The sequence below is a fragment of the Henckelia pumila genome, unplaced genomic scaffold (genome assembly GCF_033568475.1).
Source record: "Henckelia pumila isolate YLH828 unplaced genomic scaffold, ASM3356847v2 CTG_461:::fragment_3, whole genome shotgun sequence".
NCBI classification, from domain to species: domain Eukaryota; kingdom Viridiplantae; phylum Streptophyta; class Magnoliopsida; order Lamiales; family Gesneriaceae; genus Henckelia; species Henckelia pumila.
Window position 1 is genome coordinate 3,457,022 of NW_027331831.1, and position 70,962 is coordinate 3,527,983.

Below are 70,962 nucleotides of genomic sequence, written 5' to 3' on the forward strand. Positions count from 1 at the left end.
TTTACCGTTTATAGTGAAAGAAAAGTGTTGTCAAGGTGATTATTGAAGACGAATGAGGTGCAAAAACACAAGAGAAACAAGTTTTCTTCTGCTTCATGAGCTGTTTTAGTAGGGATCATTAATTGATTGGCCAAAAATGAGTCTAAAGCATGCATAAAACGATAACCCCGGAAATATATTTATATGTAACTAAGATATATATTAGATCGAGGCACGAGTATCTGCAAAAATATAGAGAAGCACACAAATTGAATTTACACTAATCAAGGGTCAAACATGCATGCACATAGTTAATTGTCCAACAATTAAGCATTAATCTTTTCGATATATCCTTTGATTCCAACATTTTCCTTGGACATAAATCTTATTCGTGTATCTATTTTTTCTACAAAATTTTCACTAAAGTCCACAATAATCCTCAATTATTACCAACATTTGTCCATTTCACGTGAGTTTCTTAGACAAGGGCTAGCTGTTAATTGAAACCAAAGTTTCAGGAAATGGCCCTTCATTTTTATAATGATGACAGGAAGGGATTTGGATTTTGCTATAATTTTTTTTCACTATGCCCATCATCAAGCCGTAACCATCGCCAGAATTTAGCATATTGATATGGATGCCAATCAGTACGTACGGGTAAAACGGGTGTTTGACTTGAACCCAACCTATAATTAACTCCCCTTTTGAAAATTTTCTTTAATACGGGATTTTATGGTTTTCCGATATTTTTAACATTCAATCGATATTTTGTATATGAATTATTGGATTGCCTTTAATATTTGGTTGAAAGTATGTCATAGGCTTTGTTTTGGATTTTTTTTAATAAAAAAATCAATTTTTTTAAAGTTATAAATGTACAAGTTCAAAATTTAAAATATCAAAAAAATATTACAAATACAATTTTTTGATGAGACTGATGTTTTAATTTGACGGATAAATATAGCTTTCGGACATGTGTTTAGGTTCAAATGAGTTGAAACGGATTTCAAGTACCTCAAAATTGTAACGGATCAGATTTCAGATCCTACTAAACTCGACCCAAGCACGACCTGTTGTCATCCTTCTAGCATCGCATTTATAGTTGGGGAATATTATGAGGTGTTCATGTGCAGCGGAATTTCCTTATTTAGCATTCAATAATCGCTTGTATATATAGATCCTGTTAATGCTGATTGGCTGAATCAGAGACTTGAAAGCTAATTTCTGAGGCTTTTCTTTTTCCCCCAACACAATAAAGTTTCCATGGAATTATAAACATTGTTTGCCCAAAGAGACGGCAGATTTCGATCCCCAAATGAAAAAAATGAAAAAAAAAAATTAAATAAATAAAAGTATAGAATCAACCTGAAATACCAAACGGGTCTATGTCGATTCGGCGCTATAATTTTTATCGTTTTGCCAAATGAAATGAGAAAGAGTAGAGGGTTGGTGTTGTGAACTTTAAAAATGAGAACATAACACGACAAAGGCAACTGCAGAGCATGTGGTTGCACTTTTTCCTATATAACTAATCCATACCAGTTTTGTGAAAGATATATTATACTATTTCTCACATCTCAAAGCAACCGCCACTCCACTCTTGCTTTCCAGCACTTCTATTTCTTTACAAAAACAAACACATGATATTATACTGCACTCCCCTTATATCACCTAAACTGTGCAACCACTAACCACCACACATTTACACATGGACCCGGCGCTATTCATTTCAAGATTTACCAAAAGATAAATACTTATTTGAAATCTCATGGTATCCATTAGGAGTGAAATGAAACTCCATATTTTTTGGAGTGTTTGCAATCACTAAAAAAAATGATTTTTAGTTTTTGGCTTAAAAAAATTATTTTTGTGTGTTTCTTAAATCTAGATTATGTGTTAGCTTATGCTTAACTTAATTGAAATCCAAAAGCTAGTCATGTGGTGATTATGATTCTACAAAAGTCATTCTAATAAGAAGGTCATTGTTAAAATCATTTTAATCACTTATTTATCAAACACTACCAAACTTTGATTTTTAGATTTTCACATTTGTTTCCAAACACTATTAACTTTTGATTTTTCTTAACTTTTTTATAATCTATAAATTAATCAATTATACAAAATCAAAATCTATTGCAAACACTCCCTTAAAATCAATCAGAGGGAGATTCTCCACCTTGGGTCCGCCCACACATCATGGATCAAGTTATCCGCTGGATCGACTTTTTTTTTTTCCCTCACAATTTCACAACCGATTACCACAACCCACATGACATGATAGGAATTAGGACATACAAGCCAGAAGAATACCACATGTTTTGAAACAAACACCACGGTGCTGTGTTTGCCCTGTTTACTGCAGGAGATTTCGGAAAGCTCAGATTGTAATATGGTTAATTGATTCAAAGACTAATGTGTGAGATGTTCAACTCACTTTACAAGTTGGATGCGTTTTTCAACGCTCGTAAGGCCTTTGAGATTATGGAATGCATATGTGCAACGTCCTATTCAAAGCCTATGAAACCTATATTGAAATGTGTTGAAGATCGTCCTCTAATTAAACTACTCACCAAGCAAAATGTGAAGAAACAAGATCAACCTAATAGCCAGCATTCATTGAGTGTAGAAAATGGATGCATTTTTTTTTTTTGGATGGGTGAGAAAATGGAAGCTTTAGTTTATCATAGTATATTATATCAAATGGAAAAATTATGGGCACACAGAATCGGAGTATAGAAAACTCAGAAACTGACTTATGATGAATATACTTGTTACAGAGATTATTATTCATCCAAAAAGATGCCCTCTTTACATTTTACGAAGTCATATGTTCCTTACAATTCATGCTGCAGAATTCCAGCACACTGCACTTGAGTCTGAGAACGGATCTACACCAGGTATTATAGTGGAGATCTTGGTTCATTGATCAGCATTGATGCCAAAGATACGAACTTTGTGCATATGTGGGAACTTGGCAACCACGAGAATAAAAACTGCCAGCGTATTGAAGAAGATCATAGGGTATTGATAGTCGGTTGTATGCGAGGCTATCAAGTACCTGCCCAAAAAAATAGGACGACGTGCGTGAATAGATATTAGTAAAGAAACTTTCTATTATTTTTATTAGCCAAGCCACAGAGCACAAATAAAATAGAAATAGAAGCTCCTCTATAATTAATCAGAAAAGGGACACGCATGTTCTATATCTCAAATTAAAAAATGAAGTTCATGTTTGTATTACTTTAAAAAATAACACACGATGCAGGTATTGCCAAAACAATAAGCAAAAAGTTTGTATTGCACAACAGCATTGATTTATTTGCTGAGAGGAGATTCATCATGCAGTATTTGTATGGTGATCTGCAAAAAAGTTGCAAAACTCAAATATAGCTTAAAGTTAATCATCTCATTTTTCATTCTCTGAATCCAGGCATCAAATTTTATCCTTCTTCTCCAAGACATTCGTTTATAGGAAGTTAAAAAATTATAAAGACATTAAGCTTTCCAAATCACATTTCTACATTTTTCCACGCCAAGTTAAGCTTTTAAGTAGATTCATTCACACGTTCCATGTATATCCCATCTTTAAGTCGAGCACCTTTACAGATAGCTGAATATAAAGTTTACATCCTCTAGATACCACATTTTAACCTATATACTGCAAACTCTGAATCTATTCAAGCTCAATCCTTCCAGATATCACATTCCTACCAACACATATCACAAACTTCGTATCATTCTACAGAACTCCAAACAACTAAGGAAAAATATGTTCACTCACAGGTTAACGTGCAGTTATTTTAATCTAAGGTAATGAAGATATGTAGCTCTCTCAATCCTTAACCTCTTATGAATCAGTAAAGAGTAATGGTAAGACTGATAAATTGATTATCAACGATAAAAATGTATGGTGACCGCATCATAAGAAATATAACTAATCAGAACAATATACAATTGATAGTATCTAGAGAGCACTTACAGTACAACAGGCACGACCGTTAAAAACTTCCTATTACGGGTGAGCTGTTTCCCATTATCAATTTGCTCCCACCAAGTCAACCTATTGTAGATACCCTGATCATCTGAAAACGGTGTTCCCTTCTTCCAATGAAAGAAGTGATAGGTGACCTGGATGTAAGCCATAGTTACAAGAAGAAAGCAATTCAAAAGCATAGTGACTGTGAAAGAAAATTTCCTGGAAAAATGCACCATTTCTATTTAATTCACATACACTAGTATAAGCAAGATCTAAAATTTCAATAATGAATAGTCTATAGGCCTGCGTAAAAATGACAAGCACCGTGACAAAATATAATCTCCATTGAGTTTTATCAGAATAACTATCATATAATTTTAAGAATGATGATAACTTGAGTACGTAGGCTAACTTCATGCTTAATTTTCCCCATGATATTTAATCCAGCATGATACTCTGAAAGCTCAGACATCTTTCAAGGTCATCCAATCTGTACCATACTACCATCAGAATCATATCATATTCATATCAAATAAGCACAATTCTATGTGAAGTATACTTTGGCCAGTCAATTTTGGATTTAAAAATCCATACTAGTTCTTTCTATGCTTTTGGCATAGATACCAGTTGGAATAAATTTCAAATATATCCAACAAATATATCCAATATCGATGTATTGTAAAACTTAGTTCCACGAAATTTTATTACATCAATCCAAACCTCCCAAATTCATATATAATAATAAACATATTATATTATATTTATGACAGAAAAAAACAAATTGAACAAAGCCAGTCTGGGGCTGAGATAAGCATGCCCAGACATCAGAAAAAAGCCTAAACAACAGTAAGCCACAGCCCGGAATCAATCGACTTAAATCGAATTTGATACGGATCCTATCCACTGGAAAATTTCATTCTTACTAATTCTAATATCATTAATGATTGAATCGAATCAAAGATTAGACCATTTCCTATTATTAACACTTTAAGCTTCAGATTGAAAGGATAAAAAATACAACCTTTCCCTAAACTCTCTCATCCCTGGCCGGATCGACTATTTATTTATCTTTTTTTTTAGTGCAATACTATTTATTTATCTTCCTAGTGAATATATGGGAAAATCGTTAGACGATTTGACGAAATAATATACACTCAACAGACAATATTGATAAATCTGCCCAATATAATTTGGGATACGGAAGCTGTAGAAAGAGATTCTGCTCCACCCATCAAGTCTATGACAGACCTCCAAATTTAAGTTTTGAGCTGCAAATGCATTTAAGTAATCAGGCGAGTGTTACCAAATTTAGCTCATTTGCCCTAAAGTATACGTTCCTAGAAAGCAATCTTCTCAGATATTTAGATAAACAAAAATTTAATTATTAATTTTATAGGATCTTTTTTTTTTTATTATTAGTAGGTATATTTTGAGATTGTTAAGCAATGTATTTTTTTTTTACGAAACAATTATTGCGAGTAAATAAACTCACAATTAACTTACAAATTGTTGTGATGCTCCGTCAAACAGTAGAGATTGTCTTACGTTTAAGATAATAATAATTTCCAGTCCCATTCACGAGAACAACTCATTGCGACAAAATAACAAACACTATTGTAGATACCATGGTCATCTGAAAAAAGTTTCCCTTCTTCCAATCAAAAAATTGATAGGTCACCTGAATGTAAGTCATAGTTACAAGAAGAAAGCAATTCAAAAGCATAGCTACTGTGAAAGAACATTTCTTCGAAAAATGCACCATTTCTATTTAATTCCCATACACTATTATAAGCATCAAAATATTTCTTCTATAATCAATCGGTATAAACATCAACAAGACAACAACTACGAATTGGATTAGTTTCTCATCAACAAATAAGCTCTTGGTCCACTAAAATCATGACTAATGGAGCCTAATGGAGAGATAGTTGGAGAAGTGACAAAACCCTGTACTTTTCATTACAAAACCAATAAACCGGAAAAAGATGGATTATTTTGTGAAAGAATTTTTGGGTCTATCAAAAATGGAATTTGTGTTTGTGGAAATTATCGAGTCATCGGAGATGAAAAAGAAGACCCGAATCTTTGTGAACGCGGAATCGAATTTGTTGATTCTCAGATACAAAGATACCAAATGGACTACATCAAACTCGCATGCCCAGTAACCCATGTGTGGTATTTAAAGCGTCTTCCTAGTTATATTGAGATCTAAAATTTCTAATGAATATTCTACGAGCCTGCGTAAAAATGACAAGCATCATGACAAAATACAATCTCCATTGAGTTTTATCAGAATAACTCATATAATTTAGGAATGATGGTAACTTGAGTACGTAGGCCATTTTCATGCTTAATGATATTCAATCCAGCGCGAAGACATCCAACACGATACTCTGATAGCTCGGACATCTTGCAAGGAAAAGAACAAGTTTATTGGACAATAGTAGCTAAACAGCTTAAAGACAAGCCAGCAGAGACATAAATCGTTAGAAGCTGGACAAGTTTGATTATTAGACTAGAGGATTCCAAAGAGGAGATGTCGAGATGAAATCCTAACGTCAAAGAGATCGAGGTGGATGTAGTAAAATTAAGAGGACAGCTAAGTTAGCACAGTCGCCCTTAAGTGCTATAACCAAATTCCAAATGGTATGGACTAGAGTGGACAAAGAATTCCACAGTTGATCGTGAATCTTAGAGATAGACAGCAGAGAAGATGTTTTGGCCAGAAAAGGCAGGTAACAGAAATTTAAAACCATGTCTATTTCATCTCTTGGAATATAATGAGGATTTGAATAGAAAGTATGGAGCACTGAATGCAAAATATGAACTACAGGAAAAGTTGAGGATGTGCCGATACAAGAATTTTTTTTTACTTTTTGGCTACATTTAAAATGCTAAGGATCAGGGTTTGGCGCCTGGATTTGATCCTTGGAAGATTCAAGGTCACCCGGTCTATAACTAAGATGAAAGTTTGAGAGTTTGAAATTCTTGTTTTTGAAAATATGAACCCAAATCCGTTTATCTGTGTATCCAAACCTTTAAAGCAGCAACACGCCTACACCAACTCAGAAACTCCTCGACCATTTCTTAATATCTGAGGAATTTATCCCTTCACTCACATATATCATCTTACAAATGATAGAATTGAAGAGCAAATGCAGTCACTTACTATGTGACTCGAAGCTCAAAATTTGTACTTTTGTGTAGGTCAATCTGAGTAAAATGGTCCAACACATACATATTTTGGGTGGCACCTAAGTTGTATGCTAGTATGCAGCCACATAGTGTAAGTGGGGGTCGGTCAGCAAAGTTCATCGTAGATCAATAAATATGATGGTTTTGTTCTACAGAAGAAAGGAGGATTGAAATGCATGCACAATGACTATTTGTATAATTTTTTGTGTTCTTTATATTTAAACTTCTTGGTTTACTTGTAATTGAATAATATCATGCAAGCTTTAAAAAAGTTCAACAGTTGGCCAGGCGCTGTGTTATCAATTGGAAATTTCACAACTTAGTAAGAGCTATTTTTGGCTTGCACAGTACTTCCATGTTCAAATATGTCAATTGCTTGACTTATTAAAAATCAACTACCTTTTAAGTCTAAAGGTGGGAGTATTCCTTTTATTCTGCCAAAGAACATTGGCTTTGCCCTTTTTTTCACGTATAACATTTAAAGATTACTTCCTTTGTTCTTCTTTCTGAGCAGGATGATGGTACCATTGAGATGAAAAACTTTATGCAAGTGGTGTTATCAGAAAGAAAGATTTGTATGAACTTAAACGGGTTTAGAGTAAACTGCTAAAATTTTCATAAACATGGATACATAAATATGTATGCAATCGTAGAATATGATAACAAAATTACTCAAAAAGACAAAGAAAAAAAGAAAAGAATGTGATAATAAAAGGAGCCAATTTCTTCGCAAAACATTCACATTCACCTAGTCTTACACTAAACCCACTTAAATCAATCCTCGAGATGCAAAACCATTAAAAAGAAATATCAAATAATCAAACCTAAATACCACGAAACACAGCCATAAATTTCATCATCTCATCGATGATTCCAAGAGAAAATACACAGACTATTATGAAAACCAAAATCAGCATCCATCTACTCCCTACCAGCACAAGCAATCGATTGCGAAAGATTTTAAACAAGCATCCGCGAACAGATACAAATTAATCCATCCAAAGATTATTAAAAAAATGGAATCAAAGAAACGTACGACGAAATGGGAGAGATGAACAATTGTCCATGCCATGCCCGAAGAACACCCGAAGACCGAGAGCACGACCAGCCATGAGAAGAATAATATGAGGATGTAGATGGTCCATACACCAGGATACATGAACCACTCCGTATTCCGATTCAGATCCGTCGGCGGCGCTGCCTGCACATACAAATTCGCCATATCGGATGATCTCAGTCACAATCTTCCACCTACAAAACTGTTTACAATGGTTATAGCTTGAATCTGAAACGAAAAATCAATTGAAAAACTATCAATCTGATGCGTTGCGTGGGTATCAGATATGGGTTGAAGGCATGTGGTTTCAGCGGAAGAATCAATTGGGGAACCCAATTTTGTCGGAGGTTAGGCTTAGGTTAGGTTTGGTGGGTGGGTCGGAGCCCAGCAGCACAAAAAATGTTGACTCGAGTCGGGCTCAGCTTAGGAATGTAATACTTGTCACCAAATTAATTTTTTAAATAATTTTGCGTTTACATTCTTACTTAATTAATTAAATAAATTATTAGTTAGTTAGGTATTAAAAAGGTATAGATAAAAGAATAATAATATGGTATTCTAATTTCTATTAGTAAATTTGAAATATATATATATATATATATATATATATTAAAGTACTAAATTTTGATTTTAATCAACACCCTTCGAGTAATTCTTATTCAACTAGCCAAAAATGCACACATTTTGTGTGTACAAAATAAATTTTTGGGAAAATAAGTTTTTTGGTCCATTAACTTGTGCATGTTTTGGTTTTGGTCAATTAACTTTTTTGATGTGCGTTTTGGTACACTAACTTTATATTTTCAGTGTTTTTGGCCCAACTGTATACATGTCAATTTTTAATTGGTCCAAAATGATGACATGAACCAATTAAAAGCTGACACACATACATTTGGACCAAAAAACACTGAAAATGCAAAGTTAGTATACCAAAACCCACATCAAAAAAGTTAATAGACCAAAATCCAAATGGGCTAAAGTTACTCAACCAAAAAACTTATTTTTCCTAATTATATGCACGTGTTTGAAGTAAAATACAAAGTGAGCGAAAGGTTTTAGTAGGAAAATAGATAAGAATGGGTAATTATAAAATAATATATTTCTGTTCTCAAAGATAATTATTATAATAAGTTCTTCTTTTATATCATAGAATAAATATATAACTAGTTATTTGCAGATATTGCATATTTATAATATTTTTGTTTTACAAATTATATTCATATTGTAAAATATAAGTTTAATTGATAACAAAATTATTGTTGTGGATGATATTAAATTACACAAAAATTATTGTTTCATCTGTCAATTTGGTGACGTGGATTTCTGACCTAATCCTACATTTGAACAAAATTATTAATTAATTGTATATCAAATATACTATTTTTTTCGTATATATGGATCGAATCAATCCATCTCATATATACATTTACCCATTGAATTGAGAGATAAACAAATGATTTAGAAATAGAATCTACGAAAAACATCTCATTCACAAAGAAAAAATATATATATTATGCAACAATTCGAGTAATATTTGTGTGTTATATTAAGGGTAAATTTGAGTAAAATCCTCATTCACAAAATAAACTTAGTGTTCAGTACCCAAGCTAATAAATCTTTAAATTTAGTACCTGACAAAGCTTTTCTCTTATGTTTTACTCCTTATTGCATATTTCTTAAAATAATTTACCATTTTATTTCCCATTTGTTATTCTCTCACCTTCATCCCCTCCTTCACGTGCGACTCGGCATAATTCTTCACCACAGAAATCCCTAAGCCCCAAATCATCCATCGGCCGACTTGGCCCATCACCGGAAAACTTGCCCAACGACCGGCGAAGTTGGGCCTATGTAGTCGCCTTTGCATCGCTTCAAATTCAGGATCGCTTCGCCCCGTCTCCTCTCCTCCCTCCACTTGTCTGCGATGCGATCGTTGATGTCACCATAGCTCGCCGCCGCCGTAGTCAATCGCCATTAATACGGGCATACGGACGCTTCTCAACGTTATTGTATCCATTCCCATTCAATTTTTCAGAGTCTCCTTCCTGTTCGATTAATTGAAATTCTCGCAGGGGCCTTCCGCAGATCCGAGAAGCTTCAACCCGGTTTGCGCTCTTTTTTAATTCTTATGTTGTTATGTGCTTGTGTGGTTATTAATTTGTAAAATAGGATTTTGGATTGAAATTTGGTGTAGAAAATAGGATCTAGTGTTGCGAGATCGGTATTTGAGCGATTAGGCTGTGGTTTTGTTTTAATTGTAATTCTTCATCGGCTCATTTCAATGTTTCAATAACTCATCTATATGCATGCTATGTTTAAGCAACATGATTAGGTTGTGGGTATTTCTAATTATAAATCTTCACTGGTTCATTGCAATCTTCATTGACTCATTGAATTTTTGTGAATACTCGTTATTATAAATAATTAGATATCGTATTATAAACAATTATTGTAATTATTATTTTTAGTACCCACGCTCTCAGGTTCTTGTTCATGGAGTTGTAAAAGCGAACATGCTCGGCTTGCTTCATAAATCGAACGAACGAACGAAAATAATTACATGATTTTTTTTACATTACACTTGATTTCTACACGTATAGATTTTTTTACGTTATGTTATCATATATGTTTAATATATTATATTAAATAAAGTATGTGAATTACTATGGTGTGCTTTGATTGAATTTTTCTTCAATTTTTGTCGGTTTGGTTGATTTATTTATCTTGTTCGTTTAGTTTTGATGCATTATTTTTGGTTAGTTGGATTTTTTGGTGTGATTTGCATTATTTTTCTTTGTGGTATTTTAAATTTTCCAGATATTCCAGATCATGGAAGCCGGATCTGGGAGCGGTAATTTTTTATTTCTTGGAAGTTGCCGCTATGCCAAAGGTCTTTATTTGATTTCAATTCCTTATGGTGCAACTCTATTGGATATATTCCAGAGTCTAGGACGAAAATGTAATGCTATTAATCATGAATTAACGGTATTGCAATACATAGCACCTCATGAGAAGATTGCAGTGACTCTGAATGAAGATGATGACGTCCGAAACATGATAAACCTTCATATTTGTTTGAAATTGAATATGATCAGTTTGAGAGCAGTTGCAAAAGATGATCAGAGTCAGGGTAACATAAATGCTGAAAGGTAATATTTTTGCATTGTTATTTTGGTCTAAGTGCAAGGTTTCAAAATTTGCAAACTTCATGATATTTTTTTGCTGGTTATTTAATTTTGTACAGAACATGAATTTTTTTTTTTCATTGTTTATTTTATATATTAGTTAATTAATGATATTTAAAACGTGTTATAGTTTTTAATGCAAGTTAAATTTTTTATAAACAAATATTGAGTTGTTTGCTCATGTATTCAATTGATTTGTATTTGAAATGGTAAGGTTTGATTTCGATGATGACGTTTCTACGGACGGAGGTCACGAGCTTGAAGTTTGCACTTTAAGCAATTCTATCGATTCTTGGGTTAATTGCATACGTGGTGATGGCCAAACATTTAAAGATGCTGCAGAATTCAGGATTTGTCTTAAAAACTATGCTATTGCCACAAGAAAGTCACTTTCTTATAGGAAAAATGAAAGTGAAAAGATCTTAGTTGTTTGCAGCGAAGAAAAATGTCAGTGGAAAATTTATGTCTCAAAACATAAATCTGATAATTCATTCGGCATAAGAAAATGCAACCTAAGCCATAGTTGTGGGGACGATAATTTGCGAACTAGAGGTCATCCTAAAGCTAATGTATCTTGGGTAGCTAACTTGGTGAAGGAGAAGTTAAGGGGAGAGCCATCATATCGTCCATGTACAATGATAAAGGACCTTCAAAGAGATTATGGTGTAGAACTTGAGTATCATAGAGTTTGGGCAGGCAAAGAAATGACAATGCATGGTATTCATGGGACTGATGAGGGATCGTATGATAAGTTGCGATGGTATTGTCAAAATGTTAAAGAAACAAATCCCGGGAGTTTTGTTGAATGTGAAATTGATCCGATGACACAAAAATTTAGACGATTGTTTATATGTTTTCACGCATGTCTTGTTGGTTTTATTAGTGGTTGTCGGTCATTAATATTTTTGGATGGAACTCACATTAAGAACAAGTACAAAGGATGTTTATTAGTCGTTGTGGCCAAGGATGCAAATGATGATATTTTTACACTGGCATATGCAGTTGTGTGTGCAGAAAATGATTCTAACTGGGAATGGTTTTGCTACCATTTAAAAAATGTCTTGGCATCCCAATACATCATGGTATTCCATAGGTATACTTTTTTCTCTGATCGACATCCTGGATTGATCAAGGCAATTCAATCCGTGTTCCCTGGTAGTTATCATTCTTATTGTCTGAGACATTTGGTCGATAACTTCGTCAAACAGGTTTGTCGTATATTGATTTAACAATATTTCAGTCATATTTTTATTATTTTCTATCAATGGGTTTTTATTTTTAAATTTTATTTTTGAAGGTGTTGCGTAGGTATCCTCTCCATAACAAAAAACATTGGTCTTCTGTCTTGAAAAAAGCAGCTTACACCCCATTAAGACATGAGTTTACTCAACATATAAAAAGTATAACTGATTCAATGCCGCTCGCCCAAGATTTTCTTGTGAGCTCATCCCCAGAAAATTGGGCCAATTCTTTGTTTTTGGGTGAGCGATGGGGTGTCATCAACAATAATATTGTTGAAAGCTGAAACAATTGGGTAAAACCTGCGCGCCATCTACCTATTGTGGCTATGGTAGATAATATACGCATTCAAATAATGACCATGATGCAGCAAAGACGAGAAAAAACATTGGAGATGACACGAGAACTAAGTCCAAGAAAGGAGAAGGATGTGTCGATTGCATATGGTAAATCTCGAACCTTAAAGGTTCTCAAGTTTTGTGGATCTCAGTTTGAGGTTGTAGATGGGGACAAAACTTTTGCAGTGGATTTAAATTCATGGCATTGTTCATGTCGAGCTTGGCAGATATATAGGCTCCCGTGCAAACATGCTTGCGCCTGTATAGAATCTAAGTCTCTATCTGTCTATCAATTCTGTGATGGATATTTTAAGGTGGGCATGTACCGCCAAGCTTACAAAGGAATCATTAATCTCATTCCAATATCTGACATGAATGAGGGATATCTCGATGACGAACTTACCATTTACGCTCCTACAACCCGTAGCCAGCCAGGACGTAGAAGGACTAAGCGAATACCTTCTCAAGTTGAACAACGTGTGAAAAAGTATGGGAGATGTCATGGACAAGGGCATAATAGACGAACATGCAAAGAACCAGAGCCATACACAAACAATAATACCATATATTTTCATTCGATTATACTAATTGTTTTGTGATGTTATTAATTTTTTAAATTCTATATCAATCTCTCATTTATTGTTTTCATTTCTTGCAGACACAAGAGTTTACTAAACCAAGAAAGTAGCAGTGAATGTTGTGGAAAAAGAGCTACAAGATCTGGTGGCATTTTGTGATTTAATTTTTGGTTTGAAATCAACAAGACTACTGTGTTGGTATAAGATATTGTTGGTTGTGTTAGACTTTAAAATCTTTAAGCGGTTGAACAAAATGGTGGATGTTGAAATATCCAAATAACACATTAAGGAGTATTTTAGCATCACCTAGAGTATTAATTAGAATTATGTGTCCAAGAGAAGATTACATATTTTTTCTAAATTATATGTCGGGTTCTCGATGTTTTATACTAAATTGGGTCCATATTGTGCCAATAATTGGATTTGTTGTGCCAGATAAAAGGTGTTTTATGCTCATATTCAACATATGCTTCTTTTTTCTTGAAATATCCAAATAACACATTAAGGAGTATTTTAGCATCACCGTAGAATATTAATTAGAATCAAGTGTCCAAGAGAAGATTAAATATTTTTTCCAAATTATATGCGGAGTTCTCGATGTTTTATACTAAATTAGGTCCATATTGTGCCAATACTTGGAGTATTTGTGCCGGATAAAATGTTTTTTATGCTCATCCTCGGCATATGTTTTTCATTTCCTTGAAATATCCAAATAACACATTAAGGATTATTTTTCCATCAACGTATACTATTAATTAGAATCAAGTGTCCAAGAGAAGATTAAATATTTTTTTCCAAATTATATGTCGTGTTTTCGATATTTTATACTAAATTGGGTCCATATTGTGCCAATAATTGGATTTTTTGTCCCAGATAAAAGGTGTTTTATGCTCATATTCAACATATGGTTCTTTTTTTTTTGAACTATCCAAATAACACATTAAGGAGTATTTTAGCATCACCATAGAGTATTAATTAGAATCAAGTGTCCAAGAGAATATTAAATATTTTTTCCAAATTATATGCGGAGTTCTCGATGTTTTATACTAAATTAGGTCCATATTGTGCCAATACTTGGAGTATTTGTGCCGGATAAAATGTTTTTTATGCTCATATTCGACATATGTTTTTTTTTTCTTGAAATATCCAAATAACACATTAAAGATTATTTTTCCATCAACATAGACTATTAATTAAAATCAAGTGTCCAAGAGAAGATTAAATATTTTTTCCAAATTATATGCCGTGTTTTCGATGTTTTATACTAAATTGCGTCCATATTGTGCCAATACTTTGAGTATTTATGCCGGATAAAATGTATTTTATGCTCATATTCGACATATGTTTTTTTTCCTTGAAATATCCAAATAACACATTAAGGAGTATTTTAGCATCACCTAGAGTATGAATTAGAATTATGTGTCCAAGAGAAGATTATATATTTTTTCCAAATTATATACCGGGTTCTCGATATTTTATACTAAATTGGGTCCATATTGTGCCAATAATTGGATTTTTTGTGCCAGATAAAAGGTATTTTATGCTCATCCTCGGCATATGTTTTTTTTTTCCTTGAAATATCCAAATAACACATTAAGGATTATTTTTCCATCAACGTATACTATTCATTAGAATCAAGTGTCCAAGAGAAGATTAAATATTTTTTCCAAATTATATGTCGTGTTTTCGATATTTTATACTAAATTGGGTCCATATTGTGCCAATAATTTGAATATTTGTGCCGGATAAAATGTATTTTATGCTCATATTCGACATATATTTTTTTTTTTTGAAATATCCAAATAACACATTAAGGAGTATTTTAGCATCACCTAGAGTATAAATTAGAATTATGTGTCCAAGAGAAGATTATATATTTTTTCCAAATTATATGCCGGGTTCTCGATATTTTATACTAAATTGGGTCCATATTGTGCCAATAATTTGAATATTTGTGCCGGATAAAATGTATTTTATGCTCATATTCGACATATGTTTTTTTTTCCCTTGAAATATCCAAATAACACATTAAGGAGTATTTTAGCATCACCTAGAGTATTAATTAGAATTATGTGTCCAAGAGAAGATTATATATTTTTTCCAAATTATATGTCGGGTTCTCGATGTTTTATACTAAATTGGGTCTATATTGTGCCAATAATTGGATATTTTGTGCCAGATAAAAGGTGTTTTATGCTCATATTCAACATATGGTTCTTTTTTTTTGAAATATCCAACTAACACATTAAGAAGTATTTTAGCATCACCGTAGAGTATTAATTAGAATCAAGTGTCCAAGAGAAGATTAAATATTTTTTCCAAATTATCTGCGAAGTTCTCGATGTTTTATACTAAATTAGGTCCATATTGTGCCAATACTTGAAGTATTTGTGCCGGATAAAATGTTTTTTATGCTCATATTCGACATATGTTTTTTTTCCTTGAAATATCCAAATAACACATTAAGGATTATTTTTCCATCAACGTAGACTATTAATTAGAATCAAGTGTCTAAGAGAAGATTAAATATTTTTTCCAAATTATATGCCATGTTTTCGATTTTTTATACTAAATTGGGTCCATATTGTGATAACATCATGACAGTTGTGATAAAAAAATCACAAGTTTACGAATACAACTTGACATTATATGTAGTGCAAACATTTTTGTTAGTCAAGCTAATATATCAAATAATTCCAGCAAAATGGTTTCATCCATATAAGGAAATCTTCATAGATTTCTAATGAAATCTTCATACATTTCTACCGAAGACCCCATTACTATCAATTAAAATGCTTGCAGCGATACGTGCTCTAACACTATTCATTGTACAATCTTTTTCGTGCGTCCACGCTACATCGTCATCACGAGAATAGCACTTCACCCACAAACATGTGTAAACACCATAATCCATATCTGCACCTTGTTGTCGACACATAACTCGATTCACATATTCCCCTATGTTATAACCGCACATAATCCTCATATACCCAACTAAGAATCTTGCCTATGAAAAAATCACAACCAAACATCATTTAATATTATAAAAATATACTTGTGATATAATGAATAATTAATATTTAACTTACGTAAGATCTTGCGGATCCAAGTGCCTTGGCGGTATCTATCGAGTTTCACAATTCAAACTCATTTTTCTCTACTTTGTAAAGAAGCAAAAACCAGTGACTTTGGCTGAAAATTGGGAAGAACAAAAACCTGCACTTGTCCATCAAATTTCTATTTAGTGCTTCTAATTTTCCCCTCGAATCGTTTGTCAAACTTGATAAAAAATTACGGTAGCCATTATCTTTCAATATCCGTCTTGTGTTTAGCCTCGATAGCGCACCCAACACCTCAAACTAAGCAATAAAAATTGGTAATTATTATCTTCTCGTATTTCATATACAAAACACACTATTAAACATTGCAAAATATACGAACCTGGACTGTCGTATCCATGCAAAAGATTTCGAAACCATTTTTCCAACCATATCCACTTATAATTTGCATATAACAATTGATGATATTATCTTCAACGAATTCCCAAACAACAAATCACACAGTTCGGATCCACAAATTCGAAATCTTTCATCTTCCCACACGATTCCACTACAAGAATAATAATATTGTTGACAACTCCAGTTAAATAAAGGAAAAGCAAGAAATCAATTATAAAAATGGTAAAAATTATACCTTAATTTTTCCCCTTAATTAGAAAAATGGTAAAAATTATACCTTAATTTTTCCCCTGTGAGATAATCAATTATGATCTTGCGATCCTTTTCTGAGACTTCTTCACAACCACAAAAATCTTCCATACCTTTGTATTTTTTAAGCTCCAACTCAATTTTTTCATCCAATTGTTTCTGTTCATCCGAACTTGTGTCGCCCTGCGAAAAAATATTTACCAAAAAAAACAAGAAAATAAAATATTAAATGACATCCATAACTTAATCTCCAAACAACAAAATTATACGCAAAAATTCAAAATGCATGATACCTCATCACTAATTATAGTCAAATCTTTGTTTTTCTTGATTGATTTTTTTTTTCCGCCTTGGGGTGGAACTTGGAGGAGTGACAAACATATTTGGTTTTCTTTTTTTCACGCGATCAGTCCTTATCATTACATTCTTCACAATTGAAGATATCACACTATCGATTGCATCTACTTGTGAGCCAGCGACATCATTAGATTTATCACTTTCATCTACACCTCTAGAAGAATTCTGGGGGAGAACCTTATTTACTTCAACATCCAACTTTGTCAAACCAACACCATCACCTTTACTAAAATCTGTTACAACATCAACATCTTCATATTTATCATATCCTCCTAAATTTTCATCAAAATATTTTGCCTCCTCATTTGACAACTTAACATTTTGGCCATCATTTCTCTCCTCGTCCAGCTCTCCATCTACCCGAACACCAATATTTTTTGTCATCATTCCATTAGTTTCACAAAACATTTGTCTAATTGTTTGATTCTCAAGGCGTCGATCCTCTGCAAGTTTTTCCAACCTCCTATATTTGCATGTTATTTCATCCTCCTTCATTTTAGATGACAACTGTAAATTTACCACCTAAAAACTTGACATCAATTCTCAATTGCATTCTAAAATACATTTCATGAATTATTTGTTTACCTTTTCATTTCCAGCCCTATCACCAAATAGCTCAAGTTCCTCACCGAATGGAATTATGTCAAACACCTTTCACAAATAAAAATAAACAGTCACCTCTGTAGGACTGAAAATGAATCTGAAAACAAAATACCTTAGTGCGATTTATTTTTTTAAGTAAAGCCTCCGCATCTTCTACTTTTAGTGGTATCTTGCTATCGCCCTACTTAAACAACCTTGGAAATGTACGTGGAGAGCAGGATAATTTTTCCAATGAAGAGACTTTTTCATATACCCAAGCCTAGATAAATAATGATTAAAATGTTATGATACAAAAAATAAAAATAATATTAAAAAAAAAACTCACCATCAACCCGACAACACAACCATCCAAGTATGTTTTTCTTCCAAATTTTCCTTTCGAATAGCCAATATGTGAATAAATTTGATCACATAAAAATCTATGTGCAGCATCTCCCCATGAATATCCAAAAAAGTTCGTCAAATCATCAATATAATAAAATACGAAGCGAGATGTCAAATAGGTACTCAGAGGAAATACTATGCAATTCAAGGCAAACAAAATATACATCCTGAAAAAATCATCTAAATCTGATTCATCATTTGATTCGGCTAATAAAAGGAGATTTTCAGAAATCGATTTTCTCGTGGCTTTGCTAAGCTTCCCTGAAAAATAACGTGACAAAAAGTTTGACTTCATTTCAAGGTCTTGGTTAACCGGTTGGCCTCCATGCGGCAAACCGAGGACGATAGAGAACTCGAAGGATGTGAAAGGAACGACAATGTCATTTCCAAATATAAAGGAGGAGGATTGGATGTGGAAACTCTTTAATACCGCATCAACTCTGGTACTGTAGATGGGAAGTTTAGGCATCTTCAACCATTTATCAAAAGGCGTACCTATAATCCTTACTCGTTGCCTCTTATTGATTTTTGGTTCAACCTTGTTCATTATTTTTCTAAAATAAGTATAAGAACATCTTGACATGACATCTCTTTTACTTTTCATTTGAGCCTCGTTTTCATCAACAATTTTTTTTCCCCATTTCTACATAACAGGAAAATAATAATTTCATTATAATCAATTTTAATACAACATAAACCTCTGAATTTAGTACAAACAACACATAGCATCAAGTTTAATGATATAAAATATCACAAAGAAAAACAATGCAAATCACACCAAAAAATCCAACAAACCAAAAATTATGCATCAAAACTAAACGAATAAGATAAATAAATCAACCAAACTGACAAAAATTGAAGAAAAATTCATTCAAAGCACACCATAGTAATTCACATATTTTATTTAATATAATACATCAAACATATATGATAGCATAACGTAAAAAAATCTATACATGTAGAAATCAAGTGTAATGGAAAAAAATCATGTAATTATTTTCGTTCGTTCGATTCATGTAGCAAGCCGAACATGTTTGCTTTTACAACTCCATGAACAAGAACCTGAGAGCGTGGGTACTAAAAAAAATATTTACAATAATTGTTTATAATATCTAATTATTTATATTAACGAGTATTCACAAAACTTCAATGAGTCAATGAAGATTGCAATAAACCAATTAATATTTATAATTAAAAATACCCACAGCCTAATCATGTTGCTTAAACATAGAATCCATATAGATATAAGGTGCGCAAATGAGTTATTGAAACATTCAAATGAGCCGACGAAGAATTACAATTAAAAAAAACCACAGCGTAGGTGCTCAAATACCAATCTCGTAACCCTAGATCCCATTTTCTACACCAAATTTCAATCCAAAATCCTATTTTACAAATTAATAAGCACACAAGCCCATAACAACATAAGAATTACAAAAGAGCGCAAACCGGGTTCAAGCTTCTCGGATCTGCGGAAGGCCCCTGCGAGAATTACAATTTCGAACAGGAAGGAGATTCTGAAAAATTGAATGGGAATGGAGACAATAACGTGGAGAAGCTTGCGTATTCCCGTATTAATGGCGAGTAACTACGGCGTCGGCGAGCTATGGTGGCATCAACGATCGCATCGCAGACAAGTGGAGGGAGGAGAGGAGACGGGGTGAAGCAATCCTGAGTTTGAAGCGATGCAAAGGCGACTACATAGACCCGACTTCGCCGGTCGTTGGGCAAGTTTTCCGGTGATGAGCCAAGTCGGCCGGTGGATGATTTGGGGCTTAGGGATTTCTGGGGTGAAGAATTCTGCCGAGTCGCGCGTGAAGGAGGGGATGAAGGTGAGAGAATAACAAATGGGAAATAAAATGGTAAATTATTTTAAGAAATGTGCAAGCAATAGGGAGTAAAAAATAAGAGAAAAGCTTTGTCAGGTACTAAATTTAAAGATTTATTAGCTTGGGTACTGAACACTAAGGCCCCGTTTGGATTTGGTAGACATTTTTTTTAAAAAGCACTTTTTTAAGCTATAATTTTTGGCTTTTGAAAAAGCTCTAATTTTGACTTAAAAAAGTGTTTATTTAAGCACTTTTTTGGTCAACCAAACACTTTATTAAATGAAAAGCACTTAAAAAAGTGCTTTTTTGGCCTAGCTTTTGAAACCAAATAGACCTTAAGTTTATTTTGTGAATGGGGATTTTACTCAAATTTACCGTTATATTAACCATTGGTTTTTGTCACGTAGCTAATTTACCACGTTTAGAAAATCATCACAGTAATGAAAATTCAACACGTGGCAAATCGCCAATGTAATAGGAAATATTATAACAATTGTTGCAGATGATTTTTTTTCCCTCCATTTATAGACTACTAGTTGTAATTATATTTATAAATATTATTGGTAATTATTATTACAATTGCTAGACGACAAAAAACATTTGTTAGACGATTTTACGAATCAATTTTATGAGATCGATCTTTTATTTGAGTTACTCATTAAAAAAGATTATTTTTTATGCCAAAAATATGATTTTTATTATAAATTTGGGGTGATTAAGTTAGGTTGGGTTGACTCTTTCATAAGAGACATACTAATAAGTATTAGTTGACCTGTTGTATAAAATATTGTTATTATCTATTAATTGACCAATGTTATTCAATATTATAGTCATGAAATCGATATACAATACAAATACATACGAGAAATCGTAAAATTTATTTACGAGGATAATTTGGTCATTAAAAATAATATAATAAGATTTTTTTAAAAAATAAGTTGTTGATGCTAAATTTTAGAACTGAAAAAAAAGATGGAGATTTCGTTTTTGTAAGAAGCCAAATTTGAAAAAGATATCGATTATCAAATATCTGTAGTTTTGAAGAACAAAGCAACATAATTTAACGGTGGATGATGGAGCTGACATATTTGAACGGTAGATGATCCATCAAGGGCCCCACTCAGTCGCCATTATCCCAGTTTACGGCATCTTCTTCTTCCATATAAATTTCAATCCACTGTGTTGTGTAGTATGTGTTGATTCATCCATCGGCCAAAAAGTTGTGCTTTTTCTCAGTTGATTCCTAGGTTTTTGACTTTATCCCGATTCAACGCCTCCGTCCCATGATTTCTAGGGTTTTGGTTTCATGACCTAATTCGACTGATTCATCCGCCCTTTTAATCCTTCTCTGACTTTTGCCTATCGTTTTGTATAACATTGAATTATTAAATGAGATGGCAAGGGTAATCGGAGGAGAAGTGAATCTGAACTCTTCGTCGTGTTCGCTGCGAGTGAATATCTTCGGATGTCTATTCCAATTTGGGTCTAACATTGATTCGTTTTCCGTTGCTTGCGAAGCCTTCTCCGATCCTCTGTTTTTCTAACCCGAGTTTCATTGTACAGTTTAATTGTGCTTTTTTTGTTTTTTTCCCTTATTGTTTTGTTATAATTTTTTTGGAGAATGGATTGTGTGAATAATGATTGCCGGACGCAGAAATTGGATAAGAAAATGAAGATCGAGGCTTTAGATTCTGATGTTGTTGAAATTTCCCCGGACAGGCGGTATCTTCGGGTATTGACATCGTACTGATTTTTGTTTGTTTAATTATTTCTTGATTTTTGATAAATTTGTTTAATTTCCGAATCTCGTGCGCTGGTTTATACTTTCTTATTGATCAGTTTAGGTAGGCGCTACTGTTTTGTAAAATGGATTGAGGTTCAAGCTTATTAACTATTATTTTATTTTACACTTCTCTTTACTGCATTTATTGATAAATCTCATCTTTTCTCTGTACATCAAACTTAAGGGACGCCAGAATAATTGTTTTGATGTAGCAGCGTAAGTGGTGATTTTATTTTCTAATGATATGAATAATGTGCAGTGCGGATCAATCTCACAAGTTTATTATTGATTTAGTTCATATTTGGGTTACTCCCTTTCTTAATTTCTTAAGCGGATTCTCCCTTCAGGCATCAGAAGCCTTGGCTGATAGGATAGATCAGACATTTATTATGGAATAAGTTTTGGTTTGTTCTGTCATGAACTCAAGCTTCACCAGAATGTGCACTCTCTTTTGGTCTAGTTGTCAAAGTAGAAGTAAGATGACTTGTGAGATTATGGGGTAACCCAAATATGAACTAAATCAATAATAAACTTGTGAGATATGGTTTACCCTGAGTCGAGATTATTTTGATCTGCCAAATTTTAAGATTGTTTCCTGAGTGCAAATAAATATTGTAAATTTTATATGCGCCATAAAATGACTTCTTATAGCCATCTCCAAAAGAGGTAAAATAATGTTTTGTGTTTTGGAAATTCTTGGGTTAATATTCTCACTGTTTGAGATATCTGGACATTTTTTGCAAAGATGGGCCAATATCTTCTACACTTTTGCTACCGCCCTGATGCCGATCCCACACTCCATCATTTCCCAAAGAGATAAAAAAAGGCTGTACTAATTGCAAGTTGGCTTGTGTTGGTAGAAGAAAATGTGTGCAACTAATTTGATTGCGCCTTGTACTATGGATATTTACTATTGATTTCTGCTTTTTATTGGTTTGTTTCTTTCTTCAGCTTTTTGAATCTATCCACTTCGGTTATTTTATTACCTTTCTCTTTTTCTTCCTCCAGTATAATGAAATCCTGGGGAGGGGAGCATTCAAAAATGTGTATGCTTCCTTGCCTATCTTTTAAATTACGTTCTAATTTGATGCTTGTTTCTCATCACTTTTGTAGATTTATATCCTAGATTAAAAGTTTATCTGCCCCCAATTTTTTACTCCTTTTTCTTTTTCAGTTACAAGGGGTTTGATGAAATCGAGGGTGTGGAAGTTGCATGGAGCCAAGTGACTATTGAGGATGCCCTGCAGTCCCCCGAACATCTGGAGAGGCTGTATTCTGAGGTTCATTTGTTAAGAACACTGAAACATGAAAATGTTATTAGGTCATATGCCTCTTGGGTGGATGACGAGAAGAAAACCATTAATCTGATCACCGAGTTATTCACTTCAGGAAGTTTGCGGCAGTGAGTTTTCTCATACTGTTTCTCTTGACTTTCAGTTTGTATGTCTTGCCGTTTTGTTATTTTTTATTTATTTCTGTTTTAACTAGGTTTAACGATGTGCTTTTTTCTTGTTTAGGTACCGTAAGAAGCATAAGAGTGTCAACATAAAGGCCATCAAGAACTGGGCAAGGCAGATCCTTCGTGGGCTCAACTATCTTCATACTCACAATCCACCTGTTATTCACAGGGATTTAAAATGTGATAACATTTTTGTCAACGGAAATCATGGGCAAGTTAAAATCGGAGATCTTGGATTGGCTACAATAATGCAACAACCCACTGCCAGAAGTGTTATTGGTAGTTGTTTGTTTACCTGTAAGAATGTCTTCAATTCAGGGACCATCATCCTCATAGTTTTATTGTCACTTCCAATTTTCCTACAGGTACACCTGAATTTATGGCACCAGAGCTATATGAAGAGGAATATAATGAACTGGTGGACATTTATTCTTTTGGGATGTGCATGTTAGAGTTGATTACCTGTGAATATCCATACAGCGAATGCAAAAATCAAGCACAGATATACAAGAAGGTTACTTCTGTAAGTTTCACTTTTACCTTGTTGTACTGTGCTAAAATGATCCTTTAAGCCGTTAAATGGGTTAACTGCATCTGATGATGTAATTTTCCTACTGTCTAAAATTGTAGGGCATAAAGCCTGCTGCCCTGGGAAAAGTGAAGGATCCTGAAGTGAAAGATTTCATTGAAAAATGTTTGGCTCCAGCTCCTCAGAGGTTAAGTGCTGCTGAGCTCTTGAAAGGATCGTTCCTTTTGTCTGAAGATCACAAGGATTTCCCTTGTGCTCCTCCACAACTTTCTGATGTTATGTCCAAATCATCAAACTCAGTAAGATCTGATTCTCTTGTGATGGATGTGGACACATCTTACAAAACGCTATCAGGTAGCACTTTCGCAGAAAGCATCGTGGGAACATGTCTCTCAACTCTTGAACTTCGGAGATGGAATGAGAGAAATGAATTTACCTTAAAAGGGGAGAACTGTGATGGTAATTCAGTATCTTTAAACTTGAGGATTGCTGACTGTTCTGGTACGTAATTATAACATCGCAAATATCTCTTGTTAAAACCATTCCTGGTTTGATTTGTCCCACTTGAAAACTTGTTTAACGTTCGAAACATCTGTAACAGGCCGGGTTAGGAATGTTCACTTCGTGTTTTATCATAATGCTGATACAGCACTTTCACTTGCTGCGGAGATGGTTGAACAGCTTGATTTGTGGAAAGATGATGTTGCTTTGATAGCTGAGTTGATCGACTCTTTAGTTTCAAGACTTTTAACCAAATGGAGTACACCATCTGGAAGTTTGAATGGGGGGAAGAATTTTGTCAACGACTCTGCTATGCATTACAATAACCAAATCGCTGTCTGTGATGCTAGACAACATTGTTCAAACAGCATTCCTTCAAAAGAAGCTCGTGAGCAGAACAGATCTTCACAATTCATGGAATTGAATTGCACCAGTAGAGAATCAACTGGAGCATTGTCCCAACACACCTTACCGACTTCTGTTATCGAGCATGTGGAAGATTTGGGATCAGCTGACTATGTTGTTGTGGAGAAAAATAGAAATAGCATCAGGGAGTCCTTGATGAGTGAAAGTATAAGAAATTCAGGGACATCTTTTGCTGGTTCTTGGAACACAGCATCTAGTGAAATGGATTTTGGAGTTTCTTCTCTTTCTCTGGGGGACAAAGAAAACAATATGTGCCATGATCTGAAGGTGGAGCTTGATGCCATCAATTTGCATTATCAGCAGCGTTGCTGTGAACTTCTGAAGATGAAAGAGGAGGCAATTGAAAACGCCAAAAAGAAGTGGATGCTGAAGAAAATATCAGCTGTTTGAGGTGATAAGACATGTTTTCGGGTAGAAAAGCTTCTCATTTTCTTCTCAGCTTGGTTTTGCTTGCTTCTCATCAACTTGATTAGGTCGAATAGTTGATAAAATATGTGCACAAGTAGTTACTTCTTTGATTGGATTTTGACGAACCTTGGTATTTTTTTGTTCTTTAGATGAACCTTGGTTTGCTCGTGGTGTTACTGAGTTTTTTGAAATTGTGTGCACACTAATAATTTTGCATTGATATTGGTTGCCATTTGAAGCTAGTCCCCTACTAATATTTTTTTAGCTAAATGGGACAGCCTTAAAGTTTGTGTTTGCGTTGGGATAAATTTTACCGACTACGATTTTTGGTGCAACGGCAACGTTTTTGTTCCAGTTCATTGCTGCAAGAGTCAAATGTTATGAAGTGCAAGAAAGGTAATTGTTGGGGAAATTGCTTTTAAGCTTTTCGTGCTACTGCTTATTTCCTCCTTAAATTAAGATAACTAATAACGTTTATATATATATATATATATATATATATATATATATATATACACTTTTGTAGTCAGAAACAAGCTTTGAAAAGATGTATTAATTCATGAAAAAATAAAATCTCTATGGAATAACTTTGGGATTGTGTGAATTAAATCGGCTAAAAGATGTATTAATTCATGAAAAATAAATTGGGTATTTATAATTTTATCGATTAAATTAAATAGGGATGAATATTGTCTAGTCCATTGAAGAATATTTTAAAACAGTTATTGATAAATTAGAATAATGAAAAAAAATAAAAGTCATATTATTTAAAGATTTCTTGGTGAATAAAAGGATAAGATTCGAAGCTACTAATCTAAAATCGTGATACATGTGAACCTTTGAGGCCTGTTATGTGCAAGGAAGATAGTAGTACTCTATATTTTTTCTTATGGTTCGAGAAATGGAAATTATAAATAACATGTAGTTGCATTGAACTTGTAAGAAAAATATAATTAACAATATAATATGGAGTATATAAAAAAGTGTGAACGTCATTAATTTATTTAAATTATTAATCAATAAATAAATAGTTCAATTAAACACGACAAAAGACTTAATTATGCACGCAAATTGCATGATATCCGAGAACAAAAATGATTAGTTTATGCTAAACGGAGAGTTTATTTTCGATATAATTTATAAAAAGAGATTGATATGAACATTTTGTATAAAATGCCGGTCAAAATCGAACAGCATTGCCGACAACAATCAGCAAATACAATTTTGGGACCAGAGAACTCTCTTCCTTTATTGTCAATTGACAAATGACAATAGATTTATTTTTCTTTAAGTTGAGAAATATCTTCCTGTCCCAATTGTTTTAAAAAAATAAGGGCAAATAGGTTTGGTAGAGTAGATGAATTATTGGTTTATATCTTTACATTCTCATAATTTTATTTTCTGATAACAAACTGTTTTATAGTTTTATGACTTTTATCAATACAATGGAAAAAATATCTAATAAAATATCAGGACTCGATTATTTTCAAAAAATAATTATAATTTAAAAAGATTGTTCGTTACATAAATGTTTGCTTGAATTTTTGTTTCAACTATTTAGAGGATAAAAGGCAAAAGGATAAATATTAAATATTATGTATATAAAAATATGATAATTGAGTAATTGCTTGAATATTATACATCTGCCTCGATAACTTTAAAACTTCTTCAAGGATAAATTCGCCCATTTAAACATAACATTGACAACTCAAAATGGGTTATAATTATAGTTATCAGTATTAGGTAGGAGTGCAAAAAACAATAGCATTCAAGCGCAAATTCTCTATTTTTTTATGGATATTTTCAGAAATAGGGGTTATGATCCTAAGGGGTTAATAATAAGATGCTAGAGTGTGTTATCCTCGCTACAGATCCATCGTTCATAACCGACTCAAACACTACACTTAACCTCACATGAAAAAAATTCTGTCCAGGATTCCCTCTGAGGGTGATGCATGTCGGAAGCTGAAATAGGAACAAACACCTCAACGAAAAAATTTCAGCCAATTTCTTTGACCTTGTGAGTGTGAGAACTAATCAAGTTTATAAGTCATTTTATCATAACTATCTACAGAATGTACTGCATCGAAGTTGAATTGAAGCTCTCTTTGCAGGTAGCACAGAAAATAATTCAAGAGCACCTGCTGTTTAATTAGTTATTATTATGCTACTTAGTAGCAATAAAGTTCTCAATATTTCCTCATGGATCATAACTTTAAAGATATAATTTAGCAGTGACAAAATTTCTAATTCATGTTTTGTTGTGTAAATGTCTGTCATAAACTAGAATGGAACACATAATCAGCCAATGTCCAAGAATGGCTAAACTCTTACAGAATCAAAGAAACATGAGGACGCTTATATATTGAGATGCAAGAATAATAGTTATTTCAATAACACATAGATGAGCTAGCAATTGTGACATTAACCAGAATCAAAGATAGAAGCCATTGAAAGAATCATCTTGTGATGTTAACATATATGTACATACATCAATCATAAAGACATTCACAAAATCCCAAACTTTAAACATGCTTTTTATGCAACAAACATGGAACATATGCAGAAGCAACAATGAATGGGGCGCAATTTCAATATGAGAAGATCTTTTTGACGGGCAACAAGACAATCAGGCTGTACACTTTATATGGAGACATCAAGAACTTTACCACAAACTACCAGTTCTCTTTAACGATTTTCGACTTTTCTAGAATGATTTTTCCTTCCTTGTACTTTTGAGTTTCCTCATAAGCCTTCTCGTATTTCCACCCCAATTCCTCATGACAGTCGGAGCAAAAGACGTCCGCTACTGTATGAAGGCCAGTCAGCAGCCGCCTATCTTCTTTAGGCCCCAGAGAAATGTTCATAGCGTGGGAGAACAGAAATGCTCGACCATTTTTTCCCTGTCATGAGTACCATCAATACATGTAAGGACCAACATCTAACTGAATTTTCTTTTCTTGCTATCAGAATCTAAAATAGAAGTGATTTCTTGAAATGCAACTTCAAATCCCAAAATCTATGATCTATCTTACCTCTGCTCCTCTTTATTCTTGGCTCAACCGCCGCTACTAAAATAGAATTACCGCAAGAAAAGTGACAAAATGAATTGTGAAGTTTATCATCATCTAATAAAGAATCCCTATTGAATTTCCGGAAAGATTTATATGAAATGAGTTCACTCCAAGTCCAAAAGCCAAAAGAACACGTCCAGCAAGTTCAAAGAAATTCAGTAACGAAAAAACCAAAGGAAAACTAGCTGAAATTTCACCTGAAATGCTTTAGAGATTACATCATCATGAAGGGCAACATGATTTCTACAATTGCAGCAACTGTACAACCTCGGACCAATAATCTCAGCCATTTGATTCCCGAAATTCACACCACAACCGTAACAGCTGCTTCAAATCAAGATCCTGTAATTTTAGAAAGACCTCAAAGATCCTTTCTTGGTAATGCCAAAGTCATTTCAAAACACGGACGGGATAAAGACTTCACCTAATTCCGATTTCGACTCCAGAGAAAGTCAATTTATGCTATCTTCTTTTATCCCACCAGTTATTATCTGTTTTCGAAAATTAGAAAACAAAGGATAAGAACAAGAAAGGAGAAAGAAGACACTGAAAAATGAATAAAACCCACAAAATAGTCACACTAAAGAATTCACTTCTGAAATCATATTGTAAGCGTGAAAATAATATAGATGAAGCAGGCTTCCAACAGCAAAAGGCCAAACAAGAAATAAACAAAACCCATCAGAATTACTGACCCATTACCAGAAAGTAGGTGGAAAATTCAAGAATCTACAAGTCCCTTTTGCGGTTATGGAAGAAAATTTTAGTGCGCAGAATCACCTGATCACCGTGTCACTCGCGAAAAGACTGGGGTGAATTAATTGCAGAGGGTTTAGCAATATGGCAAAACGACGGAGTTTTCGTGGGTCGGGTTATTGGTATATTGTTGAGTTTGTGATTTGATGGGAGAAGAAGTATCAAGAAACCTTTGAAATTTGGGATTCCATGGTGGTGTAATTGCGTGCCGCAATAGAACACGAGAGTTATGAGTGCAAATCACGCTTCATTTAAAATTCTTGAATTAACTTGCAAATAAAATATTAGAGAAAAAGGTGTAGAATCGAAATAATATAATGGCACTTACTTTGGATTTTAGCATTACCGAAACACATTTGCTCAGATTTAGACTCGTGGATTATTTTGCTCGTTAAGCCATTTCTAATATCAATCAAATATACAAATGAAAAATATGGGCAATATTTTATCAGATTTTCAAAAGTCCACTTATTTAACCAACATCTGTATAAGCAGCATGGGAATTAAACTACGAAATAAAGAAAGGGATCGTGCATAAAAAAACATTTGATGAATGCCCCATAAATGCATTTCGGATCTCCTTGCAATTATCCAGCCTCAATGAAATTTAGTATTAAATTCAAGGAATGTTACAAGAATAAAACCAAACAGAGCAGTTTGTAATCCAATTCTCAGAGCAAGTGAGTCAAGTGACTAGATTGTTGATTCCAAAGGTTAAAGCTTCAAAGCAGCTCTCGCCATAGCAAGTGCACCTTCATAAGTTTGATTTCCACCTATAAACCCGCTCATATGTACAAACACGCAATCGGGAATCCCGGTTTCTCTAGAGAGTTCGTCGTCTCTCAAACCACGCCACTGAACAGGAAGTGCCTTCCGACTCTCAAATCTATCGGGAGCTATTGCCACTGCCTGAACTCGCCAATGTTTGCTACGGTCATCCTAAAACATTTTATAGTGAAATAATCTTGGTTAACCTTACAATAAGTGGATATATCGATGCAAATTATTGGAACTATATAACAGCTCAATTTCCGAAAGAAAATGTGGAAAAAATGACACAAGTTTTAAGAACTGGATGAGAGTATATTAATCACGGATTGTGGCTTTAAACTTAAAAGCCAGATTTAAGAACTACCAGATAAAGCACATATTTAAGAGATGGGTTGATCTTCTCCTCTTCCTCGAGCTCAAAAAGGTGAAGCTTCCACTGTTCAAGATAATTAAAGAGAGGTGAAGTTCAAGTTGAATTCAGTAATAGCAAAGGAGATTATGCAAGCTCAATCAAAAGAGAATCTGATATTGTAAATAATTTTTTTGAAACGCGGCTGTCATAATTTCATAACAGCATCACACAAATCCTTAGCAAAGATGCTTTTTCTAGAGCTGATGCATGAAAGATAAGATTCCAAGGTTATAGTAGATAGACCCAAATGTTTTTTTTTAATATAAGATAGCCAAAAAACCACAAACAAGAGTTCTATGATGGATAAATTAGTTAGAGTAAAGAACAAAAATGCATGCACAAATTACAATGTATTATGTGATAAAAAAAAAAAAGGTTTTGAGACAAGAAGAAACTGTAATAACATAGAGAAAGTCCTGTACAAATTTCAGAACCAGGTTTCTCAGATAAATTTTCTCCATTTCATATATTTTAAGAGACAACTAGGAAAATGTCCACTTATATTTCAAGACACGTTTTATAAGTCTCTCTAGACATTCTGAATATTAACCCCTGTAAGTTGTACAAACATGAACATACAACAATCAACAAAAAATCATTTATGAAGGATAGGGATAGGCTAAACCGAGTATGAAGTTGAATATGTTGCTGTTCATGACAAAACTACAAATGATAAAATATTTACGTTGTCCAAGATTTGACCAAAAAGCACTTACTGGACAGAATCTATCCAGGATCATAATTTCTCCGCTAGGATCAACATCATGCCTCGCTGTTAGACATTCCATCACAATTGACCGAGCAGGTAGCCATGATCGTGCATGACTGCGGATGCTCTGATTATAAAAAATAACTTCTTAGAATAAGCTTAAACAGTTAAACTTGAAACCATAAGTTCATAAGCCACTTTAAACTGATGATAAATTTCAGGTTCAGCCAGAACATTAGTGAATCAATTTCAGGTATAAAATTCACCAATATAAAAAAAATCAATAATTTCTCTAGCATCAAATTTACGAGGAATTAGTTCGAAAAGCGACAAATAACAGCACCATCCAAATTAACTTGAGGAAACCTTACGTCCAAAAACTCACTCCCAGCTAGAGTCATTGCACGATCAAAGGCTGCATTTTCCTTCTCAGCTGATTGATCAGGATCAATCCAGTCCAAATTTAATTTTCCAACCCGTGAAGACAAGTGCGTACCATTTACGTACCTTGGAGTCTGGTCTGTATCATACTGATTGATTCCATTGTCAATGGCATCAATTGCCTGTCGACATTAGAAAAAAACATACATGAATGGTTATAACTCTGCTATGAATACCTCAAAATTATACAAAGAGACCATAAAAAAAGCAAGGCAAAGCCAGAAAAAACATTTTGAAATCGTGGAGGTATTGTGCTTAATGCAATAACACCATCTATTCCTATTGGATAGTTTCTCGTACTAAAAAAAATGATTCTTTGTTGAAAAGGAAAAAAAAGACCTAGAGAAATATAATCTCCAGTAATATATGCCAAGATTGAGCGCTAGGTCCTTTTTCAATCATAGCAGCCCAATCACATATAAAAAGAAATTTCTGTTCAAGTACCTTTGATATTTCAATTCTTGAAGTTGGAGAATTAGTTAATTATGTTTGGAATATATTGTCGTTTCTTGACATTAGACTAGTGCATTATCTTAGAAGATATTCTATTTCTTGAGTTAGGAGATCCTTTCTTTAGTTAACTCCTGTATTTTAGCCTCTCATTAGGAAAACATCTGTTGAAAAAATAGCAAGTCTCTAAGGAAATGAAAGGGAAAAAGTTCTATTCCAACTATACTCCTACAACGATATCAAGTCCGAGATTCGAAATCCTCATCGAGGTACCATAACTGTGACTTAGAATTATCTTTATAGAGCTTTGGGATGAGATGACACAATTCTATGAAGTTGGTGATGTCTTTTGATTTCCACAAGAGCTTGACAGTGGATGAGGATGAAATCTGAGGCTTATTGCAAGGATCAGAGACCTTTCCATTCATCCAGGAGGCCATCGCAGAAGCGAGAATGGAGGAAAGAAGGGATAATGTTATGCTTTTCTCTTCAAACCTGGAAGCCTCATCGTGAACAGGAGAACAATTTGGATAGCCAATTACTTGAAAAAGGCAAAATATGGATGAGGTCAAACCAAATGAACCCATGGAACAATTTTCGCAAGAAACTTTGACTTACTTATAATACATGCTGGGAAATCATTAAAAAGTAAGAGAGCATAATAATTTAGATCTTCTATAGAGATCAAGAATTCACAAGTCAACCATGCAACAATAAAAGGCTGGATCTTATGTGACCAACACATTTATATCAATCCCAGACTCCCAAGCGTAGAGCAAAATGATAATAATAAAAAAGGTTTATAAATACAAAAGGTTAACTACCTCCATGAAGCTTTTATAAACTACGAGAAACAATCGTTGCACGTCAGGATGATCTTCATCAACTTTAAGCTCCTTGGCAATGATCTCCTTCCCAAAATGCTACATATGAAAGTTCACAACCAAGATTACCCTTAAAAACCAAAAACATAGAAGAAGCTGTTTCACATGTAGACTTCCAAAATTTGAAGTACTCTTGTGAAAGATTAGAACAATCTGTCTTCGTTCTAAAATAATTTAGTTAGTTGTACCTCATATCTCACTATGAAGTAAAATAAAACGACTACAAACAATACCTTACCAACTTTGTAACTAATCCGATCGACTAGATGACAAAAATTGAGCTCGAGGGTTCTATAATGCATATTTACCTTGTAAACAAGACCAGCACTACTAAGCTTGGTATTAAATCCATGTCCAAAAACTTCATCAAAACCCTTCTGATGATGATCATAACGGTCCTTTGCGGGATCATATACTCCACCAACATCAAGCACGGCATCAAGCGTATCAAGTACCTGCAGTAGTTCAGGCGTTTAAACAAACACGTTACCTACGTATCTAATTACTTGAAAATAACAATAGAAGTGCGGAGGGAAGATGATAAAATACTTCAAAACATTAGTTATTTCATAGTTCGGGGTGGGATGAGATAATTTGACCTGAGAATCACGCGTACGGACGATGTGAGCTTCTGAAAACTTGTTGGTGAGGCGAATCATGAAGCAGCCGAGGGCTTCGTCACAGTGGAAGCTTCCATTGTGGGTACCCACTCGTTTCACGGCGGCGGTGGACATCAGAGACACGGGGAGGCGGAATAAAGTTGGAGGACTGAAGAGGCGGAAAGGAGTGAAGAGCGATGTTCTTGTTAATACTTTGAGCATTTGGGGTTTATGGCGCTCTAGAAATTATATGAAACGACACCGCTCGTGCTGCAATGCCTCTCCATGTATATCACCGTATATATATGCTCCAAATATTTGTTCATGTATAACCCCACGTTAACGTCCTTTTACGTCTATAATTTTTATAAAAAAATTTGTCAATTCAGTGATCTAGAAATGAATAAATAGTCTCTCGTGTGATGGTATCGTAGATATATGTAAAATAATTAATAATTCGATTTAGCTCATAGTTACTATGAAACATAATATTTTTTTATATAAAATATAATATTTTTTATAAGTCGAGTCAACCAAGATATCGATTGCGTAAAATTTATTTGTGAGATCGTCTTATACATATTTTTGGATTTAATACTCTATAATTATTAAATTTGTAGAATTTAAATAATTATACTTAAGGCGAAAGTTGGAGTGTTGGAGCAACATGTGGAGTTGATGCTAATCCACGGCCCGGGCTATGCTACACCGGGTGAAGATCACCCGGTGCTGCATCTGCCCTTGATTGGGCACCCGGGCCCACTTCATTAGGTATGGAGCCCGCCTCATGCCCAATGAATGGCAGACGCTGGACCGGGTGTAGATCATCCGGTGTAGCGTAGCATCTACCGTGAGCCTCATGCCCAATGAATGACAGATGTTGTACCGGGTATAGATCATCCGGTGTAGCATAGCATCTACCCTAATCAACCTAATGTTAAATCCAAAAAGTTCATAAAGATATGAACCTCCGTTATATAATGTGAATCTTTGTTCTTTCATCTTTTTTTTATTTATTTTTTATTTGATCATTGAGTTTATTGCACCAAACCCCCATTTGAAATATTGAAAATACACATTTATTACATGCAAGATTTTAATAGGCATAACACATGTTGTTGCGGTGCCTAAAACCATTTTTTTGACAATATTAGGCCTATAGTGCAATATTATGCATATAGTATGAAAATATCCTTCTATTATTGTAGTATTTTTCATATTTACTCAAATACATCATTTGTAGTTGTGAAAAAAACTGTGTATTATGATGTAGGTGATGTATTTGAATATATATTAAAATTATTACAATAATATAAGGTTATTTTCTATCAAAATCTTAATATTATTAAAAAAATGATTATTTTAGTGTAAAAACAACACATGTTTAACAAAATCGATGTGACAAGGGTTAAATGTATAGCTCTCTAAAATATTAAAGGATTGTGCTGCCTATTAAAATTTTACTCTGAAGGCGCGGGGAAAAATTAGCATTTTAGTCCTGTATGTTGGTTTCATTTTGGTTTTGGTCCTGTATATTGGCTTGTTTTGGAAAATATTCTGTAACTTTGTTTTTATTTTGGATTTAGTCCTACATGTTGATTGTTTTGGTTTTGGTCCTATAAGTTGAATTAATTTTTGATTTTGGCCCTATATAAAGTTATGTTTTGAAAAAAAGTACAGGAATTTGGATTTTTTTTGGATTTAGTCCTATTAGTTGACTTATTTTTTTATTTTGGTCGTGGAAAAGATACGGTTTTGACCAAATTAAGCTCAGTTAAGTTAGAATAAGCGCCTATGTTTTTTTATTTTAAAATAATAAATTAAATTTAGAATTTAAAAGTTGACTTTCCAACTTCACCGATTAAGCTTTTATAATAAATATTTTTTTATGATTTTATAATTAAATAAATTAGGTTTAAAATTTAGATGTTGACCTTCTAATTATTTTTTAAAATAGTAATTATGTTCTAAAAGGTACAATAACTTTTTTTTTTTTTCCTCCGTCGCCGAAACTGGATGGAGCAGCAAAATTTTACTTATTTGCAGTGTTCTAAAAAGCACGCTTAAACGGCGATTAAGCATGATAAAAGTGAAACATACCTAAAAAGCTCTGCTTTCGAGAAAAGCGAAACAAAAAAAGTCAACCATAGTTGAAAACGATAAAAAAATATATTATAGTGTTACTTTTTAAATGAACGAAAGTATGTTTTAAATATATTTTTAGTTTTTTAGCTAATTTTGTTAATTTAGGTTGGAACTTATTTATATGATCATTAATATGTGCTTAGTGGGCGAACACTTAGTGCCAAATAAATAAAAAAATCGAAGTTACAGTTGAGAACGATATAAATGAATGTTTGTTTGTTACTTTTTAAAAGAACAAAAGTATGTTACATTTAATACATTAAATTAACATATTTTAGATTTTATTAAATTATTTAGATTAAAAAAAGTTTAAGCGTAAAAAAATATTTTTTTATTAGTCAGTTGTAATTATCTCAAACCAATAAGCAGATAAAACATGAAAGAATAAAAAATATTTATTATAAAAATAATTAGAGATCAACTTCTAAATTTCAAAACATGATAACATATAGGACGAAAACCAAAAAACAAACCAACTTACAGGACCAAAACCAAAATAACCCACTATATAGGACTAAATCCAAAAAACAAATCGAGTTACAGGATCTTTTTCAAGACAAGCCAACATACAGAACCAAAACCAAAAAGAAGCCAACATACAGGACCAAAATGCTAATTTTCCCGACGGCGCGGTCTGGTGAAAAAACTCTTTGATCATTTTTCCGTCCTTTTGATTACTGCTCTTTTTTTGGGCGAAAGGAATACCGATTTTTTTTGGCTATTGGGGACTTGGGGTTGGGTTTAATGACCGAAAAACTTGGGCTTATTGGTCCATTATGTTTGGACTTTTTTGGAAGTCCAATTATCTATTCACTTCAACCATTGGGCCAGGTGACAATTAGCCTCTGCACTGCACGCACAACCAATTGCACGAGGTAAATGATCCAAGCTCATTTAGGTACGGTTGAGCAGCTTTTACGAAATACTTTTAAATTTTTATTTTATAAAATTTTAAAATTTTGTGAAATTTTGTGAATAAAAAGATTAAAAGTATTTTTTAGAAGTTTTCTCAAACACTATCTTACTCTTATTATTATTATTATTATTATATAAAAAAATTAAATGTTCATTTACTCTTCTTAAGAAGCGTTGACAAAAATTATGATTAGAGTTGATTAAATTTATGAATTATGAAAAATGGAGAGTAATCAAAATTGTTCAAACAAAAATGGGAACTGAAATTCATGGATAATGTTTGATATTATTAATTTTTAACCAAATTTTATTTTTCTATTTGTCAAATCACATATGTCGGTGTCGCTTCTTTTCTATGTTCCCTGATTGGACCACACATTTTCCTTTCAATTAATAACTTTTGAAAGGAATCGAATTTTACCGCAGTTAACAACTTTACATATTCAGGGATGATAATTAGTTCGGGTAGATGGAACGGTATTCGACCTGAACCTAATCCATTCAAGTTGGGTTTAAATAATAATACTAACATAAAAATTCTTGTGAGACAATTTCACAGGTAATTTTGTGAATTGTGTAATGGTAATTCGATTATGTATCCGTACGGGTATATATCTTTATTTTATGTCAATTTTTTTTCTTTTACATGTTGGATGAACTGGTCTCATGGATATAAGACTATGATATCTTTATAATGATTTATTGACCACAACATTATTGTAATATTGTACGTTTTTTCACAAAAGAAAATGACAAATAACAAAAAGGAACCGACACTTTTTGGAAAGGGCGTGACTTGTCTTCGTGGATTGTACGGGCTGTGTTATTGGGCCGCAGAACGTGGGTCAACACTCAAAAAAGGTTTTACAAGGATAGTTTAAGGGGATAATGTTATGTGTACATCTATACTTATATTACAAATATTAAGGAAGAATATTATAATTGGTTTCTTGGTATGTTTAATTTCAAATTATATAAAAAAATCCCATAAAAGTGTCAAATTAGAAAAAATAGATATCATATTAAAATCAAACACCTTAAAAAACTAAATGTTATATTATATACATACAACACATTATATTTATGTATCACGTTACATACGCAAAGCGTGTACGTTATCGCTAGTAAAATATTATATAAAAAGTTACAAGTTAATTTTAAATTAAAAAATTATTTCAAACTTTCTAAAAATTATTTTTTTTTCAAACTATTATTGTTTATTTTTGCTAAAAAAATACTTTTATGAATTTTTTAAAATATTTTCTATTACTTATTGTCTAGTTTTACAATATTCAATCTTGTGTCTTAACTATATCATAGATATTTCAGTTTTTGAATAATATTTATGATTTTAGTTTAATATTTTTTCTCGAACATGTTTTTTGTATTTGGCCAATCAAATTGAGTTATTTGAAAACAGTAAATTTTAATTTTAATTTTTCAAATTTTATGAGAAATATTGTAATATCTTAGTGATGGCATACAATTGTATGATTTTACTTTAATATTTTCTTTAGAATTTTATTTTATACTTGACCAATCAAGTTGAGCTATTTGAAAAGAGTAGGATTCAATTTTTTTAAAATAATATATACTATTATGTGTAATCACTGAAAGATCACAATATTTATCATCAAATTTTGAAAAATTAAAATTAAATAATATATACCGTCGTATGCAATCATTAAAAAAAAATTAATATTCGAAAAAAAAATTTATATCGTATAATTAAGACACTCAATTTGAATCTTGAAAAAAAAAAAGTCATTGAAGTATTTTTTAGCAAGACAAACAATTGAAGTTTGAAAATAAATAATTTTTAGAAAGTTTTGGGATAATTTTCTAATTTAACATAAGTGTGCAACCCTCTATGTATATATAACATTATCCCGTTTACAAAATATGTGGATCAACACAACCTTAATCCATTTATATATTATTTTAATTGATCCAATATTATTTTAATTGATCCAAATGTGGTTAAAGATTCAAAAGTCAACCATCGATTCCGGAACTGGATCCAATAATTATCATAATCTTGCACGTGAGCAATACATATATAACTTCATAAATGGTTTGCTAATGTCAATTCGTCTAAATTGTTTATTTTTTGGGTACAAAATCAGCACTAAAAAAATCATTTCAAATTTCATTAACGTGCCTCGTTTATAAAAATGTAAAACGATGTACTGTACTAGGTTTATTGGAAGTTGGAATGAGATGTCAAATGAATCACATGATGCTACAATTTTATTCAAATTTATAATAGTAGTGATGTTCTTAAAAACGCGAAAAAAAGCCAATAAGTATGAAACTCGAGAGAAAATATTCGTTTAGAACAAAAGCATGAAATTGATCGATAGTGTTAAGCTTGTTAAAAGCATGAAAAAAAACACAAAATTTTAAAATAAATTTTCTAAATTTTTTTTAAACGAATAAGTTATGTAATATTTTTAAAATAAAAACTCTAAAGGGATCGATTTTTTTTTAAAAAAAAATTTATGTCTTAAACCTTTTACTTATCTGTGACTAAGAAACGACACTTGACCCAACAATGATCAACAAAAGTTTTATTTCACACAAGTTTTGAGACCATATTTTTTAATAACTTGAAAATTGTGTGTATTTAATTTTTAAAAAAATTACCTAATGTACTATTCAAATCTTCAACAAATCGGCTCGATTTCAGTAACCTCACTCCATTACGAACGCTCAAAGGTAATTGCAAACAACCAGATTTGTCTTATATGCTCTAAAATATAAATTCAACCACTTCAAAGTTCATACTCATTTCACTCGTATGGATATGCATGAATCTAGTTGTCTGATACATTAAAAATTCTATATGGACCGAGACTCTCTTCCTATAAATAAGGGGTCTCAAACCCTTATTACGATATGTTGTCCACGACTTTTTCTACAATTATTTCATACTTTTTTACACGCTTTTTTATACACTTACTTATATATGCTTTCTATTGAATTCTATACTGACTTGAGCGTCGGACTGGCTTCGCCTCCGAGCGAGCCATCTCACATGTTTTCTTTGATACACATGAATATTTGGGATCATTCAGATCGGTTTATTGAAAAAATTGGTTCGTTGATTATCAGTTCGAAGTAATTTATTTGATGCGAAATTTTTGAACACATCAATTTTTTTAGCAAAATAAGAATGAGAAATCTTATTGTCAGTCATTCTTTTTTCACTCCTCAGCTTGGGTTTCGAATTTGGAATAAGCTTCCAGATAATGTCTTGAAGTGTAATGCCGATGCTGCTGTGCTCGAGAGCTCTCCTCATAGTGGCTATGGTTGCATTATCCGTAATTCAAATGGTGTAGTGATAAACACGACTCATGGTACCTTGTTGGGACGGTTTGACTCCACTATTGCTGAAACTTTGAGTATCAGATAATTCCTTAATTGACTTAAAATCTTTGAATGTTCACACATCATACTTGAATCCGATGCTCTTCTGATCATTGAAGTACTTAACAATTCGAAGCCAGACCCGTACAGTTTAAGCTTAATAGTTGAAAATTGTAAGAATTTCTCATCTTGTTCGTGATTGTCTTTAGATTAGTGAATCAGGATGCTAGGAAAATTATTTCTATGCCTTCATTTGATTGCTGGCATTAATTTATTGAATGTATTTTATCAAATTCGATCGGCCTCCTTAAAACACTCAAGTAAATATTGTAACGATGATTATTATGTAAATTTCTAATTTATGCGACCTATGATGCTCGTTTAATCAAAGAGGGGGAATTGGACAGTCATGTAACATAACGTCATTCTGGAAGTGCTCACAAAAATACAAAGCCACCAAGTTGGACATTTTCGGCTCAAAGTTCATCATTCATTGAGTACCTTTTTCTTTAATTTGTGTCAACTCATTTTCACTCCTTTGGAAGCTTGCAGGTATATATAACAACTAGCAAGTCAGGGTGCTTGTAACTTTCAATTGTAGACGGAGTTAAGGGACGTTGAACCGTTTTCCCTAAACGACTTTGTCTGTTTTGTATTACGTTCGTCTCTAAATTTATAATAATAGTTATTTTTTTAAATGATTTACCCACACAACCTCTTATTCAATAAAAAATCATTTTGTTCTCCTTTAATTGAATTTTCTAGCTCCATCTCTTTCAATGATAAACTCCAATTGTACACAACTATACACATACATAGATACATATATAATTATATATACATATATATGCACACACACACATATGAGAAAATGTTTTTTATTTCTTCTGTGCCGACCACCAAAAAAATAAAGATAGGATAGGAAATGAAATGAAATGAAAACAAAAAGTAATATAAAGCAAGAGGATAGGTTCCATGAATGAGAGTGGACTCTAGTAGAGGTGGAGACTGGAGTCAGAAGATTTGCAAAGAGCGCAAACTAATATTTTCTTTAAAAAAAAAAAAAATTAGAGAGATGAAATTCTAAATTTTCTACGAATTAATATATAAACAAAAAAGCATAATAAATAAAGGGTCCCTGCCACCCATTCTGGGTCTCCACCAGGACCACCACCTGACTCGAGGCTTTGGAATTTTTTAATCAGAAGACATTTATATATAAGTCAATGATGGCCAATGCCATTATCTAGGACCCATAAATTACAAGCCCTAAATGGCCACATCTAGCTTGGATGAACAAAATTTATGATATTTTTCTTCAAAAATCTTTTATGTAAATACTGTTGAAAATATATATAAATATATATTATTATTTATTGTTGAATGTTGAAGGTTGAAAGTTGAAAATTGAGTTGTAAAATATTGAAAATTAGTGTGTGATGATGTAATTAATGATGTATTAATTTTTGACTAATCTCCAATTGAGATCTATAAATAGGTCTCTCCATTTGTGTAGAAAAACACAATTGTGAAGAGAAAAAAATTTTATAAAGTGTAGAATTTTGAGTTTTTGAGTTTTTACTTTTTACCGTAAATTTTTACTTTTTCACAACACGTTATCAGCACGATCGCTCGAAGGTTCTCTATATTTTCCGACGCTCCAAAATACAAGAAGAAGTTAAAAATATTCAACAAGTAAGAATTTTTATTTTACTGTTTATATATTTTTATTGTGTATATATTAATATATAATATCATGTTATGAAAAAAATAAGTTTTTTTCAAAACTTGTTATAAATCCTGGGAGGATGTTAAGACGACATCCCACACTCCCGGTAAGGGATACGACAAGTATAAAAGCCTCTAAGGTTTTTAAACAATAACGTGATATATATTTATTATGTATATATATTAACTATATTAATATATAATTTCATGTTATTATATAAAAGGTTGTCTACGACACCGATCTTATAATAATGTGATATGATATACTATACCTGACTTTATACTAACTATATTGGTATAATTTCACAACATTATATAAAAGGCTGTCTACGACACCGATCTTATAATAATGTGATATGATATACTATACCTGACTTTATACTAACTATATTGGTATAATTTCACAACATTATATAAAAGGCTGTCTACGACACTGACCTTATAATAATGTGATATGATATACATAATTATTTAATTATGATTATCATTATATGCATTACATGATTATCACGAATTTTTATTCAACATACTCAATTTTTTCTTTACCCCCAACGGTCACAAACGGTAACAAAACGGCTAGTTTTTGCCCTATAAATATGTTCACTCAAACTCATTTTCAATCACACCAAATTCATTCTTTCTCTCAAAATATTTTATCCTCGGTTTTTTCGAAGATGGAGATGATGACATTTATAAGGATATTTTTCATAACGACTATGATCATCATGCTCACGAGTCTTTTACTCACCAGCGATTTTCCAACACATATTTTTTCTCTATTTGTATACGCACTTGTAATTTACGTTCTTTCATTATTTTGTATTGTCATATTTATGGAAATTAACTAATAAAATGCATTGTTATTTTCTAGTACCACCATGTCGAACTTGGCGAAACTCGAATTCATTGCACTTGATATAACCGGAAAGAATTATATGCCATGGACCCTCGATGTAGAAATGCATCTCGAGTCATTGGGTCTTAACGAAACTATCAAAGAAAATAACATATCATCCTCACAAGATAAAGCAAAAGCGATGATATTTTTACGCAGACATCTTGATGAGGGGTTGAAATGTGAATATTTGACCGAAAAAGACCCAATGATTTTGTGGAAAGGGTTAAAAGAACGTTTTGAGCATATACGAGAAGTTATACTTCCGACCGCACGAGATGAATGGAATACTTTAAGATTCCAAGATTTTAAAAAGGTGAGTGATTATAATTCTGCGATGTATCGAATTGTCTCACAGCTGAAATTTTGTGGGCATAATATTACTGAGATGGAAATGCTTGAAAAGACATTTTCCACATTCCACGCATCAAATATAACTTTACAACAGCAATATAGAGTGCGTGGATTTTCAAGATACTCAGAACTCATCGCATGTTTACTCGTGGCGGAAAAGAATAATGAATTACTCATGAGAAATCATCAGTCCAGACCTACTGGTTCAACGGCATTTCCTGAAGCAAATGTCGTAAGTAAAAATGAAAACCAAAATCAAAGATATAGACAAGATTTTGGTCGAGGTCGTGGACGAGGACGTGGGCGTGGACGTGGGCGTAGAAATGATCGCGGTCGTGGTCGAGGCCGTGGATTTGAAAATAAAAGAGATAGTTATTTCAATAACTCATCTCAAAGGAACGTCACGAACCACCCACAAAAGAGGCAGCATGATAATACGGGTGAAAATGAAAATCATCCAAAAAGAACTGAGAGTGTTTGTTATAGATGTGGCACTCCAGGACATTGATCAAGAACTTGTCGAGCCCCTGAGCATCTGTGTAAGCTCTATAAAGATTCAATAAAGGGGAAAGAAAAAGAGACCAATTTTACTGAAAACATTGACCATGCAAGTGGTTCAATGAATTTAGATGCTGCCTACTTTTTGAATGATTTCGAAGATATTGATTAAATGTACTGGTGGGAAAAGAATGTAACAATGTAATTTTTATATTGTAAAACATATTATATTTTGCATGTATTGTTTTATTCTGCAATTAAATTGTAACATATTATAATTTGCATGTATCTTTCTTAATTGATTTTATTGCATATTGTTTTTGAAGATCATTATGGAAAATGCTATGATCAAAGATGGAAATAATGCACTGGAAGTTTGCATACCAGATAGTGGTACAACGCACACTATCCTCAGAAATGAAAAATATTTCTTGGAATTAAAACCAACAAAAACAATGGTGAATACAATATCATGTCCTGTAGACTTGATTGAAGGATGTGGCAAAGCACAATTTTTGTTACCTAATGGTACAAAATTTTTTATAAATAGTGCTTTATATTCACCACGATCACAAAGAAATTTGTTGAGTTTTAATGATATATATTCTCATGGTTATGATACGGAAACAATAACCGAAGGAAATGAGAAATATATGTGTCTTACTACATATAAATCAGGAAAGAAATATGTAGTTGAGAAATTATCAATGCTCCCTACTGGATTGCATTATACACATATAAGTCCAATCGAATCAAATATGGTTATTGGAAATTCTTCAATACTAACAAATTGGCATGATCGATTGGGACATCCTGGTTCAATAATGATGCGAAGGATTATAGAAAATACAAGTGGTCATCCACTGAAAGACCAGAAGATCTTTCAGAATAATAAGTTTCAGTGTAAAGCATGTTCTCTGGGGAAACTTATTATAAGACCATCACCAGCTAAAATCCAAAAGGAATCACCCATATTTCTTGAACGTATTCAAGGTGATATTTGTGGGCCAATTCATCCACCATGTGGACCATTTCGATACTTTATGGTATTGATCGATGCCTCTAGCAGATGGTCACATGTATGTTTATTGTCCACTCGAAATGTGGCATTTGCAAAATTGATGGCTCAAATAATAAAATTGCGGAATCAATTTCCCGAATATACGATCAAGAAAATAAGACTTGATAATGCTGGAGAATTTACTTCCCAGACTTTTAACGACTATTGTATGTCGATGGGAATTACTGTTGAACATCCTGTAGCTCATGTTCATACACAAAATGGATTAGCTGAATCATTGATTAAACGTCTGCAGTTGATTGCTAGACCAATGATTATGAGAACGAAACTCCCTATTTCTATATGGGGACATGCAATTTTACATGCTACTGCATTGATTCGCATCAGGCCAAGTGCATATCATAAACACTCCCCATTGCAGCTTGTATTTGGCAAAGAACCAGATATTTCTCATTTGAGAATTTTTGGATGTATGGTGTATGTGCCTATTGCACCACCTCAAAGAACAAAAATGAGACCTCAAAGAAAGAATGGTATTTATATCGGCTATGATAGTCCATCAATCATTAGATATCTTGAGGCTCAGACAGGCGATGTGTTTACAGCACGGTTTGCTGATTGTCATTTTGATGAAAATAACTTCCCAATGTTAGGGGGAGAAAAGAAACACATCGAAAAAGAAATCACATGGTATGTACCATCATTATTACATTTGGATCTTAGAACTAAACAATGTGATAAAGATGTACAGCAAATTGTGCATTTGCAAAGAATAGCAAATCAAATGCCAGATGCATTTGCAGACACAAAAGGGGTAACAAAATCATATATACCTGCTGTAAATGCCCCTGCTCGAGTTGAAATTCCAAAGAAACAAAATGAATACATTCATGATGTCATAAAACGCCTGAAGCGTGGAAGGCCAATCGGTTCAAAGGATAAAAATCCTCGGAAAAGAAAATACATAGAGAAAAATGATGATCAGAAAATAGAAAATGGTGTTCCAGAAGAAACACACGATGATGAAAATATTTTGTCAGAACCACAAACTGACGAGAATCATGAAATCTCTATCAATTATATTAATACTGGAAAAATATGGAACCGAAAGAATGTACAAGATATTGATGAGATATTTTCGTACAATGTGGCATGTGACATCGTAAATGAAGATAATGAACCAAAATCTTTTGGTGAATGCAAAACTCGAAAGGATTGGTCAAAATGGAAAGATGCCATCCAGGTTGAATTAAATTCGCTAAATAAACGTAGTGTTTTTGGACCTATAGTCCTTACACCTAAAGGTGTTAAACCTGTTGGGTACAAATGGATTTTTATTCGAAAGAAAAATGAGAAAAATGAAATAGTGAGATATAAAGCTCGACTTGTTGCACAAGGTTTTTCTCAAAGACCTGGAATTGATTATGAAGAAACATATTCTCCTGTTATGGATGCAATTACGTTTCGGTATTTGATCAGTTTAGCAGTGTCTGAAAACTTGGACATGCGTCTAATGGATGTTGTTACAGCTTATTTATACGGATCACTTGATAGTGATATATACATGAAAATCCCTGAAGGATTTAAGATGCTAGAAGCACAAAGTTCAGAACCCAGAGAATTTTATTCTGTGAAATTACAAAGATCATTGTATGGGTTAAAGCAATCCGGCCGAATGTGGTATAATCGGCTAAGTGAACACTTGATGAAAAAGGGATATGTAAATGATCCAATATGCCCTTGTGTTTTCATCAAGAAAACAACATCGGGATGCGTGATTATTGCTGTATATGTTGATGATTTAAACATCATTGGAACGAATAAAGAAATTCAAGAAGTGATGTTATACTTGAAGGAAGAATTTGAAATGAAAGACCTTGGAAAAACCAAGTATTGTCTTGGTTTACAAATTGAACAAAAAGAATGTGGAATTTTTGTTCACCAGTCTAATTATACAGAGAAGGTCCTTAAACGTTTCAATATGGATCAATCAAATCCTTTAAGTACTCCAATGGTTGTCAGATCATTGAATATAGAAAAGGATCCATTTCGTCCATGTGAAGATGATGAAATTGTTCTTGGTCCTGAAGTACCATATCTAAGTGCCATTGGTGCCCTTATGTATCTTGCAAATTGCACTAGACCAGACATATCTTTTGCAGTAAATTTATTGGCAAGATTCAGTTCATGTCCAACGAAGAGGCACTGGAACGGAATTAAACATATATTCCGTTATTTACGAGGAACGACGGATTTGGGACTTTTGTATCCAAAAGATACAAATCAGAGAATAATTGGTTATGCTGATGCTGGATACTTATCTGATCCACATAAGGCACGTTCCCAAACCGGATATGTATTTACTCGTGGAGGCACTGCAATCTCTTGGCGATCACAGAAACAAACACTTGTTACAACTTCATCAAATCATGCCGAGATTATTGCACTACATGAAGCAAGCCGTGAATGTGTCTGGCTTAAATCAATGACTCGGCATATCCAAACTTCTTGCGGATTATCAGTGGACAAGAATCCAATCACACTGTATGAAGATAATGCCGCATGTGTTGCCCAAATGAAAGAAGGATACATCAAAAGTGACAGAACTAAACATATTCCTCCTAAATTCTTTGCATACACTCAAGAGCTGGAGAAGAATAAAGATATTGATATCTGTTACATTCAATCAAGTGAGAACTCATCCGATCTCTTCACAAAGGCACTTCCCACGGCGATATTCAGAAAACACATTTATAATATTGGGATGCGCAATCTACGAAATATGTGAAGAATCATTCATGTTGACATCAGGTGGAGTTTACGTGGCTGCACTCTTTTTTCCTTACTATGGTTTTTGTCCCAATGGGTTTTTCCTAGTAAGGTTTTTAACGAGGCAGTATACAACACGTAATGGAGATAGTCATTCTATCATGATCATCATCACAAGGGGGAGTGTTGAAAATATATATAAATATATATTATTATTTATTGTTGAATGTTGAAGGTTGAAAGTTGAAAATTGAGTTGTAAAATATTGAAAATTAGTGTGTGATGATGTAATTAATGATGTATTAATTTTTGACTAATCTCCAATTGAGATCTATAAATAGGTCTCTCCATTTGTGTAGAAAAACACAATTGTGAAGAGAGAAAAATTTTATAAAGTGTAGAATTTTGAGTTTTTGAGTTTTTACTTTTTACCGTAAATTTTTACTTTTTCACAACAAATACTTTATTATTATTATTATTGTTATTATTATTTGTTGGAATACGACCTCCTTTAATTTAATTTATGTTGGACTTTAGACTTATTGTGGGCTTTCTTCTAAATGAAAATTTGGACAAGTAATTGAGCTTGTTAAGTGGATGGTTAAGTGGGTAAAATGAGTCTCCCACATAAAAAAATAAACATGAAATGAGTGAGAATATTTTGTGTTACAATTTATGAATGTGTAAAAATGACGCCGTGAAAATGTGGTATAGTATTATTCCAAAGGACCACATCAAAGCAATATATATAGTGTTTACGTTTGAAATTGTATGACTTGCATTCTTGATGGATATTTCTTTGTTAATTTCAGTACCACTCATTTGACTTTGAGTTGCTTTTCTTTTTCTTTTTTGAATTTTGCTATCCAAAAATTTTAAGCTTGTAGGGAAAATTTTGATCCCATGGATCAAGTTGAGGGATGTATTCCAAACGACATTCATTTTGAGCGTATATATTTCAAATTCTCCAAAATTTAATTTGTTATGATTTTGAATTTGAAATTCACTTCGATTTTGTTCATCCAAGAAAGTCGAGGAATTAATTTGGATCTCAAATCCATCATTGCAAGTACAAATAATAGATAACGGTGACGAGAAATGCGCATCTACTTGCGTTATTTTTATTCGTTTTAAAAATTATTATTAGTAAAAAAGAACGCGATTGAAGGCGTTTTATTGGAAAAAAACAATATTTTAATAGCCAAGTGCCAAATATTTACAGGTTTTGGGGCCGTGTGTTCAAAATATTGTTACTTAACATATATATATATATAAAAACATCAAGAACAATGTATTAGTAACTATATATGTGTTAATATTATAAAAGCAACTTTGGATATTAAACTAGGAAAAGTTATTCAGATTGGGCTTGTCTTGAAATTAAGCATTACCCAACTAATTAAGCTTCTTCATCTTGAAAAGAGTGATCCATTTTAAGATCTCTCCCTAAATCTCAAGGCACAAAAATGGCCGTACATAGTTGAGATTAAGAGCACAAAATTTACCGGTGAAAGTGGTCAGGGAATCGCATTCTCTTCATTGTTGAGCATTCCTTTTGAAAAACAGTAGTTTTGTTTGGTTAAAGTTTATGCTGTATATGCGGATGATATCGTCATTAGTTATACTTATGTGTTACTCAAGCACGCTAATTAAATCATAAGAATTTTTAATCTTATTTACAAATGGCATCTAAAGTCAGTTTTTTTTTTTATATAATATATGCATATGTAAATAAAATTTAATACGGAGTTCAAAATTATCCACCTCAACAATATGTAGAATTGGGATTTGATAATTAATCATCATCTCCAACGAGAGCATTACTTGAGATGGAACATAGACTGTTGGAGTCGTGAAAAAAATATATCTTTCAATATCAATTAATGTAAAGCTCAAAAGATCCGATGGTTATCAACACATACATCAAGTGTGTTAGTGTGGCATGTAATCTTTCATAAAGTTGATGACAAGCTAGGTCTAATCTATTATATGCTAGGTTAATTGGGGTGTTAAATCAAAAACCAACTGGCTAGTTTTCGCCTTCAAGTTGTAGCTTTTATGTAGATGTATAATATTCTAATTGTAACAAACGGTTTTCAAATTTATATATCTTTTTTATTAAGATGATAGGGTTTATAGAACCCATGATCACCTCTCCCAATTATGGGAATTATGGGAATGGTGATGCCACTTGACCAAGTGAACTGGTCACCGGCCAAACGGTTTACATACACACACATGCGCGCGCGTGTGTCTATATATATATATATTAGTGTTACGACATACGCATTGCGTGTTTGTACAGTTGTTTTTAATTAAATTTCATAATTATTAAAAATAATTAGGGATCGTGCTGCAATTAAATTTGGTGTAAATGTCAAATGATAAATATCAAAATAAATAGGGATGATTGTGCAATTAAGAAAAAATACCAAACACAATTTTTGTCTCTATTATCCCCATATATAGATATATATTATAGTACTCGCGTGCACGCATTGCATGTTTATATAATCCATTTTTTGCAACAAAAAACCAAATAAAAGTAAATAACGATTGTGAAAAGCGACGTTTTTTTTTATATAAAAAGTATTAATATTATAAATGTGATATTTTCATAAACAAGAAATCAATAGACAAAATAAAGTGACATTTTGATAATTAAATAAACATTAATATATATATATATATGTAACTCATTTTCCTAAATAACATTTTCTGTTTTTTTTAATAATGTCAGAAAACCTATCCAAATCTTCGCTTTGACTTTCCTAGACTTATATAACGACTGACGATATAATTGATCCATACAAGTAGCACATGAGACTTATAGCAACAGTAATTTTTGGCCAATTCCACACAAAGTTCTGCTTCACATTTGTTTTCAAACTTAATCAATCATGTCGATCCGTGTGATATTTATTTCATAATTCAAATATTAATATTCTTCTCCATCAATCATTCGAAGTGAAGTATATATATCAAGGTGAGAATATATATATTCTGCGTAGATGAGAGAACCATTTTCCTTGTCACATTAATTCTTGATCGTATTTAATTCCCTTTTCTTTTCCTACTGAGTTTTGAAGCTGAGAAAGAATCTTTGTTTAATTTCTCTCAGTAGTCATGAATATCGAAAGTGGAACAAATTCAATGAAAGAGATTGAAAAGGAGCTGGAGCATGAAGATCAATTGGAAGAAGATGAAACGGAGGAATATCCGAAAAGAACTCAACCGTGGAATAAACAGATCACTGTTCGTGGCATCGTTGCAAGCATATTGATCGGATCAATCTTTAGTGTGATTGCCATGAAGTTAAATCTCACCACAGGAATTACACCTCACCTCAATGTTTCAGCGGCACTTCTTGCATTCATTTTCATTAGGACATGGACCAAAGTGCTTCACAAGTTCGGGATCGCCACGGCTCCTTTCACTAGACAGGAGAATACCATGATTCAGACATGTGTTGTTGCATGTTACGGCATTGCAATCGGAGGTTGAGGCAGCTTTAAATTTTTTTGTTTCTCTTGTTATATATATATATGCTGTGTTACTGAATGAATCTGCGTAACAGTCGGAAAATGCTGACGTGTCACCCTGTTTTTATATTTTTCTCGCTGGATTTCAGGTGGGTTTGGATCTTATCTGCTGGGAATGAACAAGAAAACGTTTGAGCAATCAGGTGGCCTAAATGTTTTAGGAAACACAGCTAGCAGTATTAAGGAACCTGGGATTGGTTGGATGACTGGTTTCCTTTTCTTGGTTTGTTTCATCGGGCTTTTTGTGCTGATTCCTCTTCGTAAAGTGAGTGTTTCAAATCCATGAGTTTTAGTTTTTTTTAGATTTTGTATCAAAGTTAACTTGTGCAACTTGTTTTGAAGTTCAAAAGTTGGAGATTATATTACATCAGTTCTTGAAAAGTTTTGATTTTTTTTAAAAGAATTTTTTGCTGCTGCTACTTTTCTTTCTCTGTTACTTTAGGATGATCTAGAGATGTATATTTTTCAATGCATTATTGTTATTATAATTATTATTCAGTGTCACTTTAATCCGACTTTTAATTGGTCCCCAGATCTTGATAATTGACTACAAGTTGACTTTTCCAAGTGGCATGGCAACTGGAGTTCTGATCAATGGATTCCACAGCAGCGGAGACAAAATGGCCAAGTAATCATTATTTTTCCACCCAAAAAGTTTTCGAACTTTTATTGATTCTTCAAATCTTAATCTTGGCACATATATATATGCCAAATTCACATCTTAATATTTTATCATTATGATTAGCGGCCTAATTAACATATTTTTCAATGATTGATGATTTGTAGGAAGTTAGTGAGGAATTTCCTCAAATCATCTTCTTTTAGTTTCCTCTGGGCTTTCTTTCAGTGGTTTTACACTGGAAAAGATGAATGTGGCTTCGCACAGTTCCCTACCTTCGGATTGCAAGCATGGCGGCAAACGTATGATCGACGAATTTATTTTTGAACTTAGTATAGTCATTCAATTTTGGAAGCTAACAGATTATAGTAAAATATTGCCAAACTTGAATATCTATCTATTCATTTTGTTTTTTCAGATTTTACTTTGATTTTAGCATGACTTATGTGGGAACTGGAATGCTATGTTCTCACATTGTTAATATATCATTACTTCTTGGAGCTGTGCTTTCATATGGTATGATGTGGCCACTTATTACAAAGCTCAAAGGAGATTGGTTTCCTGCAAATATACCAGAAAGCAGCATGATGAGTCTTAATGGCTACAAGGTCTCAAGTTTTCTTGATTTGATCAGCCGAGATTTTTATAATTTTTTGCTGGATTCTGGGATGAAGCAAGAGCCCTGAAATTTCATTGATCTGTATATATGTTTCCTTGGCAGGTTTTCATATCCATTGCTCTCCTTCTAGGTGATGGCCTCTACAATTTCGTTAAGATTTTACGCGTTACAATGGTTAATTTTCATAACAAGCTTAAAACCAGAAGTCTCAACCCAGGTAATTAATTCTCAAGATTTAAGTTTCTGGACAGGTTAAACTTCACATATATATTTTCTATTCATTTCAATACTGTTTGTTAATTTACATTTGAAACATAAAACAAAGTGTGTTTTTTCTGTTGCAGTAGGAGAAGTTGATGAAGACAAGGCCTTAAGTTCTCTAAAGCAAGATGAGATGTTCCTTAGAGAAAAAATACCTCTGTGGGTAGGCGCCTTGGGTTACCTAATGCTGGCCATGATATCTGTCATTTCAATTCCTTTCATTTTCCCTGAACTCAAATGGTACTATGTTATGGTAGCATATGTTTTTGCTCCATCTCTTGCCTTCTGCAACGCCTATGGAGCCGGATTAACGGACATTAACATGTCATACAATTATGGGAAAGTGGGATTGTTCATTATCGCTGCATTAGCCGGAAAAGAGCATGGCGTTATAGCCGGACTGGCGGCTTGTGGATTGTGTAAATCCATTATCAACGTTTCCTGTATTCTAATGCAAGATTTCAAAACTGGCCATCTCACTCTAACGTCTCCAAGAGCCATGTTTGTTAGTCAAGCCATTGGGACGGCTTTAGGCTGCATTGTTTCGCCTCTGACTTTCCTCCTATTTTACAAGGCATTTGATATAGGCAATCCAGATGGAGAATTCAAGGCTCCATATGCTCTTATATACCGAAACTTGGCCATCATCGGTGTCCAAGGCTTTTCGGCATTGCCTCAACATTGCTTGCAGCTCTGTTATGGGTTCTTTGCTTTCGCTATCATGGTAAATTTTGTGAAAGATTTTTTACCAGAGAGAATAGGGAAATGGATGCCACTTCCCACGGCTATGGCGGTTCCATTCTTGATTGGGGGTTATTTTGCCATTGACATGTGTGTGGGGAGTTTGGTGGTGTTTGTGTGGGAGAAGATGGATTCGAAGAAGGCGGAGATGATGGTTCCCGCGGTGGCTTCTGGTTTGATGTGTGGGGAAGGAATTTGGACTCTTCCGGCATCGGTTTTGTCTTTGGTTAAAGTGACTCCACCTATCTGCATGAAGTTCTTGCCTTCTTAGTTAGAATCCCTTCAAGTGGTACTACGAGGATAGTTAATATAAGTACAGGGCAAGCAAAAAAAGAGTTTAATTTCTCTCAATGTACTTGACTCGTGTAGCATGAAACATAAAAAGAAATAGTTATAATAACGCTAACATGTTGAGGGTGTGCATGTAAGGTTCGATTTCGAGCATAAAGAAGGTAAATTTTGAAACTTTTTTTAAAAAATAGTTGGGAGGAGATTGTTACAATTTGGTATCAAACTCGAGACGTCATCCCATATTTGGGACTCTGGTTTCAAATGAACCATACGTAATCGGCATTTAAAACCAGCTTTAAGGAGGATCATTCTCCAAGTTATTGTCAGGATTATCTGAGAACTGGAACAATATATACTTGCACCCCCTCGAGCCTCCCTGTTGGACACTTGGACTCTAGCATGTGATTATTGGGCTTTTCTAAAGAATTTTTTTCTACACATATTGGGCTGGGATGACAAAAAGGGCCAGATAAGGCCCAAAACGTGTCAGGCATGTTTGATATTGTCCATTCTCTAAAATCAACATGGAAAATATCAATAAGACGAGAGAAATTTACAATTTCAATATTTTTTTCTCAATATGATTTATTATATCATACAATAAATAACATGCATCTGCACATCCATAAAGTTTAAAGTTAGAAAGCACTCGGAATAAAAGCCATATATTTAAAAATGTCCAAGCACATCCAACAATGATTCCCGTGCGAAAGAATCTCACGGATTTACAAACAGATTTTTATGGATTTTTTGTAGACTTTTGCAGGACTTTTATAGAAATTTGTAAACTTTTTCATACAATTACATGAATTTGTATCTTTAATATATCTTATTATTTTTATTTTTTTTCTTTGAAATAATAATTATTTGACATAAATAATAAATTTATTTGAAATATTTTTTTAATTTATTGATGAAATGGATTTTATTTATTTTAAAATGTATATATATATATTAATGTAACAAAATTATAAACTAAAAACTTTGCGATTGTGTAAAGTTATTTTTTTAAAAAAAAACATATGATAACTTATCAATTATTTTATCAATTATATCATAAAAATTTATTTGTCAATTTTTATTTTTTATCATGCCTGTTATCCACTATTCAAATATTTGAATTAAATCATATTATAATTTTTTAAATCATATATTATTATTATTAAATATTAAAATTATTGGTATAAATCATAAATTAAAAATCACAAAATATTTCGAAAATTTCAAATTTTTAAATAATATTTTTTATTTTTATTTTAGGAAAAGAACGAATATATATATATATATATATATATATAAATTCATTTTGAATATGAGAGAAAGTGAGTGAGATAATGAGTAGTGAGGAAATGTGAGAAAAAGATGGAAATAATAAGTTTAGAAATCCATCCAAATCTTTGGGTTATACCAAAGATTTTTTTTTACAAAATATAGTTGTACATTAAGCATTAATATTTGTATGTCCATGATTTTCATGGAGTTATTAAAAGTTCATTGACATTTGAATAACACCAGACTTTTGTAGAGTTTTTAAAAGTTAAGGTTGAATATCACTTGACTTTTAAAACTCTAAAAGTTTATTTTGAATACCACTAGACTTTTATAGAGTATATAAAAGTCATGATTAAATACCAATATACTTCTAAAATTCATAAAAGTCATTAATTTTTCAGATTGAATACACCCCTAAGTCATCAAATGCTATACGTTATAATTTCATCAAATGTACATTTGACTCGAGTTTTGTAAATAATTAAAATAACAATTCATTATGTTATCGATCTATTATACATTTTTCTTAATTTTATTTCACGAATAAAACGATATCGACATATATGATATAGTTTCAAGTATGATGATCAGTTAATTTATATTTTCCATTCATATCAAAGTTTTTCCATTAGTTTGCAATGGCAAGTAAGGTTTGTGGTTATTTGTTTATGTATTTAGGTTTGCAAATTAAAGAATCTCCCGCTTATCAAAGTCTACACGTTGGGTTGTGAAAAAGCTGACACAAAAGGCAATTCAGCCTTTTTCACTTTTCAACCACTCCATTCACCTTTTCATAAACCCCCATTTGTGAATTTCATTTAAGAATCTTGAAACTTGCAATCCATTTGTTCACAATTGTTTTCTTTTGAAAGATATACCCACACGTAATGTATAATAATTTAAAGCTAGATCATCAATTTATTTATTTTTTACAATAGAAATGTAAATACATCGTTTAATAATGTCATTAATTAGGTTGTAATTATTTTTATAATGCCTAATTAATCGAACATTTGAATTGTTAGTGCAATAAACGAGTCATGGCTCATGAGGATTTATGCATCGAACCCATATTAATTAATTAATAATTAATATATTATTATAAGTAATATATATGAAACAAACTGTTCCCAACACGGTTTCTCTTGTGGGAAAAAAGGAAATTGTTTTTAAAAAAGAAATGTCTAGTGCGGAAACCCTTTTTTAGAAAGAGCTGGCGACAATAAATTTTATTAAGACCTGGTCTAAATTAATTTGGTTTCATTTATATGAAATCGAGTAGAATATTAATTTATATTTTAATTTTTTTATTCAATTTGTTTTAAATACATCATAACAGTGAGATATCTCATCATCTAATCTAACCATAATGCGTGTAATATTGAATATAACTCATTAATTAGCCAACTAATCAATGCATAAAAATCCATAATAATTAGGAACACCAATTTTATTTTATTTTTTTGTGAGTAAAATCAAAATTATATTTTACACCTTATTTACTATTATTAATTATTTTTAGTGATTTGATTTGATTATAAGAAAGGCTTTCTGTTTATTTATTTAAAAACGAGAAAATGTTTTTTTGGTCCAATAAGTTGTTTATTTTTTGGTTTTGGTTCATTAACTTTTCAAATTTTGGTTTTGATACACTAACTTTTAATTTTCAGTGATTTTGATTCAATTGTTGATGTGACAGTTAGACACATCAGCATTTTTCGGTGTCACATCATCATTTTCCGATGTCATGTCAGCATTTTTCGGTGCCACTTCAACAATCGGACCAAAATACCCGAAAACCAAAAGTTAATATACCAAAACAAAAATTTGAACAGTTAATGGACCAAAATTAAAAAATAGACGAGTTAATGATCCATAAAAAATATTTTCCATTTAAAAACCATATATTTCTATTTTAACCGAAAATATTTTGAGTAGAAAAATGATATAAGTTAGGTTACAAAAACTATCTCAATCAAGAGAATATACGTGCTAGGTATATACACAAATAAGTGGCTAGAGCAACTTATTTGCCATCAACAACTTGAAATAGCATCCAAGCTAGAAATAAAAGTCGTAACAGTCATGTATAAATTAAATCAACTGTTTCAAGTCTTCCAAAAGACGCTGAATTAGGAAGAAGAACACATGTTAATTATTTGCCCATATATATATAGACAAACACAAATATTCGAAATAAAAAGAAAACTGTGGCGTGGGGAGATATATGGGATTTGTGGATCTTATTATAAGATGTAGGTCATGTTTGTTGCCTCGCTTTTATGACTTTGTTTGTCCTTTTTAATAAACCCCCCCTTATTTATCATCTCCCTTTCCCCCACTCACACACAATATCCCCTCTTCAATAATTCTTTAGTTTTTTTTTCCCCCACCATTATTAATTTACCTCTCAAACCCTAATCTTTGTTTCATAGAAAAGAAAGAATATGGGGGGCTCTTGAGGGGAATGTTGTCTGGCTCGAGGCCGTTCGAAAGATCGATACCATTTCTTGCTATTTATTTATTTAAGTAGTGTTTGGGAGAACTTCTTAGAAGCAATTCTTAGTTTTTCGTTAACAAAAATTTGAAATTTTGTTAACGAAAAGCTGAGAAGTGCTTCCTAAAATCTCTCTCAAACACTATCTTAGTCGACGAAAAATCGGAGACGTGGTTAATGACCTCGGACCAGGCTTCATTCCCCCCAATGATCTCTTGCTTCCCATTTGTTCGTGATTTTTTTGAGTCTAATATAGTAAATTGGATCTGTTCGAGGATCCGATGATATATATTGTTATTGAGATGATAGATTTAATTAACTTTGGCCTTTTTTTTTATTATTGATTCAGGTGAAGTTATATATAAGGTGGTTGGGTTGCATGTGAGAGCTTGAAGATTGGTGTAATGATTAAATTGTTTGACTTTGTGCTTTTTTTTTTCCTGTCAGTTGAAATTTAAACTCTGAACTGAAAGTCATCATCAAGTACCAAGTTTGATTTATTCATCATTACCTCGCATTAGATCTATCATTACATATATATGCTCATGATGATGATAGATTCAAGAATCTGCTCATGAACTTGTTCCTTTCTTTTCTCTTTTGGCCGCTGCTTTTATTTCCCTTTTCAGCCAACTCGATCTGATACACACAAACAAATTTTTTTTGAAATTAAAGAAACTTTTTGTTTTTGATTTTTTTTTTTTTACCGCACATATATTTATTTAGTCAACATTAATTCCCGATCCCTTTGTTTTGTCACTAGATTTTAATGTTTTATGTCGGGAAAAGAATGAGAATGAAGAATTTGTGAATCAATGTTGGCTTATATGACCATTTGCCAATAGGAGTCTATTTTCTTCTCCAATGTTTACCATATCGCTCGCTAGCACCCTCCGAACATAGGCCATTTATTACTAATTTTCCGCAGTTGCACCAAAAAACCTTCGATGTTTATTAATGACTCCCATTGATATTCAGATTAATGGGTTAATTAATGGTGAGCTGCATTGACTATTTCTCAATTAGCCGTGGGAGCAAGAAGCATTCGAGGGCATCGATCTTCTGTTTTTGGATTGCAGGTAAATATAACATAACAAATTAATTGCTTGTATGATTAATTTTTTTTTAATGAATTTAATCTTGGTCATTATTCTAACACTACTAGTATTCATTAATAATACAACCATTAGTACGAAGGTCGGGAGAGTAAATAATTTAGAATATATATGCGTATAGTCACGTCTCTTGCTAGCTGTGACTATATAATGACAATCTAATATTCAAGTTTGACAGGACATGCACCCTCAAAAAAATAATGCTGTATATTATATATCTTGTGTTATTTATTAAATTCCAATCATTAAATTCAATTTTAGGATTGTTTAAAGAGATATATATATATAATTCATGTTATACATGTTTCCAAGCTTATCTATGATTTCCAATAACGTTACTGTACGTATGATATAAATACACTGCCAGATGGTATAGATGACATATATTTGATCTAGAATTAATGAATTGAAGCTCAAATTATAATAATAATTGTCAGCTAGCTGGCAAGGTATTCAAAAACTTGACTGATTGACAAGATGATCTGACACGTGAATACTTGTGTTGTAGTCATGTAGCTTCAAATCAAATAACTGGTCACCAAATCTGGTAACGTTAATATACATATTATCCTAGCTGTTATTCAAATTTTCCTCTTCATTTTTTTAAAAGAGTTTTCCAGTACTTGAACTGTGACGAAAATTGCATGAAATTACTACTGTTTTTTATGGTGTCTGGAGAATGGTAAAGTAAATGAATTCCCCGTATACATATATATATTTGTAAAATGGGGGGAGTTATGCCAGTAATTTGTAGTTAGATATGTTTCCGAACAACATTGAGTCGAGGAAAATCGCGTGCAACTCTTGCGGCGCCATGTTAATTTTAAGCAGCACATGTTGATCGTTTTCCTAGCTGGGCTAGAGTAGAATCACACACAACGAATGTTCTAAAATGCGCTAGCTAAGCGGTTGTCAACCGTTTCGATTCTTAGACATTTATGCTTCTTGGCGATATTAATTACATTATTGGTCGCCTAATTGAAGTTTAGCCAGCTCAAAATCCTCATATAGGCGGCCGTGATCTAGATTATGTATATATATATATATATATATATATATATATATATATATATATATAATATTTTTATTTTTTCAATTTTAAATTTTTTTAAAAGATTATTTTCCATATTTTTCCTGTCACTCTGTCAATTTATATTGAATAAAGATGAAGAATATGTTATGAATTTGGAGTTTGAATTCAATAAAAAAAAGTATTATTGAGGAAGAATTAGATACTTAGATTAAAAAGAAAAAATCGTCTAGACGGGCCTAAACGTCTAGGTGCTAGAAGATGGGTCATGACAATCCGTCTACCTTGTTTTAGAACATTGCACATGCACAATTAATGTCACAATGATCATTTATTCATTCTTTAAAATTGATATCTTATAGGAACCATGATAAAAAGAAGTCAATTAAACTGGGAAAACAATATCACAAAATGCTCAGGGTTTCATGCATAATTTCAAATTAAGAATATGGAATAATAAAGTTATGCATGAAAACTGGAAAGAGTACAACATAAAAATTAGCTTAGTTTGAGATTCATTTTCAATTGAAATTCTAAAAAAAAAAAAAAGACTACCCAGACATACAACCATTGTTTATAATATAAAATTTAAATAAATATAAATTTATGCTTATAATTGTATTAATAAAATAATTTTAAAAAATGAAATGTGTATCTATTTTAATTTAACAAAAATATTAGACTTTAAAATAATGTAGGTAAAGGGTAAAATTGATATTATAAGTTGATTTATGTACAAATTAAACCATTTTCAATAGTTCATATACCAATTTGATATTTTACCAATAGTTCATGTGTCGAAATTAATTTTATCCCTTTAAAAAATGTTTGGAGACTTGGAATTCTGTTGATGGCAGACGATTAAAAATCGGCTAAAAACAAATGCCCTCGAATCCTCGATATACAGACTTTATGTAAACCCATACCTAACATAATGGGCTGATAAAAATTGGGCTTCGGCCCAATTTATGTTGAGGGCGGTTAGCGATTGTAAAGTCGGGGTTCGGTGTCATGTGCATGCGTTCCATAATAAAAACTTATTGTGTTTCCATAAAAAATTCAAAAACGTATTCAATGTTTTATAGATGAAAAAAAAAATTTAATTATGTACTTGGATAAAATTTACAAAACGTTTTTGAATCTTATTTTAAGAAAATGTTTTCCAAGCTTTTAAATAGGAATTGAGACGTGTGTTTTGATGTTTTTGAATAAAAAAAGTGTGTTAAACGAGAATTAAAAGGTTTGTATGAACTAATCGTTTAAACACTTTTTTAATATTATTTTTAACTATAAATCATTTTTTTTTATATAGTTATCCAAACACCTTTTTAACTCTAAAAACAATATTAATAAAACTCTCATAAAACAGTTTTACATATCAATTTTGTGAGACAGATCATAAAATCGATCTCATGAACAAGATGAATTTTATGTTTAAAATACTATTTTTCACATGACAGATATCAATCAGATTGAGACGTCTCACAGATATAGACATGCGAGTTTAACTCACAATAGATCTACTTAAAAAAAATTATATAATAATTATCCAAATTATATTTATTATTAAAACAAAATTTAAATTTTTTAATAAAAAAACACTTTTATAATGTTTTATAAATATTTTTTCAACCGAAACCTTATTTACCATATATTTTATGATTAATAATCATCCTCATCATATATCTCTGGTAAAAATAAAACTTGAAGCCTTTGCTAGTTCGACTTTATGGTATAAATTGATTTTTACAAAAACGTCCATTTCAAATTAATATTATCTCATTTAGTACATAATTTCATAAAAATCGATCGTACTGTGTATGATATATAGCATCCTCCATGAGAGGGGTGTTTAGGGGTGGGTCGGTACGGTATACCGTACCGAAAATCGATTACCGTATACCGTACCAAAAAAATCGGTATGAAATTTTTTCATACCGATACTGTATCGTATATCGAATTTTCGGTATGGCGAAAATCTATACCATGTACCGATACCGAATTCAAAAAAAGTTCGGTATACCGAAAAATTGTCGGTATACCGAAAAAAATTCGGTATACCGGCAAAAAAGTCGGTATACCAAAAATTTTCATATATATATTTTTTTTAAAAAATTATTTTTCGGTATTTCGATATATACCGGTATACCGAAAAAAAAATTACCATACCGATATCGATACCGAAAATTTCGGTATGATATCATACCGTACCGAAATTTTCGATAATTGCGATAATTTTTTCGATACGATTTCCGATATTTCAGTATTTCGATATTTTTTCCCATCCCTAGGGGTGTTCACTGTTCATGCCTAACTTGATTATATATGTGCTTCTAGAAGAAGGTAAAAGAAGCATGATTCCTATGTGACATGCGATTTATATTGTCGCATCACCCCCAATCATTTAACAAATCAATTATGGGAATGTTTTCAATCACTAAAAAAAATGATTATTAGATTTTGGTTTTAAAAATAATCACTTCTGTGTGTTTATTAAACTCAAATTATGTGTTAGCTTATGTTTAACTTAATTGAAATCCAAAAGCTAGTCATATGGTGATTATGATTCCAAAAGTGATTCTAATAAAAAAAAAAATCAATGTTAAAATCACTCTAGCACTTATTTATCAAACATTGCCCAACTTTGATTTTTATATTTTCACATTTGTTTCCAAACACTATCACCTTTTGATTTTTTTTTAACTTTAATTTCTTATAATCTATAAATTTAAAGACTCCTACAAAAGCATAATATTTTGCAAACACTCTCTAAAAATGACAACAAAAATGTATATATAGTTTTGATAATTTTTCGTTTCCTAAACAAACGAGAACACATTTCAATTATGACAACAATTAATAATCAAATTACATACATATTATTCAAAAAACTCACGAGGCATAGGAATTTCAGAATTACACACTATAAAATATTTAATTTTTTTATAAAAAAAGATTAATTAATAAAAGGTAGAGGCCTCTATATATGGCGTTTTTTTGCAAGCTAGCTAGCTGATCAGATGTCCAAGCATCGGAAGACATGGTCCACCAATGAAGAAGCAAAATCTGATAATTTCTAGTCTTTAATTTATGGAGTAATCGGTCCCTAGCTGATCCTTACCATGATCATATATTCATGAGATATTAATTACAGACACCATCATGTATATATTCTGCATCCACACACATGCATGCACATCATCAACATCACATATGAGGTGTCATCATGTTATTATGTCTGTTTTTCCCAACTTGAGAGTCAACGGGATGGGCGACTCTATATATTTTCTTTTAATGTTGTTTATTACTTTATTTATTTGAATTTCTGAGGCCCTTCTTTAATACGGAGGCTCCATCGTCATCACTAGGGGTGGGTTTTCGGTATACCGTAACAAAAATATCGATATAAAAAAAATTCATACTGGTACCGATACCGAAATTTCGAAATTTTGGTATGCAAAAAATCCATATTGATACCGTATAAATACCAAAAAAAAATTTGTTATACCGAAAAAATGTCTATATATCAAAAACATTTCGATACGATATACCAAAAATTCAGTATTTCTTTTCGGTATCCCAGTCCTAGTCACCACCGCTGACTAGCCAACTTATATGTATATATAAACAAAAGTTTTTGTATTAGGGTACGGTGAGTCCCACGATTAAAAAAAACCAGAATAAATATATCCTTGTCCAAAAAAAAATTGATGTGACTTCTTTATTCGTCCCCAGTTGTTTTCTTCCCTGGAGGACTCGGTCGAAAGAATTATATATATTTTAAATAAATTCGTAACCAGCAACTGTTTTCTTCCCTGGTAATATATTAAAGAGAATTTTAAAAAAATTCGTAATTACCAAGCAAAATGTACAGTAGTGTTTGTTGAAATTAATTGGTTATAACTTCATCTACATTATGTACGTTTGTGTGATGAAATTGATAGCTTCATATCATGTTGTTATTAATCTATTATAACTTCATCTCATATTTAGTACTGATGACAATTTTCTCCATGCGTAAAAATCGAAAAAGTATATGGCTTGGGAGAACTCGCCAATATCCTCATATGCACGCTAAAACATCCGTATACGAGATCCTCGTCGTCCCTTGGAAAGAAAAGGAAACTACTCCATCAAGGAATATTGCGCGGCTATCACGTCCCGTTGGGCTTTCCCTTAGCTTATAATTGATTCCTAACTATATATCATGCATGTAATAAGAATATGTAGTTTACTCATTTTTAAGGATATTGGTAATTAATTTAGTTTGATTTGTTTTTAAAAACTATGTCATGCATGCATGTATTTAAAATTTTAAAAGAAATTAAAATACAGATTTGTACTGTAGACGTATAATAGGATAATTGAGTTTTTTTAAAAAACCAATAGGATAATTGAGTTATTATTGGAAATTGTGCATAATTAAGTCCAAGATATAATTTAGTTATGATTGGAAATTGTGTATTAAGTTCGGAAATTGTGTATTAGGTTCAAAACAAAATGTGAAACATTATAGATAAATTTCATAGGATGAGGGTGAGGAAGTTCAAAATGTTAAAGAAGCAAATATTTAGATCAAACTTAAAATTTTCATAAACATGATATAATTTGGACGGATATATACTACACTAGTGAGCTTTAATTTTTATATGAAAAATTTTAATTTTTGGTTCGTCATGTTAATATTACTAAATTAATTTATAACAATATATATATATATATATATATTTATGTGATAACAAATGATATATATGTGACACAGTAATTGATAAATTTATTACTGGTAATTCATAATAATTTTTGTTTTTTTTATTTTTAAAACCAAATTAATTACCTGCTAACCTAAAATTTAGATGTGGCCACTGCATGTGCAACAGACAACCCAAAAGGTTGAAAAGGTGAGTGATTTATTAATTGAACATTAATTGAGTGAGCTCCTGACATAAAAAAAATACAGTGCATTTAATTTTACGCGATAAATAATTATTTCTTGAAGTTTTAAATTTTCTAAATTTACAGGTTGGCAAATTGGCGGTATTACAAAATAATAATTTGTGCTCGTATCGTGAAGAAAAAGTTGATTGTAATAAGAAGAAATTTAATCCTTATGATAAAAACTAAAAATCTAAACTTATTGTTGTATAAAAGTTAAAGTTCTTTCTTTCAAAAAAAAAAAGAAAGTTCTATGTTAAATTTTTTCAATATTTAGAATACTAAAACTACAACTTTAGTAATTCTTTTTTTAAAAAAATTAATAATGCAAAGCAAATATTATCAAGTTTAAAATTAGAAATTAAAGGATATAATAAAACATTCTTGTTAATTACATGTTTATTAAATTTAGATATTTTTTATATTATGCTTGTGGTTTTTTTATATATACAATTCAAACTAATTATTGATTAAATTGCTGCTGAAAGCTTTGAAGTATCAATGTATATTAGCGAATAACTATTGAAACATCGACATTCTATTTAAAAGTTAGGAGCTGGGTAAAAGTTAACGTTTTGTTGAACACTGAAACATTTAAATAAATCTAATTAATATATTCATTCCGTACTAATTTATTATTTTCTAGTTTTCTGGAATAGTGGTACAATTTTAACAGTTTGATATATTCGAAATTTAGTGAGCTAGTATCCCGAATATCAAATTCAAAACCTCTAAAAGTTGATTATTGGCATGTTTTTTAATGTTTTAAATCGTTGAATTATGTTTTCTAAAATATTATAAATTTTATTGATATCATGTGATTTTCAGTATAAAGTTGGTTGTTACGTCATTAATAAGAAGCATGCATGAATCTCACAAATGTAGTTAGCGCTCATTTTTTAAAAAAATAAAATAAAGAAATTTAGAAATTTTAGAAATCGTGAAACCAATTTCCAACAAAAAAAAATAATATTTTTTATGTCAAAATATTTTTTCTCATTATATATATAGATTGAGTTAATTTATTTCACAAATATAAATTTAAAAAAAAAACATTTAATTTTTATTTAATATAATTTAACAGTGAGAAGTACTGTACCAGCCCCCACCGTCTGACCTATGCTCCGTCTGTTATTACAGATCAGTGATCAGTCAAAACCAAACTACTATTAATGCATTGTCTGGTAAAAAAATAAATAAAAAAATAGAAATTTAAAAATGGTAAATTTGTGCAATTGATTTCAAATTATCTGTAATTTTGATCGGATGAATGCCACGTAATATTTGTTAAAAAAAAATGAACCATGCAACAATTACATATATATGAATCAACCACTCGCATTCTTCCATATCTCCTCCAGCTCCCTCGCAAAAGTCTTCTGCCTCCCGACGACTATGGTAATATGATCTTTGTTTTCGACAACTTTAACGTGCGATCGCGGGATCCTGGATTTCACGTTGTAACTGCATTCGACTGGGATCAGCTCGTCGTCTTCGCCGTGATATATGTTGATGTCGCATTTGAGCGTATTCTTAACCTCGTCCAAGTATCCTTCCATCTTCGCCGCCGCGCCACAGATTATGTTGTGTAGCGTAAGCCACGCCGCGGTGTGTGTGTGACAGAAAAATCCCTCGATCAAGTATGTTCTGATCCTGGATCGATACATTATATATATTTTCAACACTCGTGTGAGAAAATGTTCACGATCACTTTTTTTTTTAGTATTTACAAACATTACTCGTGACATGATATAAATATATCATTACGTCACGTGCTACATTATTTTTCTAACCTTTTCTTAATTATTAATTTTTTTTTCTTTTTTTCAAATAACAGAGAACTCTATTCCAACTGTCCCAATTAAAATTATTACTTGGTCCCGGAACCCGACATTAAAATTCTCGAGAAATAAAAATGTGACACTTGTTTTAGTTCATAACATATTTTTGGCATTACATGATATCACATTTTTTTCTTTTATGTTCAAATGAAATGCAATTCCCAAACTATACGTGTAGCTTAGGTTACACTCGCTCCCCACTTGTCATAAATTAATTTGGTGATTAATATTGTTTATTAGCCACATATTATTTGGAATCACTTTTCAATTTGTGGCTTAAATAAATCAAGATTTATTACTATTTCAAAAGATCTAAAATGGAAGAAAGTAACAATTCACGAGTTCAGGTTCAGTTGGTGGGGTATTTATTTTTGTGTGGACCGTGGAAAAATTGGAGTCATTTACTCCATTACCATACAAGTTTATTCTAAAATTCCGAAATAAATTTACGACCTTACTTTCTATATTGGGCCATGAGTTGTCTCGTAAAATATTTTAAAACAATTAAAGCTAATATTAAAAAATAATAATTAATTATCTAAAAAAATTCGTGGATGCAGATAAATGTAGGAGCTAGTATTATATATGGAGATTGAATTTCATGACGAGAGATGTGACCTCATACCAATTATTTTGTATATTGATTATGCATATTAAACAGTTTAATTTACCTATTACAACATGGAATGCCAAGAAACTAATGATCCCTATATTTTTGTAGGAGTTAATGCATTACTTAAATAGATATTTTTTCTCCGATATTGAATTGAATTGTTAGGATGAATTCACGCACCATATTAAAACTATTCGCGCTCCAAGAATTAAAATTTTCCATAAAAATGAGAAAATTATGGATGACATACGCACGTGATACATTTATTATCCTTCGGAGTCTTAAAAATTTAATGTAATGAAAATTAGTAGAGTTTGGGAATATAATTATTTAGAGCTTTTTTATATAAAATAATATATAATAGCAAAATATAGAGTTAAAAATGCGTGAATTAAAAGTAGTGCACTAACTTTAAGAGCATGGCACGTGATACTCACGGTAATAATGTGCGCGTGGGAAAGTTAGCTGTACAATACCTGTTCCGGGTGATCAATTTAGTGAGGAAATCCCAGAGACGGTGGTTTCTGGCCAGGAGAATACAGACGGTGCGGCTGAGGTGCTCGTACCAGCAAGCGACCGACGCGCCAAATGATATGAGTGGCCACACGCGCCGTGGGGCCACTTTCCTCATGGTGTACTGTGCTGGCTGCTCTCCCTTTGGAGCTGGAAAATATGGCTGCCAATATATATATATATATTTTTTCAACCAATTTGCAAAACATAAATATCAACAGGAAAATGATGGACGGATGCCATTTAATGAAATAATAACGAAACTACATGCAATTAATGACGAAATCCGTGGTAGCCCTATGTTATTGCCCCTTATATCCAAATACAATTTAGTGGGCTTCTATACATCATCTAAATAATAATAATAATAATAATAATAAGCCACCCATTTTTCTTCTTGTGTAATATAAGATTTATTCTGGCGTAAAAGAGCATTGATGCTAAATAAATAATATCTGATTGATTCATTAATCTCAAACGAAAATAGGACTCACAAAAAAATCCAAATTAGTGGACGAAAACCAAAATTAGACTATTCACAATATTATAAAAAAAAAATGCAAATTTGGTCATGTGTGACACTTTGCGATTTTGGTCATTTATGTTTTCATATTTCAATTTTAATCATGTATGTTTCGATTTTTGACAATTTCGGTTATTTTTATTCGAAAATGCTTACGTGGCACTGTACACGTCAGCTTCACATCAGCACTGAATTGATGCCACGTCAGCACGACGTCGGAAAAAGGACTAAAATTGGCAAAAAAAAAAATAAAGATAGCAGACTAAAATTGAAATTTAAAAATATAAAAAACTAAAATCGCAAAGTGGCAAACATACATGGCCAAAAAAACAATTTTTCCTATTATAAATTCCAAATGAGATCAACTCAAGAGAGTAAAATTGTATTTTCCCCTCATCAGTTGGAAAATCGAAACATAACATTGGACATATTTTAAAATGTATTTATGAAGCTCTCCATATTTAAAATCACACTCTTAATAAAAAAAATCAAACCCGCAAATATAAACCCAAAGATAGAATTCTTAATTTCAACGGGAATTCAAAATCCTAGCTAGATAGATGAACCCTCTTCAAGCATCCAACGCCCCTAGAGTTCTTGACAGCCACTAAGTCATAAATAAGCTATCTGCCCATCGTGCAAGAATTAATTTTAAGCTCTTATTACGTTCAAATCACGTTAGCATTACGGATACATTAAATTTTTTTTTTAAAAAAATAAAAAGATCATTATATAAATATTAGGTCTAGTTAATTAATTACCGGAGCAAGCAACGTCAATGACTTGACGGAGGCGGGATGCTTGACAGCAAGTGCAAGAGCCAAAATGCAACCCAAAGAATGTGCCACGATGTGGAAAGATTTCACATTGTATGGTTCAAGAACAGATCTTTCGATCATCTCCAAATGTTCCCTCAGAGTGTACAAAGAATCATTCGGTTTCGGGCTCCTCCCGAAACCAAGCAAATCCACTGCAAGTAATCTGTACTTTGATTTCGTATCCTTTGAGAAGTTTGGGTACAATGTTTCCGTCCAAAACGCTGATGATGATATGAATCCATGTATGAACAACACATTTTCTTGCACGTTTTCTGGGTTTTTTTGTTACCATGAACAAAAGGGACAGATTATTAAAAAAAATTTGAAACATCGTTTGCAGAAGAAATTAATCAAAGAGTAGTTTTATAAAGGGCATTACGTACATACCTTTGGGTTCATCAACTTTTACATAGAGTGTGTTTTTACTAGAAGTCATCCAAGAAGTGCAAGTCTTGCAATCGCAATCGGACCACCTTGGAATAGGGAACGGCTGCTTCGGACCATTGACGACTCTCTCTTGCAGCATTCGGACACTGGTCGGGTTAACCGTGTACGCGGCCCCGGCTCGTCTGTTGGGCTTTTTCGAGGGATGTACGATGCTAGACTTGGATATGTGGGACATCAACGAGGGGCGTGTGTAGAGGGTGTCGGAGATTTCTTCGAGTTGAAGTTTGTTCCAATAATTAGTTAAATGAAGTGTATTTCTCGACTCCCTTTGCTCCGATACTAAGATCTTGCCACTGTAAGATGTGATGGCTTCTTTCGCTGGCAAGCAGTAACAAGGCTTGAATTCTGCTTCCATGAAGAAATCAGCCATTTTGTACACGTAACACATCACGAAATCTAAGAGGTCTAGCAGAGTGAACACTAGAAAACTCAATATTTCGTTCAAGAATCTGCCTGACATTGTCAAAAAAGATTTGATTTTGTCCTTGGTTCCCATTCTTTCACTCCACATACAACCGATCACTAAAAACAAGAACCACTGAGGACTCGATATATAGCGAGAAAGTGGAAGAAGCAAGATTAACAAATATTGTTCATGGAGGAATAATTCTGGTGAAGGGTCTCATTGGGGTGTAATTCATATTCAAGGACTGATCCATATATGCCCTCAATAGTTCGAGTGGAAGATCAAGAAACAGAAGATGGGGTCTCGCAGCCTATTTTTGTCAAGAGACAAATTATAGGACAAGAAACCAACTCCAGATTTTGCACAATAGCTAACTTCTGTGTTATTTGGGGAAAAAAAATCTTGAAATTTTTTCGAGGGAGAGCTAGGAAATAAAATGCGAGCCGGAAGGGGTCTTTTTAGACGCGTACACTAAGGTAAGAGAAAGTAAATGAATTCTCTTTGTTACATTAAACTCGGTTTGCTGGGAAGGGGAGAAAGGTTGGTGGTAGTTGAAATATTAGTAACAGCAAACAAGCTACGTGAATTTATATATCCTCCCCATTTTCAAAGCATTGCTAATTCTGTTTACATATATAGTACTGGTGTATCATAGTGTTTGTGAAGATGGAATTTTACACTTCTTTTTTGTGAAGAACATATATATGATTTTGTTTGTGTTGATAATTAATTTTATATCCGTCACCTAGAAGCTATCATTATGTGATTTTATTGTGCTGCAACCACTTCTTTTAAGTCAAACAAGATAGATAAATAAAAGACATTAAAATGGATCGATCATTTCAATTCCCAACTTCGATACAAAAACTTTACTGCATATTAAAAAGTGGTCATGCTATGCATAAGTACTAGAAGAGTATGTTTGAGGTCATAAATTTTATCAGCGGCTCTTAATTATATCACAATCAGTACGCGAAAACATATTTCACATGCTATATTTTAATTAGACAACTAACGCTTGTACTTTACTTGGGCATTCATGAGTACTGTAGTAATTCAATTCAAACATAAAAACGATACGAAGAGTATATCATCAAGACCTTGATGCATATTTCAAAATTATATCCGGATAAGCTTAAATTTTATAATGTCATTGAAGTAACAATATAAATCGTCATCAATGTTGAAGTTTTGCATATTTTTCTCGCATGAAAATACTAGCTAGATGTACAAGCTTATTAGGGATTTTACTATATCTCCTGACAAAATTATTTTAGTCATTGGATAATCGAGGGCCATAGCTTTCGAACATTAAAAATATCATGTAATTACGGATGCGTTATATTGATGAAATCATAAAAACAATCGTGTAGCATTACTTCAAATTAAGGAATTGAATTGGTTGAGACAATCATGTAATTGGGAGATTTGTACTCTAAATTGTAACCAAACCATAATAAATATGAGTGCGAAGAAATTCAAAGGCATGATGCCACCGGAACATCTTGCATTTATTTATTTTAGCGAATTGCAACCATCTCTGTTAAGCTGCCAATATT

General features: G+C 32.3%; 7 protein-coding genes and 2 long non-coding RNA genes across 18 annotated transcripts; 4 read left to right on the top strand and 5 right to left on the bottom strand.

Moving 5' to 3' along the window:
• Window positions 1–2,712: 2,712 nt before the first annotated feature.
• LOC140871666 (uncharacterized) lies at window positions 2,713–8,611 on the bottom strand. Its single transcript, XM_073274280.1, has 3 exons — window positions 8,187–8,611; window positions 3,959–4,107; window positions 2,713–3,037 (listed from the first exon to the last, which is right to left on the bottom strand). Exons 1-3 carry the CDS (start codon window positions 8,370–8,372, stop codon window positions 2,899–2,901), a joined length of 474 nt encoding a protein of 157 aa, XP_073130381.1. The 5' UTR covers window positions 8,373–8,611; the 3' UTR covers window positions 2,713–2,898.
• Window positions 8,612–9,969: 1,358 nt separating this feature from the next.
• LOC140871230 (uncharacterized) lies at window positions 9,970–11,731 on the top strand. Its single transcript, XR_012147657.1, has 3 exons — window positions 9,970–10,312; window positions 11,025–11,356; window positions 11,607–11,731. It is a non-coding gene; the product is annotated as an uncharacterized lncRNA (long non-coding RNA).
• Window positions 11,732–12,027: 296 nt separating this feature from the next.
• Window positions 12,028–13,706, top strand: LOC140871908 (uncharacterized). The gene is made up of 4 exons (XM_073274652.1): window positions 12,028–12,152; window positions 12,276–12,600; window positions 13,002–13,456; window positions 13,628–13,706. Exons 1-4 carry the CDS (start codon window positions 12,028–12,030, stop codon window positions 13,704–13,706), a joined length of 984 nt encoding a protein of 327 aa, XP_073130753.1.
• A 2,648-nt stretch (window positions 13,707–16,354) lies between these two features.
• On the bottom strand, window positions 16,355–18,722 carry LOC140872358 (uncharacterized). Its single transcript, XR_012147792.1, has 7 exons — window positions 18,540–18,722; window positions 18,327–18,473; window positions 18,197–18,262; window positions 17,283–17,437; window positions 16,989–17,156; window positions 16,637–16,906; window positions 16,355–16,554 (listed from the first exon to the last, which is right to left on the bottom strand). It is a non-coding gene; the product is annotated as an uncharacterized lncRNA (long non-coding RNA).
• A 2,830-nt stretch (window positions 18,723–21,552) lies between these two features.
• LOC140871375 (probable serine/threonine-protein kinase WNK10) lies at window positions 21,553–25,709 on the top strand. 2 transcript variants are annotated; one of them, XM_073273859.1, is made up of 7 exons: window positions 21,556–22,159; window positions 23,219–23,256; window positions 23,385–23,612; window positions 23,728–23,948; window positions 24,035–24,192; window positions 24,300–24,699; window positions 24,800–25,709. In XM_073273859.1, exons 1-7 carry the CDS (start codon window positions 22,049–22,051, stop codon window positions 25,513–25,515), a joined length of 1,872 nt encoding a protein of 623 aa, XP_073129960.1. In that variant the 5' UTR covers window positions 21,556–22,048; the 3' UTR covers window positions 25,516–25,709. The 2 variants fall into 2 exon arrangements, with proteins under 2 accessions (XP_073129962.1, XP_073129960.1); XM_073273861.1 differs by lacking the exon at window positions 23,219–23,256 and having other exon boundaries at window positions 21,553–22,159.
• Window positions 25,710–27,904: 2,195 nt separating this feature from the next.
• Window positions 27,905–29,618, bottom strand: LOC140872114 (protein yippee-like At4g27745). Of its 6 annotated transcripts, none has more exons than XM_073274870.1 (4): window positions 29,388–29,618; window positions 29,032–29,098; window positions 28,805–28,931; window positions 27,905–28,436 (listed from the first exon to the last, which is right to left on the bottom strand). In XM_073274870.1, the coding sequence occupies exons 3-4, from the start codon at window positions 28,895–28,897 to the stop codon at window positions 28,209–28,211; spliced, it is 321 nt and encodes a 106-aa protein (XP_073130971.1). In that variant the 5' UTR covers window positions 28,898–28,931; window positions 29,032–29,098; window positions 29,388–29,618; the 3' UTR covers window positions 27,905–28,208. The 6 variants fall into 6 exon arrangements, with proteins under 6 accessions (XP_073130971.1, XP_073130970.1, XP_073130972.1 ...); XM_073274869.1 differs by having other exon boundaries at window positions 29,310–29,618; XM_073274871.1 differs by having other exon boundaries at window positions 29,303–29,618.
• Window positions 29,619–29,895: 277 nt separating this feature from the next.
• Window positions 29,896–33,883, bottom strand: LOC140871830 (uncharacterized). Of its 2 annotated transcripts, XM_073274567.1 has the most exons (7): window positions 33,630–33,883; window positions 33,339–33,485; window positions 32,971–33,069; window positions 31,627–31,818; window positions 31,263–31,382; window positions 30,499–30,570; window positions 29,897–30,302 (listed from the first exon to the last, which is right to left on the bottom strand). In XM_073274567.1, exons 1-7 carry the CDS (start codon window positions 33,849–33,851, stop codon window positions 30,078–30,080), a joined length of 1,077 nt encoding a protein of 358 aa, XP_073130668.1. In that variant the 5' UTR covers window positions 33,852–33,883; the 3' UTR covers window positions 29,897–30,077. The 2 variants fall into 2 exon arrangements, with proteins under 2 accessions (XP_073130669.1, XP_073130668.1); XM_073274568.1 differs by lacking the exon at window positions 30,499–30,570 and having other exon boundaries at window positions 29,896–30,302.
• Window positions 33,884–50,151: 16,268 nt separating this feature from the next.
• LOC140871427 (metal-nicotianamine transporter YSL1-like) lies at window positions 50,152–53,528 on the top strand. Of its 3 annotated transcripts, XM_073273927.1 has the most exons (8): window positions 50,152–50,309; window positions 50,445–50,822; window positions 50,955–51,130; window positions 51,399–51,493; window positions 51,652–51,786; window positions 51,903–52,092; window positions 52,206–52,320; window positions 52,448–53,528. In XM_073273927.1, the coding sequence occupies exons 2-8, from the start codon at window positions 50,450–50,452 to the stop codon at window positions 53,374–53,376; spliced, it is 2,013 nt and encodes a 670-aa protein (XP_073130028.1). In that variant the 5' UTR covers window positions 50,152–50,309; window positions 50,445–50,449; the 3' UTR covers window positions 53,377–53,528. The 3 variants fall into 3 exon arrangements, with proteins under 3 accessions (XP_073130028.1, XP_073130027.1, XP_073130029.1); XM_073273926.1 differs by lacking the exon at window positions 50,152–50,309 and having other exon boundaries at window positions 50,317–50,822; XM_073273928.1 differs by lacking the exon at window positions 50,152–50,309 and having other exon boundaries at window positions 50,317–50,822; window positions 52,451–53,528.
• Window positions 53,529–65,482: 11,954 nt separating this feature from the next.
• Window positions 65,483–69,975, bottom strand: LOC140872172 (probable lysophospholipase BODYGUARD 3). The gene is made up of 4 exons (XM_073274955.1): window positions 68,938–69,975; window positions 68,494–68,822; window positions 67,173–67,372; window positions 65,483–65,895 (listed from the first exon to the last, which is right to left on the bottom strand). The coding sequence occupies exons 1-4, from the start codon at window positions 69,506–69,508 to the stop codon at window positions 65,571–65,573; spliced, it is 1,425 nt and encodes a 474-aa protein (XP_073131056.1). The 5' UTR covers window positions 69,509–69,975; the 3' UTR covers window positions 65,483–65,570.
• Between the last annotated feature and the right edge of the window lie 987 nt (window positions 69,976–70,962).

Excerpts from the sequence above, each read along its gene's own strand:
- LOC140871427 (XM_073273927.1), top strand. The coding sequence starts at position 50,450 with ATGAATATCGAAAGTGGAACAAATTCAATGAAAGAGATTGAAAAGGAG. Across the intron at positions 51,494-51,651 it reads AGCGGAGACAAAATGGCCAA|GAAGTTAGTGAGGAATTTCC; the intron begins GTAATCATTATT and ends GATGATTTGTAG. Across the intron at positions 52,093-52,205 it reads TGAGTCTTAATGGCTACAAG|GTTTTCATATCCATTGCTCT; the intron begins GTCTCAAGTTTT and ends TTTCCTTGGCAG.
- LOC140872172 (XM_073274955.1), bottom strand. The coding sequence starts at position 69,508 with ATGTGGAGTGAAAGAATGGGAACCAAGGACAAAATCAAATCTTTTTTG. Across the intron at positions 68,823-68,937 it reads AAAAGTTGATGAACCCAAAG|AAAACGTGCAAGAAAATGTG; the intron begins GTATGTACGTAA and ends AAAAAAACCCAG. Across the intron at positions 65,896-67,172 it reads AAATTGATCACCCGGAACAG|GATCAGAACATACTTGATCG; the intron begins GTATTGTACAGC and ends GTATCGATCCAG.
- LOC140872114 (XM_073274870.1), bottom strand. The coding sequence starts at position 28,897 with ATGGCTGAGATTATTGGTCCGAGGTTGTACAGTTGCTGCAATTGTAGA. Across the intron at positions 28,437-28,804 it reads TAATCTCTAAAGCATTTCAG|GGAAAAAATGGTCGAGCATT; the intron begins GTGAAATTTCAG and ends TACTCATGACAG.
- LOC140871830 (XM_073274567.1), bottom strand. The coding sequence starts at position 33,851 with ATGCTCAAAGTATTAACAAGAACATCGCTCTTCACTCCTTTCCGCCTC. Across the intron at positions 33,070-33,338 it reads GTGCTGGTCTTGTTTACAAG|CATTTTGGGAAGGAGATCAT; the intron begins GTAAATATGCAT and ends TTTCATATGTAG. Across the intron at positions 30,571-31,262 it reads TCCTGGATAGATTCTGTCCA|TGGAAGCTTCACCTTTTTGA; the intron begins GTAAGTGCTTTT and ends TATCTTGAACAG.
- LOC140871908 (XM_073274652.1), top strand. The coding sequence starts at position 12,028 with ATGATAAAGGACCTTCAAAGAGATTATGGTGTAGAACTTGAGTATCAT. Across the intron at positions 12,153-12,275 it reads TCGTATGATAAGTTGCGATG|TGGTTGTCGGTCATTAATAT; the intron begins GTATTGTCAAAA and ends TGGTTTTATTAG. Across the intron at positions 12,601-13,001 it reads TCGATAACTTCGTCAAACAG|CAAAGACGAGAAAAAACATT; the intron begins GTTTGTCGTATA and ends ACCATGATGCAG.
- LOC140871375 (XM_073273859.1), top strand. The coding sequence starts at position 22,049 with ATGGATTGTGTGAATAATGATTGCCGGACGCAGAAATTGGATAAGAAA. Across the intron at positions 22,160-23,218 it reads CGGACAGGCGGTATCTTCGG|TATAATGAAATCCTGGGGAG; the intron begins GTATTGACATCG and ends TTCTTCCTCCAG. Across the intron at positions 23,949-24,034 it reads CACTGCCAGAAGTGTTATTG|GTACACCTGAATTTATGGCA; the intron begins GTAGTTGTTTGT and ends ATTTTCCTACAG.
- LOC140871666 (XM_073274280.1), bottom strand. The coding sequence starts at position 8,372 with ATGGCGAATTTGTATGTGCAGGCAGCGCCGCCGACGGATCTGAATCGG. Across the intron at positions 4,108-8,186 it reads TTCATCTCTCCCATTTCGTC|GTCACCTATCACTTCTTTCA; the intron begins GTACGTTTCTTT and ends GCTTACATCCAG. Across the intron at positions 3,038-3,958 it reads ACGGTCGTGCCTGTTGTACT|GTACTTGATAGCCTCGCATA; the intron begins GTAAGTGCTCTC and ends TTTTTTGGGCAG.